The 72,089-nt window shown below is 34.9% G+C and overlaps 2 protein-coding genes across 2 annotated transcripts in view; both read right to left on the minus strand.

Moving 5' to 3' along the window:
• Nucleotides 1–13,766, minus strand: part of LOC148955488 (uncharacterized) — a 64,877-nt gene extending 51,111 nt beyond the window's left edge. The window contains exons 1-7 of the mRNA XM_089107481.1: nucleotides 13,752–13,766; nucleotides 12,490–12,684; nucleotides 9,818–9,967; nucleotides 6,984–7,053; nucleotides 5,171–5,327; nucleotides 3,125–3,386; nucleotides 93–189 (exon numbers count right to left, since the gene is read on the minus strand). Coding sequence (XP_088963607.1) covers nucleotides 93–189; nucleotides 3,125–3,386; nucleotides 5,171–5,327; nucleotides 6,984–7,053; nucleotides 9,818–9,967; nucleotides 12,490–12,684; nucleotides 13,752–13,766 — 946 coding nt within the window. The remainder of the gene's footprint in view (nucleotides 1–92; nucleotides 190–3,124; nucleotides 3,387–5,170; nucleotides 5,328–6,983; nucleotides 7,054–9,817; nucleotides 9,968–12,489; nucleotides 12,685–13,751) is intronic.
• Nucleotides 13,767–21,039: 7,273 nt separating this feature from the next.
• LOC148955489 (importin subunit alpha-5-like) lies at nucleotides 21,040–57,666 on the minus strand. The gene is made up of 7 exons (XM_089107488.1): nucleotides 57,646–57,666; nucleotides 40,960–41,124; nucleotides 37,637–37,715; nucleotides 33,164–33,235; nucleotides 27,367–27,520; nucleotides 25,426–25,681; nucleotides 21,040–21,183 (listed from the first exon to the last, which is right to left on the minus strand). The coding sequence occupies exons 2-7, from the start codon at nucleotides 41,092–41,094 to the stop codon at nucleotides 21,040–21,042; spliced, it is 840 nt and encodes a 279-aa protein (XP_088963614.1). The 5' UTR covers nucleotides 41,095–41,124; nucleotides 57,646–57,666.
• Between the last annotated feature and the right edge of the window lie 14,423 nt (nucleotides 57,667–72,089).

A 72,089-nucleotide genomic window follows, 5' to 3' on the forward strand; every position in this document is an offset into this window, starting at 1 on the left:
AGGACGACAGCACAACAGTAGGATTACAATATAAAAATAAAATGACTAACCTAAAATTTAGGAATCAGGCAATGTCAGGAGGTGCTTTATACCAGGTATAAACAGCTTAACCTGATCAAATGGTGGGCGAGGATCCTTGTTCCTGCACAGCTCCGCCAAGATCCAAGCAACATTCCGCAAAAGTGATATCTGAAAATAAAACCACTTTAATAACAAGAATATCTCATGTGAATAAATGAGTTACTTTATAATTTACCAAGAATAGCTGTAACCTCTACTATATTCAGAATGCGAACAACATCATCATGTTTAAGGAAAAAAAATTTTATAGAAAAGTTTTTGGACAGAAGAGGAAGGTGAAGAGAGCGTGCCAAACCTTGATTATTAAAAAAAAAAAAAAAATCTATACCGCATATCATAAATTTGCTCGTTTTAACGCTTATTTAGGGTAATCTTACCATTCTTAATTGTTAGTACCTATTTTGACATTTGTTTTAGTTACATTATCATTCCAATTAATCCTACTGTTGTTGAAATTGCTAGCCATTTCATAAATGATGTGCAAATAGGGGGTTGGAATCGAACCACAAATTAACTTATAGCGACTAATCTCTACCAAAGCTGATTGAGATTCAACAGACCATTCATATAAATACAGATGACAAGAACGGACAGGATGACGGGAACTGGTCAGGGAGAGATGGCATAGGGACCCGTGCCATTTTCTAGAAGGCCAAAAATTACAATAATTACACAGACAGACGGCCAAAAATACCAATGAGGGAGCCACAGTATCTTCGGTGCCCCCCCCTCCACCATAAATTCTGTATCTTCTTCTGGTTCCCAGGTCACCCAACATCAAGATGACAGCTTTTGACCAGATTTTAACGAGTGAATCCTAGTGATTAGGCTAGTAAAAATAGATTTGACTCCCCAAAGTTTGAAAAGACCCAAAAACTCATTTTGGTACATGCCCTGATGACAAAAATTGGTCACCTTCTCTCACTATGCTCTTAAAGAGTACGGACTACGAAAAATCAAAATTATCAGTTTCTCTAACTTCTGGCAAAGTTAAGCTTATATCTGATATGTCTTTCAGCAAAGTGTCCTGATGACGAGAATTTAGGGTTCTCTCTCCAAAGGCCAGACCAGTTCCTGGATCCCTGAAAGTATAACTATGACAATACATCTTGTTTTTCACCAAGGTTCGTTAAAATCCGATATCCTTTTCTGCTAAATGTCCTGATAAAAGGATTTTATACACCATATCCTTCCGCGCAGATGAGAATGGATACAGGACACCGAAAACTAAATCTATGACCCTTTGATTAAGTTTGTTTGATATCCAACAGACTCTTCTTCCGGATAGAGGACCCCCCTCAACCCCTATTTATCCCATAAAATGAATGGGCCGGATTCGAATCGCACAAAGTAAAATTACTTTTGCAAGACACCTTGAGGATATTGAAAGAACGAAGAATTATGATTAGTTCCTAAAATTTAGAAAAGAGACAGAACTTCTTATCTCAGACCTAGAAGAAATAGTTTTAAGCATCACATGATTTGGACGTTAAAATAATCCAAGAAAGTTTACTTTTAGAATTAGAAGGGTTTATTTTTGAATTGTACTATTTAGTACGCTCAATTTTTTTTCTAATTTTTTACTGGAAAAATATTGTTGGTTTTGTCAACTCTCTGGGAACTTTTCTCCTATGTCAAGAACGGTAGCGTTTCTCCAAAACACAACAAATGTCAGAACCCAATGCTCGAATTGTAGAACAGTCAAGTGTTTCCCCATCGTTGATTTCTTACGTTGATTTACAGTTGATTTATGTACTTAACAAAACATCTAAATTTGACTTGAAGTAATTGAAGATGCTGTACCAAAAGCGATTCTGGCTCGAAAAAAAGATAATTTGTTTTTGAACTTAGAATCAGGGTTTTGCAGGACCTAGCAAAAAAATATACCTTAAACGATAACTTGAGTTATCGATATTGTAGTTCATTTTACTTTCTCTAAAAACCTTTATAAGCTTTCAAACTGAAAATAATAATTTTATTAAATGTACGCCATCATGGTCTAAGATCAAAACCTGCCGGACAAGTTTAGTCCTAGCAATATTCTTCGACCGTGGACAGCCAAGCCATTTCTATATCTTTTCTTTGGGGTTTATTACCTTAAGATTGTATAAAAGATTATTCGGAATAGGCGAACATCTATCTTAACTAACAAGTTATGTACGTCTTTATAAAAGGGGAGGGGTATCCCAAAGATTTTTCAAGGATCCATTCAAATTTAAGAAAACCTGTTTATTACAATTCTATTTGGTTTAAAAGTTTCACAACTTGAGACATGAAACTCTTCGTAGGAGAAACATCTGACAATAAAATTTCACTTCTTTATTTATTTCGCTTCGATCCCATTTTTCTTTAGTCTATAGAAAATAGTAATAAATAAACATTACCGCTATTTTTAACATATATTATTTATTCACATAGATTCACAGTTGAAAGCTATAGCCACTTATTGCACCACTTAATTAGTGAACAGCCATTGTATAAATCACAATAATTTCCTAGATTGGAGAAGCCAGTGATTGGCTCTACAACATTGTTTATCATAGATTTCCGTGCAAAGGCAATTAGAAAACAACACAATGAATCTTGGATTTTCAGTAATCTATGGCTGTTTTCAGATTGTTACTCTAGTAACATAATATAAAGAAATATAAAACCTTAGACAAACTGAAGAGAGTGGCCAAGTAACAAACCCTGTCTAAGAATTCACGAAGAAAATATTTTCAGTAATTGGAGACGCGGAAAAAGCAGTTACGACGTCGTAAAAACTGAAAATTGTCTCCCAAGAAGAGAAACATGAAGATAGAACAGTTACACAACACATTAGCAAACCAGTAGTCGATCTTAAAAAATACCATCACCCAAAGTTTTTGAATACTGTTTTTTTCTGTCAAAATTAGTGTTAAAAAAAAGATTAAAATCTATGACGCTAAACAGTGGATATCAGCCTTTTACAAATTTTGAATTCAGTTTTCAAAAATTCAATAGAGAAAAAATCATAAACAGATGTTAGAGTCAAAATTCCCTTAACGCAAATTTAAAAAAATATTACAGATAAATTTTGAGAGAGAAGGTTCAACAGAGGCGGTAAAACGTTGCATCTTAAAACTTCATCTCCAAAAACAGCCCCAACACTGGCTATATTTCTGAGGGCATTAATAGCTGCCTCGGCAACCTCCGTATGATGAGATGCAATAAGAGAGACGAACGCAGGAATGGCACCATACATAACCACAGTTCGTGTTTGCTCAGAAGTCCCAGAAGCGATATTTGTTAAAGCCCAAACAGCTTCCAACTGAAGGCGCGGCCTAAAAAAGAATCCATCAGTTTTTGCTCTCTCTTTCCCTTTTAATGAGGCAACTATCCATTAACACACAAATTAATTATGAATAGATATAGCGTCAAATTAGCAGCGGATGTTTAGGGAGACTGATACAGACTTTTGCATACCCGAATTTATTTCTTCTGGTGTTATTTCTTTTTTTGAGGATGAATTTGTCCAATTTTGTGTTTTTGTAGTTTTTTTTTTTTTTCATTGAGCTGCCTATATAGGCACTAGGCTACCAAGATAAATAAATTCAAGCAAGTTTAAATTGTCAGGGATTTGGGCCCAAATTAAGCCTCTGCCTTCAACCATAAGCACATCAAAGCTTAATTATCATAAATAAAAAAAGAAGTGAGTCCTTATCCAATTTATGTGCCCTAAACTAAATTAGATTTAAACAAACTCTGAATTCATGTGCACAAAGAATATTTCTACCTAGTGGTTTTCAGAATAGCTCCAAGTTTAACTACTCCCTCCCTCCCCCCATTGTCTGTACGTTTAAAAAATTAACAAGAATATATGGGGGCATACCATGTATTTTTCACTGTATACAAGTGGGGGGGGGAGAATTTGTCATTTTTCAATTATCCTATGATGAAAGTACAAACAAGGTTTTGAATTAACTATAATTTATTTATGATCTATCAAATAGATGTATCAGATCTATTATAATCAACTGATATTACGACGGTAGAATGTGTACCACCTGGTGTGTCTGCGCTCGAGTAGCGACAGCAAATGAAACTCGGCAAAAGAAACGCTCGGTAAAAAATATGCAAACTTTGTCTCGGGCCTAATATGTGCTCACCGACTCACAAGATTGGCAGGTATGAAGGAGAGAGTTCTCCCACTCTCAGATTGACCCAAAGGATATCTCTCCGCTGGACAAAAAAAAAAAAAACAAAAAAAAAAACAACTGATATAAATAAGCACATTTCATGTTTGACATTCCCCCCCCCCCCATTTCCCAAATCCTTTTTTCTACTACGGACCATAAATTTCTGTTAGTATTTGAATTAGGACATTTTTGACAAACTTGAGATGGTCATTATGTATTACTGAGATGTATTATCTGATGAACAGAAAAGTGCTAAGAGAAAGTTTTCTTTTTAGTGAAATGTTCACATTTTTGCACATACGATGCGTATGTTGGCCCTCTATTAACCTTCAGACGAAAATTCCCCTTTTTAAAACAAGCGACGTTAAAATTTTCAATTATTTGGGTCATATTATGGAAAATGATGGAGCTTACGTGATCATACCACTAGACAAGTACATTCTTTGCAACCGTCCAGAAAACCGACAATGACACTTTACACGATTAGATGTTTTGTTACATGAATCTATTAGGTTTTATCTTATTTGATTGTTGTGACAATCTATATCTAGCAGACACCTCTGAACTCTTACTTTTGGAATCTCAAAGATCACAACTATTGTATCTTGAATTACATCACTGGAGACCTTAACTTAACAATTTTCATAGAAAATTCCCAATCAAATGCTCATACTTTAATCCCCTTGTCTCTACGGGTTAGACGTTACGATGTTGCGTCAAATCCTTCATTTCTTAAGTTACAGCAAAAACTGGCACACAGATATAAAAGAAGTTGTTTCAAAGACACTGAGTAAATAATTAAATCAATTTTACAAAATGTGTTGGAACGAGAACAGCGATTAGGAGCTATTATCCTAAAAAGTTCCAAAATTCCATATCTCAATCTATTCTTTTGTATAAACATAAAATGAGATAACAAGTAAACTCACATTTCTTCCCTTTGAAGGAAATTAACAAATTTCCAGACAATCCCGGCTTGAATAAAAGCACCAATTAGATCATTTTGATCATCTTTCTGCCGACTCAAGATCTTATTCACGTCAATTGCTGATGACAGCTGTTGTTCCGGATTATCGGACAATACCCCTGAAATATTCAAAAGAGATGAGAATCAAAATCAATTCATCTGATTCAAAAATCATGAATGATACAAGAAAAATCGCTGGTACTGGGCGTAACCTAAAACACGGCTTTAATTGAAAGAAAGAAAGAAAAAAGTTCAAATGAATATAAGCACTAATACGAAAATTTCTAGTCGTATGGCTATCTATAAAACAGGTTTTCTTGCTGTCACCAACTTTTGAAGACAGACATTTAATAGACAAACACAGAATCTTCTTGATTCTACGAATCAATGGAACCTAGACAACATTTTGTATTGGCTCAATACGAATTAATTGTAAATATTTCTTACAAGTTTCAAACACTAGTCTTTGTTAACAAGTTTTTACTAACAAAAAATATTATTCCCTCTTGGGCTGTGAAAAATCGCAAGGAGCCAAATGGTATTTTCCGGCATTTATTGATAAGCTGGAGCACCTCATCTTTTGAAGGCGAAGAAGGCACCTTCATCTTTCGAAGACCAGTTAAGCGTCCTGTGTAGTTTCTGTGGGCTATCACAAAGAATAATATTAGTTCACTTAAATTCAGTTAATAGGAGTTAGGTCTGAAATGAAGACGGACTTCATAGAAAATGACATTAAGAGGATTCAGCGGCCTTGTCAGTAGGTGAATGATGACTAATTGCATGATAGTATCTACTGCACCTACATTATTATTTAAAATGGCTCAGATCAGCAATACAACCCCATGCCGCAACAAATAGTTTACTTGATCCGAAAAGACAGACAGTTTCATATTTTATAACCTTATCAATGCAAACAATTGTAAGATAAAATTTCTTCAAATGACACCTTTGGTGCTAAGCCAAGTAGATCTATTTCTTTTCAATGCAATGAATATGCTCTTTCTACCTTTGATGTCCCTAAAAAAAAAGAAAAAAAGAGATAAGGAAAACCATTCTTTCTACCCAAACCACATATTAGTTAGAAACAAAATTCAGCTATTGGAAGCAATTGAAATTCTAGTCCTATAAACGTCTAGTCTAGAAAATTAGAGCAAGAAGGGCAAATTCTTTGCTCTGTCAACAAAAATACCTTTTTATTAATAACAAATTGAGCTTTTAATTTGGGCTTTGATCATAAGAAGATCCCGATCTTGTTTTGATGGATCCTAAAAAATGTCATTTCTGTTTTGCAGTTCTAGAACAATTTAAAAGTTATCTCTATGTGTAAGTTTCTATTTTTAATATAGGATTGGCCGCGTGTTCATATAAATAGTTCTTCACTAATGAATTATTCATTATCGACAACGTCGATATATATATACATATATGTATATATATATATATATATATATATATATATATATATATATATATATATATATATATATATATATATATATATATATATTTATATATTTATTTATATATTTATATATTTATATATTATATATATATATATTTATATATTTATATATTTATATATATATATATATATATATATATATATATATATATATATATATATATATATATATATATATATATATATATATATATGAGTAAATCAAAAACTAGACTAAAAATAATAACAGTCCTTAATTTCGAGGAGAGTCTAGCCTCCATGGACCCACCCCTGGCTAAACCACTAAACTAAGACTTAAACAAAACAAACTTACCGTGAACAATTTCCGGAAGATTATGAGCAACTGAAGGTAGTCGCAGCATCAAATTTTGCGGTTTATGAAACTGAAAGTAAGGAGTGACATTAAAACTTAAAACGAACAGAAATTATTCCGTATACGAAAGGGGCTGTCCCCTCCTCAACGCCTCGTTCTTTACGCTAAATTTTTTTATTGTTTAACAAAAATAGAGTTGTGAGAAAGTCAGACTTTAGCTTAAAGAGCGAGGCGTTGAGGAGGGGAGTATATTTATTATTTCGGATAAGAGAAGACTGCAGTCTTTGTTTTTTCGGTATGAAAAGTTCTTACTTGGAATACCTCGTTGGGCCAGAAACCAGTGCCTAGTTTTTTTGTATGAGTCAGAGATCCTATCAAGGGCATCGCAGAACGGAGATTACTGTTTGAGAAATTGTTGAATCCGACGAATAGCTTGTTTATTACCTTTCTGTAAATTGTTACCCAAAGAGTTTATCATTATTATTATTAAGTGTGTTTCTTTGTGAAGTTTTTGTGATTAGAAGATGTTTTGTTCATTTTTTCATCTTTTCTATTTACTCTGTCTTTATACCATGTGTGTTTTTCGGGTAATAGATTTATTAATTGATTGATTGCTCAGCAGTTATAAACCATGGGTCAGAGTTGCTTCAACAATTCACAGGTTCTTGGCACTTTTCGCTTCGACATCATATATTGGGATTGTTTTATTAAAACACCACATTTCCCCGAAAAATTCAATAAGGATCTATTTTATGGACAAAATATAATGCAAAGTTCATTCATAAAAGAAAGAGAGAAAAAAGGGAACGACTATTCCGGATATTTCCACTCTTTATATTATAAACACTGAACAGCTACAGATAGAAACCATGAAGGGAACAAAAACGATCTTTGAATAAACCTGAGAAAAAAAACAAACAAAAAACAGAATGAAATTGGCGGTGAATAAAAATATGATACTTTTCTGTCTTAGGTGTTTATATAAAATAGACAACATGACTCAATATATTATCCCAACAAGAATTTTAGGCAAGCATGGAGGAAGCAGGGCGAAGTTTTTTCACGCAATTAGGGTTGGATTTTATCATGCTGATAAAGCATGCTGATAATTTCAATACAGGTAAAGGCCTGACAAGAGGGTGGAGAAGCGGGAGCTGTAATCGCAGGGTGCATGCCCTTTGGGGACCCAAGATGACCCAAGTTATTGCTTTTTTATTGCACAAGTTATTTTGAAATATTATGTTTTATCATACAAATTTAATAACACAATTTCAATTCTTCTGTTGAAAGTCCACTTGGGTTAAAAAATTTCTGCATAAAACCCCCCTAATAAAACCAAACCAACGTTATGGTACGTATCATTTTATGGATCCGTATTTTGGCAAAAGTAAGCATGCAAGGCATAGCCACAAACGAGATCAAAAGTGAAGAGGATTTAAAAAAATTTAAAAAGTCTTCAATAAATAAGCCGAAACCTTTTGGATTTAGAATTCAAAATTATCCATTTTTTCTCATAAGTTATTTTTCCCCACAGGAACCGAAACATAATCAGAGGTTAATGAATATCTCAGCAAACAACATTTTCAAACTAGTTACTACAAACCTAATATCGTTTTTCATCTGGCAAAAGATGATTGGAATAGTGCAGATAAAATCAAAGGGCCTGAACCAGTTTGAACACGATAAAATATGTTCTGGTAAAGAATTTTTTGTGCAAAAAGCTTATAAATTCTTGCCAATATGATCAATAGGCATCCATCCGTGGGAGAGTTTGAAAGAGGTTAAAAGTAAAACAGATATTTGATACTACATTTTGACAAAAAAAAATTCAGGCTTTTTTTGGCGTACTATTGTCTAGAGTAGACACAACAAATTCTGTCAGGTTTATTGTCTTATTATTAATAGCAATAATAGAAAAAAAAATAAATAATAATAATAAAAAAAATGATAAATGAGCAGAAATGAACTAGAAAAAAAAACAAAGTTTTTTTGGATCCAAATAAATAAATATGCTTAAAAAATTCATTGCTCTTAAAGCAACAAGGTCTAAAAAATCGTGGAATTAGTCTTGGTTACATCTAAGAAAAAAGTCTCCCAAAACTAAAAATGATGCTCTTAACACACACGCAAGAAGGGATGGTTGAGTCGAGTTCCATACAAGTAGTCTGATGTCATCAAACATTATAGAAAACCTAAAAAAAGCAAAAAAAAACGATGATATTTTTTACGAGAACATGTTTACATGACTATGTATGTCTCTTGTGCAAGCTCCCGATTCCTGCAAATTAGGGTTCTTTTTGTCTATACTTTTGGATCATTCCCAAGCAAGATATAACCTTTCTATGTATGGATAAGGGCGATTAACTGCAGATCCGTTTCTAAGGTGCAAACTCATTGATCATCCCAAGAATTCAGATACATGTCATACTCTTATAGCGATAGTATAGCAGTAAATGGCCAAATTTAAAAAAGAAAGAAAGAAAAGTTAAAGTAGGCTGGAAAACTCGTCGACTGGATTCATTCTTAACATACTAATACACACACGAGGAGGGGGGAGTATGGAAGGAATCCGTAAACTCAATTAGGACAATTATGAAAACCTGGATCTAAATATACACTTTTCTGTGCATCTAACTACATCCCATTTAAAATCTACTGACGTTCGTTCCCCAGATGTCTTGAGTTGTGTTCAATACATTCAAAAATTCTAGATCCTGTTGGGTTTTTTCCTCTCTCTTTCTCTGACAATGGCTTGATCTTATAACTAAATTTTATAAAATGCTTGAATTCACCTTCAATTCGTAGACGAAGGCAAGTCAAATTGTAAAGCTTACCTCATCAGAAAAGTATTTTTTAATAATACTGGCAGCTTTTTCGGTAATCTCAGCATTCCAGTGCAGTTGAAGGCCCTCAATTTTATCCAAACCTCCGCACTCCTTAATCGTCAATGCAAATCGGCATAGTTCATCGCTCTCCATACCGATCTGCAAAATAAACACTTTTTATTTAGCATTAACTTTGATTCCCTGACCTTTGAGGCCAGGGATTTATAAGCAGCAGTCACCTTTCAGCAGATCTAACATTTTCAAATTTCTCTAAGCACTCTCTTACAAAGACAAAAAAAAGATGAAAATGTGTGAAGCAGTTCTCATGATCCAAACTTCGATGTACACCTTAAAAAAGAGAAATTCTTGATCATTAGGGATCCAAAGTGTATAAAGGTAACTTTCGTGTGCAATTACTTTTGAATTTGGCGGCGTTTATTTACCAGACTGCTTACTTCCGCCGTATACCCGTGCCATTTAAACAAAAACTTGGAAAACCATAGGTTTCACCATTATTGGTGAAACCTATGGTATGGACCATTAGCGTCATCACAAAATTTACTCAGAGGAGGAGAAAGGGGTAAGTGCTACCCAAACCTTTATCTTTAGCATGAGTTTAAGTAGGAGTATTTCTCACTTTCCTCTGCTGATATATTTATCAAATATCTTATTGTTTTTAGGATGTGCGTATGCACAACCGCATTTAGGTGTATTTATCCTATTTTTTTTTTCTTTTTCCCCTTTTTCTTTCCCGCACCAAGGATAGTGAAAATGAAGTCAGATTGTTCGAACTGGTTGAGAAAAATTTAGAAAAAAAGATTACGCCGTCTTAAAAATCTACGCCTTCATAAGACATTTCGAGCTGTATTTTTTAAGCTTAAATTTTGCTGACTGTTCACCAACGTTTCCTTTATTTCAACACCCCCGTTCTCTCTTCAAGGGACCAACATTCTAGACTACAATTGGATTGCCAGCTTTGGAATTATGTTAAGATATTTTAGCGTTGAAATCACTGTAAACCTAAGAAAGGCCATAAATTTTAATATATCTTCAGAACTATTTTTTTTTTACGACAGTAAAAACGACAACAAAAAACACATTAGCAACCAATGCTGAAGGTCGATGACGAAGACGTTAAGGTTAATAAAAGATCTAGAGACATTCTATCCCGAAAGATAATCTGCCGAAACCGAAGCTCTTCACCACCATAATTTTGACGTTTTTCTTCTTCTGACTAATCGAAAAAATTTCTTCTTCATAATGTTGTTTCTTTTAATGAGAATATTAAAATTAGAATTATTTTCCAAGATGTTCCCAACCGACAATAAACAACATCATCCACGTTTAGAACATGTTTTCTGCATTAGATTCATCGACCTTTCCAAATTCCAACTCTTAAAGTTCCTACACCCCCTCGTATTTATTTTTCTTTCTTTGTTGCTATAAATAGCTTCGAAGAATCCGATTGAGAAACTGCTTGAAAATGTCAATAACCATTTCTCTTGGTTCAAATCTTTTCCCTGACAAAACTGGAAATTAAGAGAAAATATTCCTTGTCAGATGTTGATTAAAAATAGATTCTGTTTACAAAAGCATCAGACAATATAAAAGCTAAAACGCAAGGGATGCTAATTGAATACTGTACAAATTTTATAAAAAGAAATGGAAAAATAAATCCTTTTTTGAAAGGCTTTCGAGTACATACCATACTAAATTGTGTAAGAAGCACCATTGCAGGGTTTAACTTAAAGCCCAAAAATCAGTGTCCTAACAGCAGCTCTTAAACTCTAGGACTCTAATTTCAACTGGTTTCTTTCCGGATTTGGTTCACTTTATTCCATACCTAAATTAAAGAGCCAAGAAGAGTATCTGAAACAATAGCGTAGCTACGTATAAATTGATGATCTATAGGTTGATGACTTAACTGAAAAAAACTCTTCTTCATATATGAAATTCGGGGGCAATTGTGGGATAAACTTTTGCTGTTAAACTGGGAATATTTACTTCCATCCATTAAGCTTGACAAAACTGTTCACCTAGCTAAACGGATATTTCTGTTCAAATTAGCCCATGAAGAGACCATAGTTTCAACGGATTTCTACAGGAATAGAAGCGGAATTTACATGCAACTAGATCATCTGCACTTTTTACATGTGGCGCTGCCTAGCTAAGCTTTAAAAAGGCGTTATACTTTTTTAAAGCTAGTTGTATTAACCAGAGTGAGCACTAATCTCGTTTTTAAGACCTAGATTTTTTTAAGCCTTTTCTTAAGTTTCTTCAGTTCTTTTTGATAAAATTCATATTTAGATTTTGATTTCCTTTTATATACAATTGAAAGTAAAAAAAAAAAAAAAAAAAAAAAAAAAAAAAAAAAAAAAAAAATGTCGAGCCTGATTGCATTACTTCTAGACCGGTTTCAGTATGAAAGTATTGCCGTTATCCAAATTAAAATAGTTTTTCATAGAAGTGATCAAGCCTAATCTGTTTGTACGTCTTGTCAGATTACACCTTAAGCAACAATTAAGAACAAGGCAAGTGGATAAAATATATATATATATATATATATATATATATATATATATATATATATATATATATATATATATATATATATATATATATATATACGCCATCACTACTACAGGTGAAAAATTATCTTAACTAGTGAAGAAGACAAATACCTCCAAAATATTTTCAAGGCAGCCAAGGAGGACTTGCAATATTTCAACATCATTAACCGAGAGAAGATCACAAATTGGTTTGATAGCATCAGCCTGGCATAGTGTGATGACCTGCTCAACCGTACCGCCCATCGTCAAATTAGTTACAGCCCATGAAGCAAATTTCTGACACTTAAAGTCGCCCTTTTCAAGTACCTAAACACAATTATGAATTAGAACACAAATATTTCAATTTTTGTGAATATATATATATATATATATATATATATATATATATATATATATATATATATATATATATATATATATATATATATATATATATATATATATATATATATATATATATATATAAATATAAATATATATATATATATATATATATATATATATATATATATATATATATATATATATATATATATATATATATATATATATATATATAATATACATAAAGCATAAATTTTAGGAATAAGAATAACAGGGATTGAATAACCGTCCCTATATAATCCTCCCACTTCTACGCATGGCCTTGGGTATTAATGAGCGAATTATTGTCCTCAGAAGGCGAGCAATCTTCTGTAGCAAACTTGAAAGAGTCAGTGGGGTTTTCATCCGATACGGATCTTGTTTTGTTGTTCGAGCTATCGGAAAAAAATTGAAACATCTACAACAATTCATTGGGATATACTAGGAACAGTAATTCGTCCTATGCAAATCGAGCATCGGTGGTCTATCCGTTCATTTGAGATGGGCAATAATATATGCAGAGATTTATACAACAAAAGTCAGCTACTGATTTTTGTTGAAAAAAAAAAAAAATAGAACAAAAGTAATACACAGAAGTTGCTAATAGACATACCATTATCTATAGGCTTACTGTTTTGATGAATTATGAATCATAGACTATAAAAGTATATAATGAAAACCCATTTAGTTCAAAAGTGTAAAGACAGATCCTTGCCCTAAACACCCGTTTTTGAAAATCTACACCAAAATACAGTAGTTTTACTGCTTTAATATGGAGACAAAAGAAGGCAAAACAACCTCAATGACGGATTAGAAATCCCTTTACTGGAGGGATAGGGCTCAACTTAACAAAAGAAATTTAAAAGAGAACTTGCATAACACGAAAAGTTTTCAGGAACAGAGATTTGCTCCGATAGTTTAGAGAAAACTAGAGAAGTCAAAATTAGTCTAAAAAAACCCAAAGAAAAACATGAACCTAAAAAGGAACTTTGATTCGGCTTCTGGATCACCTCCCCAAAGACCATTACTATAGTAACAATCACAACAATATGCAGAAAGCAATATTTTATTAGTTTTTTTTTTTTTCAGGGTAGCATAGTAAACCTCACTGCACATATGTGATAACTCTTTTGTAGATATATCTTGAGTAATCTGATAAGCAATAATTCTTGTTCGTTTTCGGTTTTAATTTCGCTCTTTACATCCGTAAGAAAAATTCTTTTTTTAATTAATCAATATCAAGATAATTTTTATTTCGTTATTAAAAAGACGAAAAGAAAAAAAAAATGGGGGGGGGGGGTGATATTTTGGAAATTTAAATTGTTACTTAAACGAAACTCACTAAAGAATGACTCTTAGGCTAAATCTCAGAAAACCGGTTGCATAGCCACAAAGTCAAGTGATGGGTGATAGAATGTATTGGACTTGTATAATTTGGGCTATATATTTTCAAATTAGGGTTGGGGTGGTTAAGTTATGGGCACTGTCCAAATACTTTATCCCCTCCCCCCCCCTCCCTAATGTGCAAATATATAGCCCATATTATATTATTATATAAACTAAAGGTTATATTTCATTGGATTAACCTAACTTCACTTCTTGGGTGGATTTCGTTTAATTAACAAGTACCCAATATTGGCTATATATGGTCAAGCATAAAATAGGCTTCATGTATTACCCAATAAACACAAAATTTTCAAATTTAGTTTTGCACAGAAAAATGAAGACTTATTTATAGTTTTAGCGGATTTAGATTTTGCATCATTTTGCAACCGTTCTTCAGCCATTCATCTCAGTTATGTTCACATGAAGCATCAGGTTTTGAACAAGGATCGAACAAGGGAGAAACATTTATTATTAAGAACGAAGATTACTCACACTGATCAGGGGTTTCAAGCATCCAGAGTCAAGGACAGCTTGGATTTGACCGTGATTGCCAGCTGTGATGTTACGGATGGTCCAACCCGCTTGTTGAAGTAATTCAAACATTTACTTTTGAATGCTTCAACAAACGGGCCAAAACTTGTAACGCTCCTTGGGATACAACAGCATCCGTCTAAAAATTGTAAATATCCATTTATTATTCTTGATTTTTCTTAATAATACTAAAATAATACAAATAAACGATGCAAGGTGAACAACTTCAGCACAGGAATAATACACCCTTCTCTCCCACCTCCAGTCCGAGCAAGACTGAATAATACAACAGGTACACATAAATCTCAGAGCAAATCATAACAAAGCAAGGGATTAATGATCCACTCAAATTTTTGGCCTAAAAATGTACTTTTTTTTGCTGTTTCATACCCTAACCTAAGAAAAAGATTCACACGCTCCCCCACCCCAAATTTTGGTTACATACAACTATGATAATAAATGATTCTTTTACAGGTCTGGCCAAGCAGCAAAGAACAAAGTCAAAATTTCCGATTTTCTATTTTGATTCAAGGACCTACTGAGATAATTTACACATAATGTAGGCGGCTGAATGATTGCGACTTTTAACTAACCGCCAAAAAATGTTTCACAAACTTACGTTAGGTTAAGCCGTCAAATCCATTTGTGAACAACGTTAAACAAATAAGTGGCATAAAAAGAACCCTAATATCTGAAAGGATAAAAAACAAATGTGTCTGCATTAAATAAGCTTACTATTAAAAATACACCCTTAAAGCTGATGTATCACTAATCTTGGTGGACGAGTGTTATTAATTAAGCCACAAAAAGTCAGCACTTCTTTACCATATCATACTGCTTAGAAAAAGCAAAAGAAAAAAGACAAGAAAAGAGGAGAACTGATGCAACAAATGGTTCGGATGCGGAAAGAGGGACATTTCCTTCAAACCCTTATCAGGCGAGAAAACGAGAGACTCGGAAAAAATAATAATTCGTCTGTCTAATTGGGCGTACTTGGCGTAGAATATCCAAATCATATGAGCCTTGAACTAGAGAAATTACCTAACTTAATGATGTCAAATACAAAAATACAAATCAAAATACAACAAAAAACAAGAAGAAAATTTTTCTATTTGAAATTAATCGTAACAGTATTTACATTCCTTGGCAGCGCTGAATGTGACAGCAACCTTTGGTTGGCTTTGTCGATTAAAGTATTGAGGGACCAACTAACGCTTTGTTGTTTTTTAACTACTGACTAACTCAGTATTTATCAACCGTCGAAAACATAAAAAAAAACGCGTCCGAGGAAGATTTTTTCTTCAGGAAAATAATGATACACTTTCCTTAAAGGGCAGTCAGAGCATACGCTGTTTCTGCTTAAAACCGACATTCTCTATTTCCTGACACCCAATCAAAGCCATTTCTTATAAAAGATGCAGAATGTATGCAAGCTAAGGCTTTGTAACTTCGGCCCCAAAAAAAGATGTAATTTACCATTTGCTCCGATTTCTCTAGCTATCAGAGGCAAAGCTAGAGCGTTGCCTATAGTAAGGACCATATGACTCTAACGTTTAACTTTTTTGTCCAGAAGCAGTTCGTATGGAAGGGGTGGTCTTATAAACTTTGGAGGGGCTCATTTGATTAGAAATCGGATGTTCTAGTACCCTTTTTAAGAGTCCAAAATGATCGGAGGGCAACTACAACCCCACGCTCTTTTTTTTTCAAATGCATCAGATAAAAATTTTGAGATATCCATTTTGTTAAAAATAGTTAAAAGATCAGATAAGAAAAACTCAAGTATCGACACAACCCCCTTGGGCCCAGGGAGAGGCGTTGTAAGTTATACCCTGGAGGAATACAAGGCTCTTAGGGAACGAATGCTCGTATAAACTTCAGAGAGGGCTCATTTGATGAAAAATTGAAAGTTCTAGTTTACTTTTTCAGATTCGAAATAGATCGGAGGGGCAACAAGCCCCCCTCCACGCCATAAGGGTTCAATGTTTTATTATTTTGTTTTTTTCTCTGAGGCACTTCAAATGAAAGGGGCGGTCGTTTTTAAATAAGGCGTTGTCGTAGAAACTTCAAAAAAAGCTCATTCGATTGTAAATTCAAAGGGCTAGTGCCATTCTTAATAGTCAAAAGTGATTGGAGGGCAAATAGCCCCCCCCCCCACGCCCATTATTCCCCCAAATACATCCAATAAAAATTTTGAGATAGCCATTTTGTTCAGCATAGTTGATTTCCGGATAGAAAACAAATTTTTGAGGAGGACACTCCCCCACAACCCTCAGGGCAAGGATTATAAGTTAAACCCTGGTGGCATATAAGGTTTTTATTGAAATCTTTGTCGTAGAAACTTGAAAAAGGGCTCATTCGATTTGACATTCAAAGGGCTAGGACCCTTTTTAACATTTGAAAGTGATGTGATGGCAACTAACCCCTCTCCCACGCCCGCCTTTTCCCAAAATACATCCAATCAAAATTTTTAGATAGCCATTTTATTTAACGTAGTTGAAAGTTTTGGAAATTAGGTCTTTAAGGATGACAAACCCTCCCCCCGCAGTCCTCAGGGCAAGGGTTATAAGTTATGCCCTGGGGCATATAATGATTTTATTGAAAGGATTGTGGTAGAAACTTTAAAAGGACTCATTTAATTGGAAATTGAAAGGGCTAGTGCCTTTTTTTATAGTTGAAAGTGATTGGATAGCAACTAACGCCCCTCTAACGCCCACAATTTTCCAAAACACATCTAATCAAAATTTTGAGATATCTATGCTGCTCAACGTAGTTTAACTTTCTGGAAATTAGGTCTTTTAGGATGATAACCCCCTCGGGTCACTCAGTGCAAGAGTTGTAAGTTATGCCCTGCGGGCATATAAGGTTTATATAGAAAGTTGTTGCACAGTTGTAATCATAGGCAGCACGATCGCGCTGCCTAAGTAAAGAACGGACACTCTCGAGAACGTTATATCCCAAGGCCAGAACAAAATATGTACTTTACTGAAAAAACATAAATTTTTTTACTTTTATAACTTTAATAAATCAAATAATTTTAACATTTTGATTACTAAATATCAGTATATGTATATTAAACTGACATTGCAAATTCATTTGTATTTTTTCAATAAAGTGCAAATTTTGTTCTGGCCTTGATTTCTGTTCGTTTTGGGTTTCATTTATTTATCAATGCTGATTTGTGGTTGTTTCAGGCTTGGTAGATTATTTGATTTTATATCTGCTCATTTTTTGTCTAAAGGAGTCTTTTACTTTTCTTTGAAAAACTGTTTTAAATTAATTATAAACAAGAGTTTGGATGTTACCCCCTTCCTTAACTGTAAAAAACTAAAGTCTAAAAAACTAACTGTAAAAAACTAAAGTCTAAAAAACTAACTGTAAAAAACTAAATATATAGTTTTCAGTAAAGCGCCAACGACGCAGTAGGTTTTAGACTTTTACAGTGAGAGAAGGAGGCGATACCTAAACTCTTATTTGTAGTGATTTATGTTCATTTTTTTTTTTTTTGAGTCTTGAACAGTCTTGAAAAGTACAAATAAAATTAAATTGAATATTTGATATATAATGATAATAATTGTTGCTCAAAACTCAGACCCACGGGCCAAAGTTGCCAATGTTCCCTCTTTATTTATGTATGTTCACTCACCGTAGTTGCAGCGGTAGCTGAAATCTAGTAAGGTGCAAACAACGGCCCGTAGTAACCAAAAAAAAAAATAAAAAAATACAAGTTTCAAAAAGAAAATACAGCCCATAATAACCATAAATTATAGTTAAAACACATTTTATTCCTATCTGGTCCAGGAAAAATTGTATTGTGAAAACAAATTTCAGAGGATTTCGAGAGAAAAAAAAACAACCAAATCTCTAAAAAAAAAGCGTTGGATCGAAATAAAAAGTACACCATTGGAATTGTCATGACTGAAAGCCCACTAAAGAAAATTACAGTCCCCTGACTTGAACAACAAGGAACATCAGAGGGCTTTGTATGTCTTCCCTATCCTTCGTCGACCTTAAGTCCAATAGACTTTTAATTTTTTCTTCAAGAATTTAAAACTCGAAAAACATAGGGAAAAATAGGAAAGTAATGACAACTAAAAGATAGTGTTGTTTAAAAATTCATTGGAAAAATAATATGTTTATTAGGTTATGTGTCGATTAATAGGAAAAATTTAATATGTATATCGTAAAAATGCAAAAGTAAAAAAAAAAACTATCAGCAACCCCTCCCCCTCCCCGCCACATTTAGCTCCGGTATCAGTTGTTAAGCATTTTTTGTTCTAACTCGATTGTGTAAAGCATTAAAAGCTGATTTTGTTTTTATAGGGAATAAAAGATGATAAAAACTAAGGAAAAGAGAATAAAGATACATGTTATCCTACTATTTAGACGATTCCAAAAAGGTGAAGCAAAACAGTGGACTTGCCTAGAGAAAAAAGGTCATAAATTTGCCTATTGTCAGGAAGTAAATGCATAACTATAAAGCGATTTCGATCGGCAAAATGTTAGTATCCTGGGCTGATTTGAATTTATAAAAGAAAGTATCGGTGTGGAGTTGGACTTCCCTCCGTTATCAAATATATTGCGCAACACTGCAACTTTTCAGGCAGATTGAAAACTTTCGATAAACTTTCAGTCAGAGATTAATCAACTTCGTTAAGAATATATTGTAAACAGCGGAACTTCAACTACATGATCTATGAGGTCGAAAGAAAAAGGTAGCATGAAAAGCTTTTCCAATAAAGGTTGGAATGTTCTTACTAGTGGGAAAACAAGGGGGGGGAGAGGAATGGAAAAAATAGTCAGACAACTAATTCCCAATTTTTTACTAGTGGTCGAGAAAGGGAAAGGGAAGAGGTGTGGAAAAAACAGCTAGGCAGCTAATTTTCATTTTTTTTTGGGGGGGGGGGAAGGATAAGATCCGTCAGGTCAGCTTAAAGAGGGGACAAAGGAAAAAGTTTGAGAAGAAGGGGATCAGATGCCAGAAAAAGAGCATTTTAAGAAATAATTTTTTTGTAAATAACCACTGTGGTCCCTAAAAGAATCTTTGGGGGGAAGTATTACCCCCTACCTAGAACGTAAAAGTGCAAAAACTGAGTATCTATCACAATTTGAAATCAACTTGATATTACTGACTCAGGAAAATGTTTCTTTTACAATTTGTGGTTTTCTCAAGGCATCACTTTTCTAATAAAGGTGATTAAGACAACGTATTACGAATGAACTCATTAACGAATTGAGCAATGAAGAATGTCTACGTATTACGGTCTTGGGGGCATAAGCTAATATTTCAAATCCTTTTTTGAACATTCACAAGTGGTTGTCAACTTAAAGAAGTAGGAGGGAATTACCTGAATATTTGTTCCGTTGTAAAAGACATTACCAATACACTTTAGTGCTGGTGTAACAATGGCAGTGTCGAGAGCATCAAGAAGTTCGACAAGTCGAGGTATAAGACCAGCATCTACAACTAGTTTAATTCGGTCGTTACTCCCATCTGAGATGTACGAAAGAGCACAGCATGTAGCGGCTAGAAAAAATATAAATACCTACAAAATTATTCCGTATATGAAAGGGGCTGTGCCCTCCTCAACGCCTCACTCTTTACGCTAAAGTTTTTATTGTTTAAAAAAAAGAGTTGTAAGCACAGCCCCTTTCATATACGGAATAATTTCTGTTCTTTTAAGTTTTAATGTCGCTCTTTAGAAAACGTAGTTTTTTTCAAATAATTTCTCGAAGAAAAGAAGCAAGGACCGGCCCACAGCCCACAGATTCTTATGATGGACGTTCACTTCCATATTGGTAATGCTTCATATACAACATTTCCAAAAACTGAATAAAAGCTTGTGTTAAAAAAAAAAAACAAATTGGAGTAAAAATCATTGCTTTGGCATCAAGTTAAAATACAGTTGACATTTGAATGAGATTAATTACAGTCGATCACAAATTGCTCGATAAAGAAAAACTGAACTGAAATAGCTTAAAAATTAGCAAGCTTAACAACTGAATTGATCGCAAACTTCAATAGCGAATTCCTACTGAGCCTGGTAGTTCTTAATTCATTCTTAGGTTTATGAAAGTTCATAATAGCTTTGAATGGCCATATAGAAACCAAAAAAAATAAGAAAAAATAAATACAACCAAAACATACAAAACAACCAAAAAATAAGAAACCAAAACGATGGTGATTTTTTGGGCAATTAGGACAGTTTGGCCGAGGTCCTTGCCGAAATATCTGCTCCGTCTATTCATTTCTTCTTTTCCAGTGGCTGAAAATCTCCTACTTAAATTCTTGCTTATTGTTACTTTTTTTTCTTTGTATTTTATCGTTTTTTTTTTCAGAGGACGACAGCAAACCAGTAGGATTACAATATAAAAATCAAAGGACTAACCTAATATTTCGGAATCAGAAAATGTGAGGAGGTGCTTTAGACCATGTAAAGACAGCTTATCCTGATCAAATGATAGGTGAGGATCCTTGTTCCTGCACAGCTCCGCCAAGATCCAAGCAACATTCCGCAAAAGTGATAACTGAAAATAAAACCACTTTAATAACAAGAATATCTCATGTGAATAAATGAGTTACTTTATAATTTACCAAGAATAGCTGTAACCTCTGCTATATTCAGAATGTGAACAACATCATCATGTTTAAGGAAAACACTTATAGAAAAGTTTTTGGACAGAAGAGGAAGGGGAAGAGAGCGTGCCAAACCTTGATTATAAAAAAAAAATCTATACCACATATCATAAATTTGCTCGTTTTAACGCTTATTTAGGGTAATCTTACCATTCTTAATTGTTAGTACCTATTTTGACATTTGTTTTTAGTTACATTATCATTCCAATTAATCCTACTGTTGTTGAAATTGCTAGTAATGTCATAAAGGATGTGCAAATATGGGGGCTGGAGTGGAACCGCGAACTAATTTGTAGCTACCAAATAAAACAAAAGCTGATTGAGATTCAACAGACCATTCATATAAATACACATGCTAAGAACGGACAGGATGACGGGGACTGGTCAGGGAGAGGTGGCATAGGGACACATGCCATTTACTAGAAGGCCAAAAACTACAATAACTACACAGACAGAAGGCCACAAATACCAATGAGGGAGCCAGAGTATCTTTGGTGTCCCCTCCCCCCTCCACCATAAATTATGTATCTTCTTCTGGTTCCCAGGACACCCAACATGAAGATGACAGCTTTTTACCAGATTTTGACGAATGAATCCTAGTGATGAGGATAGTAAAAATAGATTGGACTCCCCACTAAGTTTGAAAAGACCCAAAAACTCATTTTGGAACATATCCTGATGACAAAAATTGGTCACCTTCTCTCACTATGCTCTTAAAGAATACGAACTACGAAAAAGCAAAATTATCAGTTTCTCTACCATCTGACAAAGTTTAGTTTATATCTGATGTCTTTCAGCAGTGTCCTGATGACGAGAATTTAGGGGTCTCTCCCCAAAGGCCAGACCAGTTCCTGGATCCCTGAAAGTATAACTATGACAATACATCTTGTTTTTCACCAAGCTTCGTTAAAATCCGATATCCTTTTCTGCTAAATGTCCTGATAAAAGGATTTTATACACCATATCCCTCCGCGCAGATGAGAATGGATACAGGACACTAAAAACTAAATCTATGACCCTTTGATTAAGTTTGTTTGATATCCAACAGACTCTTCTTCCAGATACAGGACCCCCTCACCCCCTATTTATCCCATACAATGGATGGGTCGGATGCGAATCGCACAAAGGAAAATTACTTTAGCAAGACACCTTGATGATATTAAGAGAACAAAAAATTTTGATTAGTTCCTAAAACCTAGAAAAGAGACGGAACTTCTTATCTCAGACTAGAAGAAATAGTTTTAAGCATCACATGACTCGGACGTTAAAATATCCCAATGAAGTTTACTTTTAGAATTATTTTTGCTTGTTGTTTGTAATATTTAGTATGGTCAATTTTTTTCCAATTTTTTACTGGAAAACTATTATTGGTTTTGTCAACTCTCGGGGAACTTTTCTGCTATGTCAAGAGCGGTAGCGTTTCTCCAAAACACAACAAATGTCTGAACCCAATACTCGAATTGTAGAACAGTCAAGTGTTTCCCCATCGTTTACAGTTGACTTACGTACTCAACAAAATATATAAATCTGACTTGAAGTAATTGAAGATGCTTTACCAAAAGCGATTCTGGTACGAAAAAGATATTTTGTTTTTTAAACTTAGAAAGAATCAGGATTTTGCAGGACTCAGCGAAAAAAATACCTTAAACGATAACTTGAGTCGACATCTTCGATATTGAAGTCCATTTTACTTTCTCTAAAAATCTTTATAAGCTTTCAACCTGAAAATGATAATTTTATTAAATGTGAGCCATCATGGTCTAAGATCAAAACCTGCCGGACAAGTTTAGTCCCACCAATATTTTTCGACAGAGGGCAGCCAAGCTCTTTCTTTATCTTTTCTTAGGGGGTTTATTATCTCATCATTGTATAAGAGGTATCCGGAATAAGCGAACATCTATCTTAACTAACAAGTTATGTACGTCTTTATAAAAGAGGAGGGGTATCCCAAAGATTTTTCAAGGATCCATTCAAATTTAAGAAAAGCTTTTTATTACAATTCTATTTGGTTTAAAAGTTTCACAACTTGAGACATGAAATTCTTCGTAGGAGAAACGTCTGACAATAAAATTTCACTTCTTTATTTATTTCGCTTCGATCCCATTTTTCTTTAGTCTATAGAAAATAGTAATAAATAAACATTACCGCTATTTTTAACATATAGTATTTATCTACATAGATTCACAGTTGAAAGCTATAGCCACCTATTGCACCACTTATTTAGTGAACAACCATTGTATAAATCACAATAATTTCCTAGATTGGAGAAGCCAGTGATTGGCTCTACAACATTGTTTATCATAGATTTCCGTGCAAAGGCAATTAGAAAACAACACAATGAATCTTGGATTTTCGGTAATTGGAGCGTTTGCCCAATTGAACGGATTCAGTACTGACTTATTTTCTTTTTCATTGCAGACAAAAAAGAAGAATACATCTATGGCTGTTTTCAGGTTGTTAGTCTAGTAACAAAATAAAAAGAAATATGAAACCTTAGACAAACTGAAGAGAGTGGTCAAGTAACAAACCCTGTCTAAGAATTCACGAAGAAAATATTGTCAGTAATTGGACACGTGAAAAAAGCAGTGTTATCCTTGAACAATAAGTGTTCGTGTTTACTTATGCCGCTGCCGCCAATGTTCGTAGTGCTAGCTACCGCTGGCACCACTTATTGGGGTGTATGTGCGGGGTCACCACTTTTAAAGGCAAAAATGGCGCAATATATATATATATATATATATATATATATATATATATATATATATATATATATATATATATATATATATATATATATATATATATATATATATATATATATAAACTGCAAATTGTCTCCCAAGAAGAGAAGCATGAAGATAGAACAGTTACACAACACATTAGCAAACCAGTAGTCGATCTTAAAAAATACCATCACCCAAACTTTTTGAATACTGTTTTTTTCTTCTGTGAAATTGTCTATATATAAAAAAAAAAAAAAAAAAAAAAAAAAAAAAAAAAATAAGACCTATAACGCTAAACAGTGGATATCAGCCTTTTACAAATTTTGAATTTAGTTTCCAAAAATTCAATACAGAAAAAATCGTAACAAAATAATTGTTAAATAGTCAAAATTCCCCGAACGCAAGTTTAAACAAATATTACACATAAATTTTGAGCGATAGAAAAATTAAAACTAATTTGAAATTAGCATCAAAAAAGAGTCCAGAAGAATCGACGTTTCGTTATCATTTAAGAGCAAAAATTCGAATTTTGCTGATGAATCTACTAAGTACGACGCATGTACTCTGGAAACCGTATGGACATTACCACAGATTTCATAAAACAGTGCTAAGATTCAGTAGAGCCAAAATTTACTTATGCAAGTTTTGGAAGCATATATTTGAGCCTATTACAGTTTGGTGACTGATTGTGAGAGGGGAGGGGGTGTCTGGATTGTAAACAAAGAGCCTCAGCTAAATTCCATAAGAAGAGTATGAAATTCTTTTCCGCCGGAGTGTATTTCAAACATTTTTGGTTTCGCCAATGGGGGATAGATTAATTGATCAAAATGTCGCCGTTGGGCCTGCATAGTAACTCATTCTTTCATTTCGGTGATTGAAACAGTAAAAATATTTAGTATTCATTTGAAACATATATGGAAGCTCCGAATACTTTAATAGCACACTTAGGCGCCCTTTCTTTGTTGTTGGATCGCTCCTAGAATTAGAAGAAATGTACGACAGAAAATAACGCTTGGCCGTTATCACGAGAAGGATGCTGCACTGTAAAAGTCGTCCCTTCAATATATTTGGTCAAAACCACTTACGGGGACCATGGAGAAGTACCACTGTCATCTTATGCCCAAACAGGCATGGGAAGACCTAGGTATAAGTAAGTACATCAACTGGAGAAGACACTTTGCAATTTTAAGGCGCCAAGTAAACCCTCTCATGAACTTTTTAAAAAACATCCAGTAAACCAAGGAGTGTAAAAGGTATGAGAAGAATGCGAAAGATCCTATCTTTTTTGATAAATTGTATGTATGGGCGGGGATTAAATTGCTTGATTTATAGGTTCAAAGCAAATTATAGTTGAAAACCCAATGAAAATTAAGGTAAAAAAAAGAAAAAAAGAAAAAGAAAGTAACTCACAGGGGTGGCTATATCAATTAATTTCAACAGAGGCCGTACAACGTTGCATCTAAGAACTTCAGCTCGAAGAACAGCCCCGATACGGACTATTTTTAAAAGGCCATAAACAGCTTTCTGGGCGATTTCGGTATAGCAAGAAGTGATCAGAAAGACGAACGCAGGAATGACACCATTATCAATAAGAAATTGTGTTTGCTCAGAAGTCCCAACAAATATTTCTGTTAAAGCCCAACAAGATTGCAACTGAATTTCAGGCCTAAAAAAGAATCCATCAGTTTTTGCTTTCTCTTTCCCTCTTAAAGAGGCAACTAGCCATGTTAAGGGAGACTGATAGATAATAACTAATAAACACAACAAAGTCCTTAAGGTTTAGACACAATTATAAGATAGGTTTATATCTCACGTTGAAAATTTAGAACTTTGTATACCCGAATTTATTTCTTTTGGTTTTATTTCCTTTTTTTGTAGATTAATTTGTCCAATTTTATTTTTTTCTAGTTTATTTAACCAATTTTTCTTTTTCTCACAGTTCATCCCTTGCGCAAAACATAACTTAGTGTCTGACTTCGACGAAATGTCTGCTGCTGGTTAAGATTTTTCCTTTTTTTCATTGAGCTGCCAATACAGGCTCTAAGCTACCAAGATTAAATTCAAGCGGTTTAAATTGTCAGGGATTTGGGACCAAATTGAACCCCTGCCTTAACCATGAACAAACCAAAGCCTATTTATCATAAATAAAAAAAAGAACTGAGTGCTAATCCAATTTATGTGCCCTAAGCTAAATTACATTTTAACAAAATTTGAATTCATTTACACTAAAATATTTCTACCCATTGATTTTCAAAATAGCTCCAAGTTTAACTACTCCCCCCCCCCCCTATTGTCTGTACTTTTAAAAAATTCAAATTAATATAAAGGGGGCATATCATGTATTTTAAACTGTATACCGGGGGGGGGGGGGGGATTTGTCATTTTTCAATTATCCTTCGATGAAAGTACAAACGACAGACATGAAGTTCTCCCCATCTCAGAGTTCTGCCACTCTGAGATTGGCCCAAAGGATATCTCTCTGCTGGAAAAAAAAAACTGATATGAATAAGCACTTTTTAATATTTGACATCCCCCCCCCCCCCATTTCCCAAATCCTTTTTTCTACTACGGACCATATATTTCTGTTAGTATTTGAATTGGGACATTTATGACAAACTTGGGATGGTCCTTATGTATTACTGAAATGTATTATCTGATGAACAGAAAAGTGCTAAGAGAAAGTTTCCTTTTTTTAAATGTTCACATTTTTGTACATGAGATGCGTATAACAGCACTGTATAGTCTAACTTTGGCCCACTATTAACCTTCAGACGAAAATTCTCCTTTTTATAACAAGTGACGTTAAAAATTTCAATTATTTGGGTCATATTATGGAAAACGATATAGCTTACGTGATCATACCACTAGATAAGTACATTTTTTGCAATCGTCTAGAAGAACGACAATGATAGTTTACAAGATTAGATGTTTTGTTACATGAGTCTATTAGGTTTTATCTTATTTGATTGTTGTGACAATCTATATCTAGCAGACTTTTGGAATCTCAAAGATCACAACTATTGTATCTTGAATTACATCACTGGAGACGTCAACTTAACAATTTTCATAGAAAATTCCCAATCAAATGCTCATACTTTTATCCCCTTGTCTCTACGGGTTAGACGTTACGATGTTGCGTCAAATCCTTCATTTCTTAAGTTGCAGCAAAAACTGGCACACAGAAATAAAAGAAGTTGTTTCAAAGGCACTGAGTAAATAATTAAATCAATTTTACAAAATGTGTTGAAACAAGAACAGCGATTAGGAGCTATTATTCTAAAATGTTCCAAAATTCCACCTTTCAATATATTCTTTTGTATTAACATAAAATGAGATAAAAAGTAAACTCACATATCTTCCCTTTGAATGAAATCAACAAGTTTTGGGACAATTCCGGCTTGAATAAAATTATCCAATATAGATTTCTTTGGAGGCTCGCGAGACAATATGTCTTTAGCAGCAAATGCAGATGACATCTGTTGCTCCGGATTAGCTGACATTATCCCTGAAATTTTCAAAAGAGATGAGAATCAAAATCCATTCATCTAATTCAAAAATCCAAACAAATGTTCCGACAAGATGCAAAAATCATGAATGTTACAAGAAAAAATTACTGGTATTGGGCACAACCTAAAAGACGGCTTTAATTGAAAGAAAGGAAAAAAAAAAGTCCAAATGGAAGTAAGCACTAATACGAAAATTTCTAGTCATGTGGCTATCTATAAAACAGGTTTTCTTGCTGTCACCAACTTTTGAAGAAACACATTTAACACTCAAGCACAGAATCTACTTGATTCTACGAATCAATGGAACCTAGAAAACATTTTGTATTGGCTCAATACTAATTAATTGTAAATTAAAAAAAAACCTACCCCTCCCCCTTGCACTTTGAGGGCAGACTTGAAAGGTATGCCAACAAAATCTGTTACCTTTTACTAATCCCAGCTATGTCTGAAAAGACATTTTATCAACAACCACATTAATCCAAGAGAAGACATCTTTTTCTACGTGTTGTTGCATAACAACAGGCATTTGTCTTTGTTATGCAACAAAGAGAAAATCATTATCATTTAAAACATATCTAATTCGTTTTCCTAAGCCCTCTAATCTAAGCTCCCCATTAGATAAATTTCTAACTCGAGGAACAACATCCTGAAGCTTCCCAGTCTTCAGCTCAAGCTTAATAACTCTATGATCGGATCCAACTAAATCTAGTACATCAATATCAATCGATCCAGGTACAAATTTCGTATTAATCAGCGCATAATCTAAAACACTTGGAGTTGGACCCGAAAGGCAAGTGAACTCGCCCAGACCCTTATCATTTCCAAACCTTCCATTCGCAATGATCAGACCATGTTCCCCGCAAAGCGCCAGGAGCTTTTATCCCCAAACATTTATTTTTCTTTTTTCATCCTTATTACTTCGCGGTAATCTACAACAAATTGGGACCAAATCCCCTAAATCTGGGATTAATAAATCTGGAAGCTCAACCTCAACGCCGGTATAAGCATTGAAATCCCCTATCAAAACGCACTCAAAATCACTATAACTTTCTTGTATTAGCGACAATTCATCATCTAAAATTTCCCAAGTATTTTCTCGATTATAAGAACTATTTTGTGGAGGGATACACACAACGCCCAAAATTAATCTCTTCCCACATTTAAAACAAATACGCACCCAAAGTAAATTTTCAGATCTACTATTAACTCTTTCATAACCATCAATAGCAGATGATTTAATCAAAACCAAAATACCACCATAATGTCTATTATTATTGCTGGTTTACGCACAACCTGTTCAACCAAATACCCTGAGAGAGGTGATATAGGAGAATGATCGTTCCATGTTTCAATAAACGAAATCGCATCAAACGAAAGTAATTCATCATATAAATAAGGCAACCTATCACGTAGTCCTTGTATGTTCCATGACACTAAACTCAGTTTATGGCTCTTTATTTCCTATGTATCTATGCTTTCTGTCAGTGCATTGATATCACTAGCCACTTCTTGGAGTTTCTCATTCCTGGCCTCTGCCGAGGAAAAGGCAAAATAGTAATACTCACGACTGCGACTATTAATATCTGTTAGCACTCGCTGACTATTATCAACACAATCACGGGAAAAACCACTGCGAGGTTTTCTGTTAAGTTCTTTTCTTGGAGAATGGTTTCCTCTGGATGCCGCGTTACGAGTGCCTGGTCAATGTAGGTCATTAGGGTTAATAACAGCACTAGCAGGTCTTTTAATTGCCGATACTGCCTGAGAATAGGCTGTTGATGATATCACTGTCTCGGCATCGCTATTACTGGCATCGCTATCTAGCCCCATCGGGATAACAGCAGGGTAATTTGGGAGTCTAGCACTAGGGGGTGGACCAAGATTTTTAACTGGCACCAAGTTATATTTAACCTCAATCACAGCCTTTCCATCGTACCTGAATAGTCGGCCTTGGATAAACAGCTTGTCACCTCTTAGCATTGCATCACGGCCGTCGTTCTGTGCAAGATTCATAATTTCCTTTAAGTGTTTACGGGCTTCTCTTTGTTTAGCTGTGTAATCTGGGGCCACCGATAGACCTGCCTTTCTCAATAAGGAACTATTTCTTAAGATGTAGTCTCTGATTTCGACCGAGTTTAGCTTCACTGCTAGTGGCCCTGATTTCAATCTAAAAATGTCACGTACATCACATCGACTTATTTTGAGAGAAGGCATAGCACGGTTTAATAAATCCATTATTTCTTGCTTCATAGAATACTCGCCATGGTGTTGCGAAGTATAATTATAAATAATCTAATTTGTTCTTTTCTGCTCTGTCTCGAGCTGGTTGGCTCGTTCAGATATGATTACTAGGTCTGATTTCACATTTTCCAGCTCTTTTTTAATTTCTTCATTTGTCTCAGAATTTCTAGATAGCTGTGTACAAATGTTATTCATCTGCACTTGTAAGGCAGCAATGCTATCCAAAAGTCCAGGAATTGCATTATCTTTCTCCGAAAGCGCCGGTAATAAATCCAATTTGAAATTTATTTCTCACAAAAACTGGGCATTTTGCATTTTTTCGGCCTCTAATGTTTGGTTTGTCATTTTCACACTTTGGATCTTATCGATGCACAAATGTAGTCCTTAGTTTGATCTAGTATTGTAACAAAGCAATAAGTTATTTTTCTTGTTTTCGAAAAAGATATTCACAATTTTGGTACAAAGCCACACACAGGTAAAAATTGATTACGCAAGTTGTCCGGATTTAATCCTTTATTTTATCAGATTGAATTGCTCTTAACTCTCTGAACTCTGAATCAATATAATATCTATATCTATATCTATATATCTATATATCTATATATATATATATATATATATATATATATATATATATATATATATATATATATATATATATATATATATATATATATATATATATATATTTGGCTGATTTTCGAAAAAAGGGGGAAAGACCCACTAAAATTTATAGAACCTTAATGATAATCACGCCATCATATTCAGCCTATCAGAGAACCCTACTGTAGAGGTTTCAAGCTCGTATGTACAAAAATGTGGAATTTTCCATTTTTAACTAGAAGAAAGATCACGGATGCGTGTTTATTTCTTTTTTTTTCCCAGGGGTGATTGCATCGAACCAGTGGTCCTAGAATATCGCGGGAGGACTCATTAGAACAGAAATTAAAAGTTCTAGTGCCCTTTTTAAGTGACCAAAAAAAATGGAGGGCAACTAGGCCCCCTCCCACGCTCATTTTTTTTCCCAAAGTCACCCGATCAAAATTTTTAGATAGCCATTTTGTTCAGCATGGTCGAAAATATTATAACTATGTCTTTTAGGATAACTTAATCCCTCGAAGCCTTCAGAAGGAGGGCTGAAAGTTATGAACTTTACCCAATGTTAACATATAGAATTGGTTATTGGGACCCGGCTCAATGGTAACCGAAACTCTAGAAAACGGTATTTTGATACAAATAGATACATCAAAAGAATCAAATTTTAATGCTAATTTCAAATATATAAGTTTCATCAAGTTTAATCCTACCCATCAAAAGTTACGCGCCTCAGAAAATTTGACTGATTTTCGAAAAAGGGGGACAGGCCCCCTAAAAGCTATAGACCCTTAATGAAAATCACACCATCATATTCCGCGTAACAGAGAACCCTACTGTAGAGGTTTCAAGCTCCTATCTACAAAAATGTGGAATTTTGCATTTTTTGCCAGAAGAAAGATCACGGGTGCGTGTTTATTATTTTTTTTCCTCAGGGGTGATTGTGTCGACCCAGTGGTCCTAGAATATCGTGGGATGGCTCATTAGAATGGAAATTAAAAGTTCTAGTGCCCTTTTTAAGTGATAAAAAAAATGGAGGGCAACTAGGCCCCCTCCCACGCTCATTGTTTTCCCAAAGTCACCAGATCAAAATTTTGAGATTACCATTTTGTTCAGCATGTTCGAAAATATCATAAGTATGTCTTTTAGGATGACTTAATCCCCCAAAGTTCCCGGGAGGAGGGCTGAAAGTTATGAACTTTACCCATTGTTAACATATAGTATTGGTTATTGGGAAGTATACAGTACAGACGTTTTCAGGGGAGATTTTTCCTGGTAGTGGGGGGGGGGTCGTGCAGGGACGTACGCAGGGGGGAGCCTCGGGGCCCGGGCCCCCCGAAATCTCACGATTTTTTTCATTTTCCCATAATTTTCTGATTTTTTCTCACAGAATAATGGGTTTAAAGGATTTGGCCCCCTCCCCGACACAAATTCCTGCGTACGTGCCTGGGGTCGGGGGTTATGTAGGAGGAACTTTCCATGAAGGAAGTTTTCATGGGGGAAGGGACATTGCTATAAAGGGGACGCCGGACTTCCCAGCATTATTTAAAAAAAGATCAGAAATTAAATATAAAAAAACAAGTTTTTCAACTGCAACAGCAGCAACATCAAAACTTTAAACGAACAGAAAATATTATGTACATGATTGGGTTCACCCCCTAGTCAATACCTCACTCTTTAAGCAAGAGATTTTTTAGTACTTTCATAAGAGCTATTTATTCTAATTAACGGTCTTTGTGATTAAGCGGTCATTTTTAAAGAATTGGAACAAAATTCGAACTTTCGCTTAAAGAGCATGGTATTGACTACGGGGCAAACCCCCTAATATACGTATTAAAAATATATGAATATAGAAGTTCGTTACGTAAGTTAATTCGTAAGTTACGTATATTTATTACTAATAAAAACGTTCGTAAATAAAATGAAACAATTTTCGAGAAAGCCATTTAACCAAATAAAAGTAAATTAATATGAAAATTTGGTTTTAATTGTTCATGTACTGTGAGCCAAGATCAAAACCTGCATTTATTCAAAAACGTTCAAAAATTAAATAAAAAAAAAGAAGTTTTTTTAACTGAAAGTAAGGAGCGACATTAAAACTTAAAACGAACAGAAATTATTCCGTATATGCAAGGGGCTGTCCTCTCTACGATATTTCGATCATCATGCTAAAGTTTGAATTTTTCCCAAATATATTTTTTTTAAACAATAGAAAACATTAGCGAAAATACCGAAGCAGTGAGGCGGAGGCCGTTTCATTCATATACGAAATCCATTCTTGTCGTTTTAAGTTTCATCGTTGCTCCTTACTTTCAGTTAAAAAAAACTCGTTTTTTTTTATTTAATTTCAAATAAGAACAGTTTAATAAATCCAGTTAAACTCCTTTCCCTGAAAACACTATGCACATGGTATAATTACTATAACAGGCTAGCATAATCAAAATTAGTATATGATTCAAGTTAATATAAACCAAATTAAAGGCAATTTGGCGTAAAACTAATCTAATAAATACATCAAGAAAGATCAGTATATATATATATATATATATATATATATATATATATATATATATATATATATATATATATATATATATATATATATATATATATATATATATATATATATATATATATATATATATATATATATATATATATATATATATATATATATATATAGACAAAAATAGTTAATCAAAAACTAGACAAAATATAATACATGTCCTTAATTTCGAGGAGTCCAACCTCCATGGACCCACCCCTCGCTAAACCACTAAACTGTGACTTAAGCAAAACAAATTTACCTTGAATAATTTCTGGAAAATTCTGATAAATTGAGCCTCGTGACCCCATCATCAGCTTATTTTCTTTGATATTCTGAAACAAAATAAGTAGAATTCCTAATGGTTCAAATTCAGGACAATGATTGAATATAATTGAAAAAAAAAAACATAATTGAATGATCTCTAATTCGACTTCTTTTTTCCACGGAAAAAGCGAGCCTCTTCCCATCAATTTCATAAGAGAGAGAGAGAGTGAAAAGAGAGGCAATTACAATGATGCTAAAAATTTCTGTGGTATATTTCATTTTCCTCTCTTCCTCTACTGAAACTACCAATGTACAAGTAGAATACAGAAATCGAATGCGGTTATCGCAAATTGAATAAAATGGCAAAATTGTATACTTATACCAAGAGATATAGTAACAGATCACCTAACAAAGAGCCCTTCTTTTCATTATTAAAGCGGGTCAATGAAGGGTCTAGCCACCCCTTCCTTCAGAAAAAAATTAACAAACTATATTCGAGGAGATAAATAATAAATGCAATATTTTAATTTAAAAGATAGATACAACATGGTTTTGAGCAAAGCCACATTTTATGTGAACTTGACCCCCTCCCTCCTCCCAACAAAGAACGATTTTCAATCAAGACAAGTGCCCTTGATTAGTCGGGTTGTGAAACAACATTGCTGCTTTTGTGATCAGCACGATAACGAAAACATATGAAATCTATTATCGTTCCGACACGGGTATCACGAAACAGAAAAGGGATGTTTGAAATATATGCAGTAAGCTTTCCAGAAAATCAATTTTTTTAAGCTTCCACAAAAAATTGAAACTATTATGTTCTAGCGTACCAAATAGTACAAATAAGACGTAAAACAAAACTGCATCAGCCAAAATAACAAATTTCTACTAACTATGTAAAGTCAAATCCCAAAAGCAATTTGGGATTCCTGAGGAATATCAAATTCCTCAGATCCAAAATTTGAGTAAAGGGAAAGGGATCTTCATGTTCCTACCATAAGGATATCTACCTGAAATGACGTTCCAAATGTTTTATGTGTGGGGGAGGGGATGACAAGAAGCAAAATTCTTGTCATCAGAAAATCTTCCCCAAACGCTTGTCCGATTGGCAAGAAGTCAGAGTTGGTGTACTAGTTGCACCTTTCAGGGTTGATACCTGACCCGGCCACTCTAGAGGGGAAAGGAAGGGGGATCCTATTTTCTTAAAATCACACCTTCCAGAAGATGTTGTAAAGTATCAATGAAAATTTGCAACAAGTTGGTTTCAATATGTGAATTGGGCTAATACCCCAATTGTGCCTTTTTGGAGTACAGTTCCAACCCAAACTTTGTAGGGAGGGGGTCCCTACATTTCTTTTACCAGTATATCCACACAAATTGAACATCAGATTTCGAAATAACTAGGTGGGGGAGTAAAAGCTAGTGTACTAGTTGTTACTATTGAGAATCCGGTTACAAATCCAGCCTCGGTGGGGAGGGGGTCCTAGGTGTGAATTTAGTTCCAGGATGCAGTCTGATTTCTGCAGATTTGAGGGTGACTTTGGTTCTTATGATGATAAAATCTATCAGAAGGGGTTGTCAGAACTCAATCAAACTTGGAGGGAAGCAAGATATCCAGTTCTGGAATTTTGGGAGCCAGTATTAAATAAAAATTAGACGTTATGGTGAAAGGGAGTCTTTTTAATCTTATGTTTACGACATATACCAGAAAAGGTAATCAGACATAAATCAAACTTGAAAAGGTTAAAGCTAGTAATTTCAAAAAAATCAGACTTCTACCAGAGCAATGTGTCGGATTTTAAAAGTCGGGTGGAAAATCAAAAATCTTCCAGGTTGCGTATTTTGAATGGAAGGGGGAGGGGGTAGACGTAAGTACATTTTCGTAATTGGAGCAACTAGCACAGGAGATGACTGATTAATCCCTTGATTGAGAAGCAGCGGTCCTGGTTATAACACTTCAGAGTCCGGGATCGATTAAACTTCTGAATAAGACTAGATAGGGAACCCCTAATTCTGATCACGAGCACATCTAATAGAATCAGATGCCAAATCGCAGCCCAAGCTGATGGGAAGAAAGAATTGGTTTCTAATTGTTCTGTTTTAGGATCTACATCTGACCCAACATCTTTGAGGGGGGGCACAAGGGTTTAAAAATGTCTTATGAGTAGATAAAACAAATTCTGTCGGGTTTGTTGTCTTATTATTTAAAAAAAAAAAAGTATTTTTTGGCGTATCATTGCCTAAAGTAGACAAAACAAATTCTGTCGGGTTTGTTGTCTTATTTAAAAAGGGGCTAGATCACTCCCTGGATGAGTAATCTTCCAGGTTACGTGTTTTGAATGGAAGGGGGAGGGGTAGACGTAAGTACATTTTCGTAATTGGAGCAACTAGCACACGAGATGACTGATTAATCCCTTGATTGAGAAGCAGCGGTCCTGGTTATAACACTTCAGAGTCCGGGATCGATTAAACTTCTGAATAAGACTAAAATAGGGAACCCCTAATTCTGATCACGAGCACATCTAATAGAATCAGATGCCAAATCGCAGCCCAAGCTGATGGGAAGTAAGAATTGGGTTCTAATTGTTCTGTTTTAGGATCTACATCTGACCCAACATCTTTGAGGGGGGCACAAGGGTTTAAAAATGTCTTATGATTAGCCCGAGTTAGTACGCGGGGATGATGGAATTCATGGAATTCATTTAGTACGCTGGGATGAGGCTCTTCTTCGAAGAGCCTGAGGAGGATCGAAGGTCTACAATGGTTCGACTTTGTCAGCAATGAGAAGCTGCTGCAGCTCACCAAGCAGTCTCGGTTTTCGACCCAAGCAGCCGAGCGAACACTACGATGGTTCGGACACCTACTTCGAATGCCTCCACACATACCTGCGAAAACGATCCATCACTTCGACCCTGTCAAAGCCGGTTGGAAGCGACCTCGCGGCCGACCGAAGAAACGATGGTCTGACAGCCTGTCCGAGTTCCTGGCGATGGCAAATATCAGGTTGAGCGATGTGCAAACGCTTGCCATGGACCGAAGTGGATGGAGGAGGCAGACCTCACTCTCTACGCCGAGCAGCGCCCGGCAGGAGACATGAGTCAAGTAAGTCAAGATGATGGAATTCGATAAACCAAACCGATCAAAAGCTAATTATAGTTTCAATTATGCTTTCCCCACAGGAACCGAAACATACTCAGAGGTTAATGAATTTCTGAGCAAACAACATTTTCAAACTAGTTACTACAAACATAATATCGTTTTTCATCTGGCAAAAGAGGATTAGAATAGTACCTATAAAATTAAAGGACCTGACACAGTTTGAACAAGATAGAGTTATGGTAAAGATTTTTTTTTGTGCAAAAAACCTTAAAAATTCTTGCCAATAATGATCGATCGGCATCCATCCGTGGGAGAGTTTGAACGATGTTAAAAGTAAAACAGATATTTAATGCTATATTTTGACAAAAAAGAATTCGGGCTTATTTTTTGGCGTACTATTGCCTAAAGTAGACAAAACAAATTCTGTCGGGTTTGTTGTCTTAATAAAAAAAAAAATTGGTATTTTTTGACGTATCATTGCTTAAAGTAGACAAAACAAATTCTGTCGGGTTTGTTGTCTTATTTATAAAAAAAAAAAAAAAAAAAAAAAAAAAAAAAAAAAAATCTGGACCATGATATGCTCAGAATCGTAGATATAGCACGATTTTAGTTTTGTCTAAAGTACGAAACTATAGTACGATTTTAGTTTTGTCTACTTTAGTTTTGTCTAAAGTAGACAAAACAAAATCTGTCGGGTTTGTAGTCTTATTTATATATATATAAAAAAAAGGTAATGTAGCAGATATCCCAGTCTATTCCTCCTTTGAGGTGGAATGTTAGGGATGCTTTGAAGCATAGAGCAAAGGCCCACCATACTTAAATATTGTTTCTTCCGTTCCAGTCTTGGGACTCGTCCATAATTTATTACCGGCTGAAAGCTGGATAGGTTTTATTAAGTTGGGGGCTAGATCACTCTCCCCTTTGCCGACACTGACATCAATCTGATGAAAATATTCAGAATATTTTGTTTGAGTGTCCGTCTTCTATAGGTGCTTCCAGCATCTCAAAACAATATTACCATCATGCAAAAATCCAAGAAACATTTTTGGCTCTTATTATTTCAGTATCACAAAGGATATTTTTCCAACAAACCCTAATTTCCCCAGAAGTAATATTCCATAGACAATAACTCATGCCTGATCACCATGTGTTAGCTGAAAAAAAAAGATTACTAAGAACAGCATATTCACCCTTAACCCTTTAATGTAAACTGCCAGTTGGAAAGTACCCAATCAAACACTAATACTTTTTATCTTTGCTGACCCTTCTTTTCAAGACATGAACACTGAAATGTCCCTGCAAGCCCTAGCCCATGCACACTGAAATACACAATTATCCAGATGTTAAATAAAGAAAGGTGCACACATTATCAATTCCGAAGATTTCAACCAATTCCAAAGATCGTCATCACCGGAAAACATCGTCGGTAGGCAGGCCTTCTTATGTAACTAAAAATATAAATAATGATAAGACGGAAAAAAGGCCAAAAAACATATGCTAAGACATCCAAAAGAACTGTTTGGAAGAAAACTGGGCATAAACATCTTATAGATTGTTATATATATTAATGAAAGCAATTTTTTCTACAGAGAATGGAGACCATACCCTAGTGACTCATAAAAGAAAAATCAATAATTTTTATGGATATTTATTTTTCGTTCTCTTTATTTTTCATTCACTTATTTTTGTCCCCTCCTCCTTTTTGACCAGTTTTATATTCTTAATTTTTTTCTTGACTTTAACTATATATATATATATATATATATATATATATATATATATATATATATATATATATATATATATATATATATATATATATATATATATATATATATATATATATATATATATATATTATTGACAAATGAAATTTCTCCCCACAATTTTCAAATATGTTAAAAAAAGGAATACAAAATTATTATTTTTTGGGGTTTAGGGGGAAAAAAGGTACCTACGTTAGGTTAGGTTACATATCTCAATCAATCTCAATGATTGTTTTGATGAATAATCTCATTGCTAATCATTAACTTAATTAAGTTAATGCACCTGGGAAAAAAATCTTTATGTTGAATTAATTACAGGAGACACCAAGACAACAGGAGCCCCCCTCTACCCCCCTCCTTATCGGTGCCCATGCACCCATGGGATTTCCTTTTAAAACAGTATATTTATAGTGTTTTTTTGTTTTTTTTTTGTGTTTGTGCAATTCTTGTGCTTGTGTAATTATTTGGGCAATTATAATTGCCTAAATATAAATATAAAAACATCTGCCAGCCATGTTCTAGAAGAAAAACCCTATCTCCTAAGGAGTGTCAAGCTGTAAATTTTTAGTGGGGACTGAGCTAATAATTTACCCTTAAATATCGTCGATCATCTTTTTTTCCAGAAGATGAACCCATACAAAACTTGAAATCTTCCCACTACCTCCCTTCTAAAAAAAAAAAATAAAAAAAAATACCCCTGCTGAACCATGAGTGCTAAGCTTTAATCTTTATTAAGAACAGGAGCTAGTGATTTTAATTTAATTGGATTAAAAAGTATTAAAATTGAAATTTTTTGGGGGCCTACAAGAAAAATGTAAAAAAAAAAATACCCCTGCTCAACCATTAGTGCTAAGTTATAATTTTTAGTAAGGACAGGAGCTAATAATTAGAGTTTGATTGGATTACAACGTATGAACAGTGAAATTTTTTTTGGGTTCTCCAAAAAACTATCCTCCAAGAAACATATTCTAAAAAAAACATGTTAAAAAAAATACCCCTGCTGAACCACGAGTGCCAAACTATAATCTTTATTAAGGGCAGGAGCTAGTAATTTGATTTCAATTGGATTACAACGAATGAAAAGTGAAATTTTTTTGGGTCCTACAAGAAACATGTTAAAAAAAAAAATACCCCTGCTCAAACATTAGTGCTAATTTATAATTTTTAGTAAGGACAGGAGCTAATAATTAGAGTTTGATTGTATTACAACGTATGAACATTGAAATTTTTTTTGGGTTCTCCAAAAAACTATCCTCCAAGAAACACATTCTAAAAAATACATGTTAAAAAAAAATACCCCTGCTGAACCATGAGTGCTAAATTGTAATTTTTAGTAAGGGCAGGAGCTAGTAATTTGAATTTAACTGGATTACAACGTACGAAAAGTGAAAATTTTTTGGGTCCTCCAAGAAACTATCCTCCCAAGAAACATGTTCTAAAAAAATACCCCTGCTCAACCATGAGTGCCAAGTTATAATTTTTAGTAAGGACAGGAGCTAGTAATTTGAATTCAATTGGATTACAACGTATGAAAAGTGAAATTTTTTTGGTCCTCCAAGAAACATATTCGGAAAAAAAAAATTTCTGCCGATATTCTTACTCACAAGTTTCTCCCGCGTCTATTACTTCCAGAAAAATAGCCTTAATAATTCACTGTGGATTCCAAATAATGCAAAAAAAGATTTATCTAGAACAGATTTAGAAAAACAATTAACCAAACAAAGTTCCAGTCTGGACAGTAGCCGGTTTAGTTTCACAAATACATAAAAATCTGATTGAAGTAGGTGTAAGATAGTTATTGAAATTGCTTATTTGATACCCAAATTTAAATAGCAGGAATTTGTATTTTAATCATTCAAATATTATGGTGAAAAATTTACTTTAAATTCATATGATTCCTTTAGATGCCAAAACTCATTAGATATTCCCAAAAACAATTAAAATAATTACACTTTTACTGCACTGCCCTATTAAAACACGCTTAAATTTCCGTATTCTACTTTTCACTTAATGATCTTTTATTGATCTTAATGAGCTTAAAACAGAGTTCCTGTGCATTCAGAAGGCACAGGAAAAACAGAATTTGTTGGTGTTAGGAAAATTCAATTGCTAAAATTATGAACAAATACTCTTAGTACTACTCAAAGGTTAAGGATCACATATTAGATACTTTCAGGTGAAATTGTATAACAACAGTTTAAGAACTTGTATGTTTCTGATCGTATATCAAAGCTGATATCATATAACAAATAATATCAAAGCGTACGCCATACCCTGAGGTTCGAAAAAAATGTGAAGGCTGCTAGTATATTTCTGCTAGTAAGTAATGTAGCAGATATCCCACAGTCTAGTCCTCCTTTGAGGTGGAATGTTAGGGATGCTTTGAAGTATAGAGCAAAGGCCCACCATTCTTAATTATTGTTTCTTCCATTCCAGTCTTGGGACTCTCCTCTTTGCCAAAACTGACATCAATCTGATTAAAATATTTAGTACATTTTGTTTGAGTTTCCGTCTCCTATAGGTGCTTCCAGGATCTCAAAACAATATTGCCAGCATGCAAAAATCCAAGAAACATTTTTGGCTGTTATTATTTCAGTATCACAAAGGATACTTTTCCAACCAACCCTAATTTCCCCAAAAGTAATATTCCATAGACAATAACTCATGCCTAATCAGCCATGTGTTAGCTGAAAAAAAAAAGATTACTAAGAACAGCATATTCACCCTTAACCCTTTAATGTGAACTGCCAGTTGGAAAGTACCCAATCAAACAATAACACTTTTTATCTTTGCTGATCCTTCTTTTCAAGAGGTTTTAAGTCACTCTGACTTAAAACCATCTTATTCATTGGATAAATAGCCCATGCACACTGAAATGCACCCTGAATTACCTAGATGTTAAATAAAGAAAGGAGCAAACATTTACCCAATCACGTAAAGATTGGACAAAAACTGCTTTATGCCATTCATTCTCCGCATGGAGAGTGATGGAATCCAGATAAAGTTCACTGTCTAAAAACTGCTCTAAATCAAAATCTTCCGTATCTTCAAAATCTTCCATATCTAAAATTTTCTTCAATAGTCTGATAAGCTGGAAAAAAATGCCAAAAAAATAGTGCTAAGACATCCAAAATAACTGTGTACCGTGAGTAAAATGATATATTTAAAATACAAAGAATAAAGTTCGTTCTTTCTAAAGATAATTCCGACTTCCTCTAATTAAGTTTAAATCTAGTTTCAAAAAAAAAGAAAGTCCTTCATCAGCAAAGAGAAAAATTGCAGTTAGCCCCAGACAAAGAACGGCGCTATCCAGCTTTGGATTTCGCTAAGATAGTGGGCAATAAAAAAGATGCTACACACATTTTTCTCTCAATAATTGAGGGTGGCGCGGTCGTAAATTTACTTCACTCCCCATTGCTGTGGCACAGGCCTTGATGGCACAATCTTTAGCGCTATAAGCGGCCCTATCGGAGAACTTATAAGGTGTAAGTTCACGGCTTTTAAGCATAATATTACATTTGACACGGTCAATATTTATTACCACATTTGTCTAAGTCATTTCTTTTAACGCTACAAATGGCGCGTCGGAAATTGGAGAAAATCACACGAACTAATTACGCTATAGACTTTGTAATTTAAATTTAATTATTGGAGAGATACAGACGTAAAAGTAAAGTGATTAGGCCTATAACCGCTAAGCTACTACAGGAAACCCTTTAAAATATTTCAATGGATATAATAGCCTCCCGCGAAATAGGTTAAATGAAAAAATAAATTTATTTTGAGTTATTCAAACGCAAAAAAAAAATGTCAGAAGATTTAGAAGAACAATTAAAGGCGCAAAAGTTGGTCTCGAAAAATATAGAAATAACAGAGTCTATCCCGCAGTACAATGGTCAATCAGATATTGACGAATTTAATATCTAATTGGCCAAGTTTACAGAAATAACAAAAACAGAGCTAGAAACGTTAGTCGACATGCTTCTATTACGATTAAAAGGCCAGGCCTTAACCTTTCTAAAGCAGATTGAACATACTATAGGTGACGACGCCAGCTTGACAATAAATACGGTAGATAAATTGTTAACGGCATTTAAAGACAGATTTATCGAAACCAGTTCTATAAATAAATTAAAACACAGAATGGTATGCTTTGACAATTCACAAAATGTAAGGGAATATCTTGATCATATAAACATTTTGGTAGAGGCAAAATACGGAAGAGGTTAAGGACAGCTTTAGGAAAAATTCATACTAAATACCTTTTCGCAAGGGCTATCCCCAAACCTATATAGAATGGTAATAGCCAAAAATATTCAGACGTTGGATCTTGCAGTTCAGGAGGTAGATCGACTGATCGAAGTCGACACGATGGTCGCAAATCACAGTGAAGCAAAAATAAATAGCCTAGACGATTCAAACGCGAACCTAATCTTCAAGGGCGATCAGGCGTCGCCCAATTTCTTTTCAAGGGACAACTCCCCAGTACCACAAAGAAATGAATCGCAAGAAGCCGCTAGGCAGAAAACAGTACGTTTCCAGCCCATCAAACAATGTAGTTACGAAAATAACCCTACAATAATAAGGTGCTATATTTGTAATCGACATGGGCACATCGCGAGGGAGTGCCGTTATGTCCCCAATAACACACCAAGAATTGCTGTCGGCAGTAGGCAAAATTATGGCAACCATTTGTTCGGAAGAACAAATTTTATATTTCGGAAGAACATTTCCCCAATATATGTTATATGTTCGGAAGAACATTTCCCCAATATATGGAAATGTTCGTCCCTCCTACACATCCTAAAGAAAAATAAACCAAAAGATAACCCTGAGTCTTATAGGTCCATAATGATTACTCCTGTGATGGGGAAAATAATGGAGAAAATGATTTATCACAGACTCCTCTGGTTTGTTGAAAAAAATAATATGATCGCTCCCACTCAAACTGGATTCAGGAAACACCATTCCTCAACAGATGCTTTCATTTTGCTAACAAATGCAATAAATGAATCTTTCTCAAAAAAATAATGTCCTAGTTGCAGCTTTCCTAGATTTTGAAGGGGCATATGACAAAGTGAACCACCAAATCCTTTTAAACAAACTTGCAAACCTTGGAGTACCCCCTAAGCTAGTATCTTTTATTAAATCCTTCATAGAAGTGCGAAATTTCATCGTTTGTGTTGGTTCAGCCTCTTCACCCCAAAAAACAATAACCAAAGGCCTACATCAGGGAGCAGTCCTACTGACGGTGGCAACCCTGACCCAGAGCCTCGAGTTTTCTCTAGCATTGTCAAGTAAAGATAGTATTGTAGCATTGTCAAGTAAAGATAGTATTGTATCAGGGTTTCCACCGTCAGTAGGATTTTACTAGATCTAGTAAAAAAAAATCTAGCAAATTTAGAGGATCTAGTAAAATTCCCGAAATCTAGTAAAAACTAGTAAAAAGTTTATAGTAAACAAAACTTTTATTTTCCATGAATTCCATGAAAATTATCGTAAACATATGACAATTTACAATTTTTGCTTATTTGATTTACAATTTTGTACATATTTCAATCATACTACATATATATAATTTTCAATCATACTATGAAAACTTAAAGCTTACCTTGAAGCCTGGAATCAAAAGTTGGCCGTGATAAGAAATAACACAAGTCCAACAGGTAAAAAGGTGAGAGAAACGACGGACAAGGAAGAAGAAGAGGAAGAAGGAAAAGCACCACAGAAAAGGTTACTCTTAATACGAAACACAAATAACAAAGTTTATTATTCCGAAAATGTCCTGGAAAAATTGCATAACACGAGTAGTTGAAGTATCTATTAGCTATGTATTCTTAACATAAATAATTATCAAAATTAGTAGTTTTTTCATCGAGCTTTACTGCATATAAAACTTCTCAGGTCCGAATTCGGCCCTTTGTGGGCTTGTGATAGCGATTTTTTTTAAATAAATATCTCATCACAAACAGGGATTAAGTAGAATGTTCAGTATATATTTACCAAATCATATTATTGAGTTGGGAATAAGTGAATACACCATTCAATGCCTTTTTTTTATGCTGATTACGAACATAATAATCATTTCTATCGGAAATGAATTTCACCCCCCCCCCATATGTGCAAATATATATCTTGAATTGATACATATAGGGGGGGGGGCTAAAAATCATTTACGATAGAAATGGTGGTAAATATCTACCAAATCATATTATTGACTTGCGCATAAAGTGAACATACCACTTGATGCCCTTTTTATGCTGATTACGAATATAATAATCATTTCTGTCGGAAATGAATTTCAGCCCCCCCCCCTATATATGCCAATTCAGGTTATATATTTCTACATTGGGGGGGGGGGGTAAAGTTTAAACTTACATCCCATTTACATCAGAAACAAAATTTGCCCACACCCCCCTAATGTAGAAATAATAATGTAGAATAATAATTTTGACGAACCCAACAAGAAGGCGGAGAAAAGAAGATTGAGCTCAAGCGGCTAGCCGACACTCGATTGTGCTATTGGTTTCCCTCGATTCAGAAGATCCGGACACGTTTAGGTACTATTCTCGAAACACTAAGGGTCATTTCGGATGAAGCCAATTCAACAGAGGACCGTTCTGAAGCTTCTGGGTTGCTGGCAACAATTGATGCCGAATTCTTGCTCATTCTTGAAATAATGAGCAGTATCCTTGGTCTGATAGATATTGCATCCAGACAACTCACGTCCAAGAGCCTCGTTCTTTCAGGCGTAAATTCTCTGCTTCAAGCAGTTCAACAACAGGTTAAAGAGCTCCGATCTGAAGAGCGTTGGTTTAAGATGGTCGAAGCAAAGAAAAGCTTATGCAAGCAGCACTCAATCCAAATAGAAAAGCCTAGACGCTCGGTTGCTATAACCAGACGCCTTCTCGATTTTTACGTCGAAACCACTGTCGGTACCACAGCAAGAAATCGAACAGAAGAGGATCGTAACATTTTCAAACTTATAGGTCGGACATTTTATACTTCATAGTCGACCGAGTAACTTCGGAGCTGAGACAAAGGTTTGGTGAAAACTCCTCAGTAATCCAAGGCTTAGAAGAGTTTGAGCCAAGTTCACCGAAGCTCCTGGTTGTACGTGACTTTCCTACATTATTAGTAAACGAGTTGAAGTTTGAGTCGGAGATAGCCTTGGCAAAATCTTATTTACAAAGGATGAAACCAGAATGCCCATCAAAAGCTCTTGCCCACCTCTACATGAACAAAGACGCCTTTGCTGTCATCTCGGAAGCTTTCGAAATTGCTTTGACGCTCCCCGTTTCAACTGCCTCTAACGAGAATTTTTTTTCAACGTTTAAGAGGGTTAAGACATATCTCAGAACAACCATGACTGATGAGCGACTTACCGATTTGTTAGTTATAGCAACCCAGCGGGAAAAAGCGAAAAAGATAGATTATAACATTGCCGTCGACAAGTTTGCTTCCCTGAAGCAACGACATTTTCCCATTAGAATAGTGGCTCTCTCTGAATACTTCAGTCGTGATGCAAACAAATTTATGATTTATTTGCTTAATTGTATTTATGTACATGAATTTTTGTATATCTAATTGTGTTCTAAACTTTGTTATCCAAAGAATTTTAAGTTGGCTACCGCTTAATTTGGCTTGATTTCCCCCTCCCTTTTTTTTGCTAATTCAACCCACTTGAGGCTGCCTATTGAGACATGGAATTTGCCCCTCCCCAGTTTTTTTTTCATTTCCACCAATGCGCTTCGCGCCAGAAAACCCTGTTCTAGGCCTTCACTCAATTCAATTCTTAAACAAAACAAAATGACATTTCCTAATTCTAAATTTTCTTTTTTGGCTTAGACCCTTCACAGCACAATATTTGTTTTTAAGTAATTTGCTTCCCTAAAAAGGAGTCTAAGAGGTCCAATATAAGGGATAATAGGAAATAGGTTGATCGAATAAAAAAATTTAGGGGTGTAAAATAGTTGATCTGATAAACTTGCATCAGGAGTAAGTTTAATTAATGCACACTTAAGTTTATTTAACGGCATAAATCAGGTCGAGATTCGGTAAAATTTAAAAAGATCGCATCCCCCCCCCGAACCAAATGAGTCTCGGGACGCCTCTGTGTACCGGGTAGATTGATATATTATTCAATAATAAATATTTTTCTGAAGTATCAAAACCGCTTACAAGAACTAAATTCTGATTCTACAAAAAAAAATATATCAAAGAAACAAGAAATGTATTGAAGATTTTCAAAAACTTTAATATATACCCCCCCTCCCCGTTGTCGAGATAGTTTTGTCCAAGATAATGTGTGGTGCCAACAAATCCTTAAAGCAATACTAATATCACTCTGTTGTGTCAACTTTTAATTTGCTACTTCCAAAATAGACAAATGCTGTCAACTGCTTGAACCCGCTTTGTTAATTACAAAATCTTGAATGAAATTTTAGTCAATGTAGTTGAGAATCTTAAAAAAAAACATCTTCCTTGTTTCGTCTCTATGTGTTTGTCGTCTCTATGTGCGTGTCGTCTCTGACAAAACTTGCTTTTTAATAAACTTGCGTGTTTATAATTTCTGAGATTAAATTGGCGGTACTGTTCTAAAATCTGGGAAACACACGATAAGTGAAGTTTGGTTGAGGCTAATGAAATAAAACAAAATAGCATAAAAATATGCTTTTTACGGTTTTGCAAACCAGTTAATTAGGCAAAGGCTATTTCACGGAAAATATATTCTGCTCAAATTCGGGATAGCCAAGTAAATTTACAACTTATAATGCTTTTACAATTAATTTAATTTAACTTAATAGCCCTGTATGAAGGCTAATTCTGAGATAGCTTTTCTTTTTTTTAAGAAAATGTGGTATAATTTATTTATTCCTAAGAACTATCCTTAACTACGATCTTCTTACCATAAAAAATGCACAACTCCCTCCCCCTCCTAATGAGGCAAAATTTAGCTACAGACTATTTAAAGGTCGGGGAATGAAGGATTCAAACTATCCTTAACTACGATCTTCTTACCATAAAAAATGCACAACTCCCTCCCCCTCCTAATGAGGCAAAATTTAGCTAAACTATGTAAAGGTCGGGGAATGAAGGATTCAAATGGAAGTAACCCCAAATATATTATCCATAAGAAAATTTACAATACAGCTTAAAGTAAAAATTTGGGTATTAGGCTCATATTGTTTTCTTGTCAAGGTTTAAATATTTTCGGACTTATGTATCACGAACAGTTGGTTAAGAAGTTCAAATAATGTTAGTGCGAAGTAAAAGAATTAGCCTAGTAAATTTTATTATGATTTGTAGCCTACAGCTATCATGTCCAGGCGATGGGCTGATATAAAAATAAGACTGCGATACGACCATACGGTCGTACGATGGTCGTACGACCATCAAAGACATAAGAATTCTTAAAAACTTGAAAAAGGGTAGTTCAATTACCATTACAAAAGCAGATAAGAGTAACGCTTTAGTTGTGATAAATACTGAGGACTACGAATCAAAATTAAGAAGTTTACTAAAGGATGAAAAAACATACAAGAAGCTATCGTATAATCCAACAGACTCTTTTACAAATAAGTTTAAGAGAGAATTGAAGTGCTTAAAGGATGAAGGAAAAATTACACCTCAACTCTATTACAAATGCCTGCCACGCAGTTCTTTGTGCCCTAAATTATATGGACTTCCCAAAATTCATAAGCCTAACCTACCATTACGACCAATTGTGTCAAGTACAAGGTCACCAACAAGTGTTTTGAGTAAATGGTTTGTGTCAATCTCTAAACCATTTTTCTCTACACAAATTTCGTATATAGGGAATTCTTCGAATTTGGTTGAAAAACTGAAAAAAGTAGAAATTTCTTCGAATTCTTTGCTTTCAAGCTTCGACATTGTATCAATGTACACAAATATTGATGTAGAATCAGCCGAAACTCTTCTAGAAAGAGAGCTGTTAAGAAATTTGGACTTGATTAGTGGAAAAACAGATTTGGAAGTTTCTGTAATTATGTATTTAGTAAGGCTTTGCAATACGTTCTCTTATTTTTTTCAATTTAGATGAAAGTATTTCGAACAAATAAATGGTTTATCTACGGGGGCCCCTTTATCCCCTTTATTTGCTAATATTTGTTTGGAAAATATTGAAGCAATTGCGTTAGATTCATATTTTTTAAAACATATTTTCTGGGGCCGGTATATGGATGACATTATTTCAGTATGGGATTATAGGGAGGAGGAATTAAAAAGATTTTTGGAACATCTTAATTGTTTGGGAGGGGATTTAAAGTTTACCATTGAATTGGAAGAGAATGGGAAACTTCCTTTCCTTGATTTCCTTGTTCTTCTTTTGAAAAAATCAAAATAGTCTGGATTTTAAAATTTACAGAAAACCGACAAATAACAATAGATTTTTGTCTTATAGTTCCGGTAACGCTCGCCAAGTAAAAATTGGTTTGATCATTTCTTTAACTGATCGGATCTTTAGTATTTGCACTCCAAAATTTTTGAGGAGTTGTCTTTTCTAAGGAAAATACTAATAAACAACATGTATCCAGAGTGGTTAATTAACCAGACTTTTTCAAAAAGAATAAAAAGGTTTCTAGAGATTTCTAAGGAAGTCTTGAAGACAACTCGGGAGAAGGATGTTTTTTGTTCCTTACCATATGTCCCCGGGTTAAGTGAAAAACTTAAAAGAATTTTACAAAGCAATGGTCTAAGGGTAGCTTTAAAGAGTAATAATACTTTGGGTAGTTTTCTAAATTCTGGGAAGGATCTAGCTTCATTGGGGCAACAAAGTGGGGTTTATCAGATCCCATGTACTTGTGGAAGCTCATATGTGGGACGTACTAACCAGAGTTTGGAAATGAGATTATTACAACGCAAAGATTCTATTTCTTCGGCTTTAAAGCAAGATTCTAAGTCTGAAGATTTCACTTCAGCCCTTTCAGAGCACATTTTTAATTTTCCAGACCATTTTATTTTGTTCGAGAATGTCTCTTTGATTTCTAGGGATCGGGGTTTAAAGCAAAATTTTCGTGAAATTCTTGAAATAAAGAAAATCTTATTCAAGAATATTGCTTTGAATCGGGATACCAGGTGAATATGGGCTGGACTCTATCTATGATAATTTATTAAAATCTGACATAGTAAAGTTCAAGTCAGCCAATGTAGTTGACATTTGTACAAATGTTGTATCATTTAACGCTAATGAACCGACTACTAGAATGTCAAAGAGACTAGCTTCCGCCTTTGCTTTGAAAAGAATTAGAGATTCAAATAATATTTAGAATTATTTGATTTAGTATATAAACTTTTGTTTTGAATTGTTTTATTTTAGTTTTACTACTGATGACGGTCACTGTATATGTGACCGAAATATCTGGTATTTTTGTGAATTTCTATCATCACTGTCTATTAAAAGGATTTTATCCCTATTTGAACTTTTATTTATCGTCATGGAAAGGCAGTGTGGTCTCCGAAATTATCTACGTTATACGTAATAATTTCTGCTTGTTTTAAGTTTTAATGTTGCTCCTTACATTAAGTTGCAAAAACTATTTTTTTATTTAATTTCTGATCGTTTTTTAAATAATGCTGGGAAATCCGGCGCTCCCTTCATAGAAATGTCCCTTCCCCCAAGGAACATCCTCTATGGAAGGATCCTCCCCCATAACCTTTTCCTCCCATCCCCCCCCACCCATCAGAAAAGAATTCCTCCTGAAACGTCTTTATACTTCCCATTAACCAATACTATATGTAAATAATGGGCAAAGTTTATAACTTCCAGCCATTCCCTCGAGAACTGTGGGGTATTAAGTCATCCTCAAATACATATTTATTAGATTTTTCCCTATGCTGAACAAAATGGTTATCTCAAAATTTTGATTGGGTTAATTTGGGAAAAAATTAGCGTGGGAAGGGGCCAAGTTGCCCTCCAATTTTTGTGGTCCCTTAAAAAAGGCATTAGAACTTTTAATTTCCGTTTGAATGAGCCCTCTTACGATATTCTAGGACTACTGGATCGGTACGACCACCCCTGGGGAAATGAAAAAAAAAAAAAAAATTAAACACATCTGTGATCTTTCTTCTGACCAAAAATACAAAATTTACATTTTTGCAGATAGGAGCTTGAAACTTCCGCATCAGGTTTTTCTGATACGCTGAATCCGATGGTGTGATTTTCATTAAAGTTCTATGACTTTTTGGGGGTGTTTCTTTTTGGGTCCCCGGGAGGAGGGCTGACTTTTTGGGGGTGTTTCCCCCTGTTTTCGAATGTAAGGCAAATTTTCTCAGGCACGTAACGGTGTATCAGTAATCCCCCCCCCTAATCGCCTATTATAGGCGAACCTCACCTTTTCCCCTTAATTTATTCCTAGTCCATTCATGATGAAATTAGACTATAAAATTGTTTCCAGTTGCTATCTGACTAAAATAGCTTGTTTAACCTTTGGTTTTAGACCCCGGCGCCACGCCCATGAGGAAAGACCGGCGGCGACGGGGCAAAAACAGCAATCCGCGCCGCCGGTAAGACACCGGCGGCGCGCCGCCGGTAAGATGTCAGCGGCGCGATCAATGTTAACCGCAAACATTAATCTTTTCATCAGTCTTTCTCAAATCACAGCTTAAATTTACAACAGATTCGAGCTTCAAACACGAGGAAAACACGAGGCTTCAGAAACTCATAACGAAGCGAATCGCAGCTGGACCAGATATAAAGCAATTGAGTGTGGCACATTTAAGTCAATAGCTACAACTCTATTCAAATCGGAAGGAAGCCATAGCGGAAAATCACCTGCATATAGTCACACTTGCGAAAGTGGCATGTGCCCTAGCACGCCAAGGGCTCCCATTTCGAGGTCATGATGAACACGAAGACTCAAACAATCGAGGTAATTTAATAGAAAAACTAGAAATGATGACAGAGGGAAACCCGGATCTTCAGCAAAAACTAAAACATCGATATGGAAGCTGAGTCCCGACTACCAAAATAGTCTTATAAACATACTGGCTGACCTCTTGCGAGAACAAACAAGATGCTCTATTAAGAAATATTGGGCAATCTGCGCAGATGAAACGAAAGATCTGTCGAAAAAAAAGCATCTTGGTTTAATTATTCGGTTTATTGATAGGAATGCTATCATCCGCGAGGAGACATTCGGAAGTACACATCTTGAACAATTAGATGCAGCATCCCTTGCTTATGCAATCAAGGATCTTGTTGAAACTTACAGACTGGATTGGAGCACCTGTGTGGCTCAATGCTATGATGGTGCGAGCGTCATGAGCGGCGCATGTAATGGTGTTCAGGCTATTCTTAAAGGATTTGCACCACAAGCTAGGTATATTCATTGTCAAGCCCATCGCCTAAATCTTGTGCAGTCAATAGCTTCTTGTCCGGAGGTTAGAAACTTCTTTTCTTGCATTCAGGCATTATATGTCTTTCTCAGCCGAAGTGCGCCACGTCACGATCTTTTCCTTCGAACCCAACAAGAAGGCGGAGAAAATAAGATTGAGCTCAAGCGTCTAGCCGACACTCGATGGTGCTATTGGTTTTCCTCAATTCAGAAGATCCAGATACATTTAGGTGCTATTCTCGCTATTCTCGAAACACTAAGGGTTATTTCGGATGAAGCCAATTCAACAGAGGACCGTTCTGAAGCTTCTGGGTTGCTGGCAACAATTGATGCCGAATTCTTGCTCGTTCTTGAAATAATGAGCAGTATCCTTGGTCCGATAGATATTGCATCCAGACAACTCCAGTCCAAGAGCCTCGTTCTCTCAGGCGTAAATTCTCTGCTTCAAGATGTTCAACAGCAGGTTAAAGAGCTCCGATCTGAAGAGCGTTGGTTTAAGATGGTCGAAGCAACGAAAAGCTTATGCAAGCAGCACTCAATCCAAATAGAAAAGCATAGACGCTCGGTTGCTATAAGCAGACGCCTTCTCGATTTTTACGTCGAAACCACTGTCGGTACCAGAGCAAGAAATCGAACAGAAGAGGATCGTAACATTTTCAAACTTATAGGTCGGACATTTTATACTTCATAGTCGACCGAGTAACTTCGGAGCTGAGACAAAGGTTTGGTGAAAACTTCTCAGTAATCCAAGGCTTAGAAGAGTTTGAGCCAAGTTCACCGAAGCTCCTGGTTGTACGAGACTTTCCTACATTATTAGAAAAGAGTTGAAGTTTGAGTCAGAGATAGCCTTGGCAAAATCTTATTTACAAAGGATGAAACCAGAATGCCCATCAAAAGCTCTTGCCTTCCTCTACATGAACAAAGACGCCTTTGCTGTCATCTCGGAAGCTTTCGAAATTGCTGTGACGCTCCCCGTTTCAACTGCCTCACACGAAAAATTTTTTTTTCAACGTTTAAGAGGGTTAAGACATATCTCAGAACAACCATGACTGATGAGCGACTTAGCGATTTGTTAGTTATAGCAACCCAGCCCGAAAAAGCGAAAAAGATAGATTATAACATTGCCGTCGACAAGTTTGCTTCCCTGAAGCAACGACATTTCCCATTAGAATAGTGGCTCTCTCTGAATACTTCAGTCATGATGCAAACAAATTTATGATTTATTTGCTTAATTGTGTTTATGTACTTGAATTTTTGTACATCTAATTGTGTCTTAAACTTTGTTATCCAAAGAATTTTAAGTTGGCTACCGCTTAATTTTCCCCTCCCTTGGATCTTTGCTTATTCAACCCACTTGAGGCTGCCTATTGAGACATGGAATTTGCCCCTCCCCAGGTTTATTTTTTCATTTCCGCCACTGCGCTTCGCGCCAGAAAACCCTGTTCTAGGCCATCACTCAACTCAATTCTTAACAAAACAAAATGACATTTCCTAATTCTAAATTTTCTTTTTTTGGCTTAGACTCTTCACAGCACAATATTTGTTTTTAAGTAATTTGCTTCCCTAAAAAGGAGTGTAAGAGGTCCAATATAAGGGATAATAGGAAAAAGGTTGATCGAATAAAAAAAAAATAGGGGTGTAAAAAAGGTTGATCTGATAAACTTGCATCAGGAGTAGGTTTAATTAACGCAAACTTAAGTTTAATTAACGGCATAAATCAGGTATCTTTTCGGTAAAATTTAATAAGATCGCATCCCCCTCCCCCAACCAAATGAGTCTCAGGACGCCCCTGTCTTCAGGGTACATTGATATATTATTCAATAATAAATATTTTTCAGAAGTATCAAAACCACTTACAAGAACTAAATTATGATTATACAAAAAAAAATATATCAAACAAACAAGAACTAACTTGAAGATTTTTAAAAACTTTAATATATACCCCCCTCCCCGGGTTCTAGCTAGTTTTGACCAAGATAATGGTTGGTGCCAACAATTCATGAAAGCAATACTCATATCACTCTTTTGTGTATACTTTTAATTTGCTACTTCCAAAATAGACAAATGCTATCAACTGCTTTAACTCGCTTTGTTAATTACAAAATCTTGAATGAAATTTTAGTCAATGTAGTTGAGAATCTAAAAAAAAACCATCTTTCTTGTGCCGTCTCTTTGTGTGTGTCGTCTCTGACAAAACTTGCTTTTTAATAAACTTGCGTGTTTATAATTCCTGAGATTAAATTGGCGGTACTGTTCTAAAATCTGGGAAACACGCGATAAGTGAAGTTTGGTTGAGGCTAATGAAATAAAACAAAATAGCATAAAAATATGCTTTTTACGGTTTTGCAAACCAGTTAATTGGGCAAAGGCTATTTCACGGAAAATATATTCTGCTCAAATTCGGGATAGCCAAGTAAATTTACAACTTTACAACTAGAAATGTGGTATAATTTATTTATTCCTAAGTACTATCCTTAACTACGATCTTCTTACCATAAAAAATGCACAACTCCCTCCCCCTCCTAATGAGGCAAAATTTAGCTACAGACTATGTAAAGGTCGGGGAATGAAGGATTCAAACAGAAGTAACCCCAAAAATATTATCCATAAGAAAATTTACAATACAGCCTAAAGTAAAAATTTGGGTATTAGGCTCATAGTTTTCTTGTCAAGGTTTAAATATTTTCGGACACATTTATCACGAACAGTTGGTTAAGAAGGTCGAATAATGTTAGTGCGAAGTAAAAGAATTAGCCTAGCAAATTTTATTATGATTTGTAGCTAACAGCTATCATGTCCAGGCGATGGGCTGATATAAAAATGAGACTGCGATAAGTATTATATTTGGAACAAGGATGATCACAGGGTTGGTGGGAGGGTTGGGGGTTGATCGGTTACTATATAGTAATTATGAGGTAACCAAAAGAAAGAAAAGCATAGTAGAAACAAACGATGAAAAAAATGTATCGCTAAAATTCGAGTTTTGTTCGAATCGCAAACCCCTGAATCGCAAAAGCCGGTTAATTACAATAGATAGGTCTTTTGAAACTACTAAAAAAAAGACTAGTTAAAAGGGCGAGGTATTGACTAGGGGGCGAACCCCCTCATATACGTAATAATTTCTGTTTGTTTTAAGTTTTAATGTTGCTCCTTACATTAAGTTGAAAAAACTATAATTTTATTTAATTTCTGATCGTTTTTTAAATAATGCTGGGAGATCCGGCGCTCTCTTCATAGAAATATCCCTTCCCCCAAGGAACATCCTTTATGGAAGGATCCTCCCCCGTAACCCTTTCCTCCCATCCCCCCCACCCATCAGAAAAGAATCCCTCCTGAAACGTCTTCATACTTCCCATTAACCAATACTATATGTAAATAATGGGCAAAGTTCATAACTTCCAGCCCTTCCCTCGAGAACTGTGGGGTATTTTCGGCAGGAGCATTTTCTGCGGGATAAATTTTTGTGTGGGTGGGGGGAGGGGGGGATCGTTTTTAAATAATGCTGGGGAATCCGGCGCTCCCTTCATAGAAATGTCCCTTTCCCCAAGGAACATTATCTATGGAAGGAATTAATGCAGGTTTTGATGTTGGCTCACCGTATATGAATAATTAAAACAAAATTTACATATTAAATTTACTTTTATTTGGTTAAATGGCTTGCTCGGAACTTGTTTAATTTTATTTACGAACGTTTTTATTTGTAGTAAATACGTAACTTACGAATTAATTTGCGTAACGAACTTCTATATTCATAAATTTTTAACACGCATATTAGGGGGATCACCCCCAGTCAATACCCTGCTCTTTAAGCTAAAGTTCGAATTTTTTTCCAATTCTTTAAAAATGACCCCTTAATCACAAACAGTTGAAATCGGTTAAAAAACTTGTTTGTTCTTTTTATTTAATTCCTGATCTTTTTCTTTAATAATTCTGGGAAATCCGGCGCCCCCTTCATAGCAATATCCCTCCCCCCATGAAAACTTGCTTCATGGAAAGATCCTCCCATGTTTGAAAAGATCCAAAATGTTGGCGAGTCATATAAAGTAATAACTGCATGTTCAACGATTGAAAAGCTTTTTGAGAAGTTCATCTATAATGAAATTGGCACGAAGTGTGATCACAGCGATATCAAATTTGAGTCTCGCCAAGGACAAACAATTCTTATCGTGTGAAAACAATTCTTACCGTCTCAGCGTTTGAAGTTCTCGAACGATAAATGACGGTTGACCAAATTATAAAAAAATGGTTAAACAAGCTATTTTAGTCAGAACGCAACTGGAAACAATTTTTATAGCCTAATTTTATCTTGAATGAACTAGGAATAAATTATGGGGAAAAGGTGAGGTTCGCCTATAATAGACGAATAGGGGGGGGGGGGATTACTGATATTTATTACTGATACACCTGTATCAGTAATCTCTATGTTATTGTAAGTTACCAATTGTTAAAATTTAAGATTTTTCAAACAGTTCGTGGCAACGAACTGTAAGTAAGGAGCGACTCGGCTCAATAGTAACCGAAACTAAAAACCAGAATTTTGACACCCATAGATACATCAATAGAATCGGATTTTCATGCTGAATTCAAATATATAACTTTCATCAAGTTTAGTCCTATCCATCAAAAGTTACGTGCCTGAGAAAATTTGCTCTTACATTCGAAAAAAGGGGGAAACCCCCAAAAAGTCAGCCCTCCTCCCGGGGACTTTGGAGGATTAACTCATCCTAAAAGACATTTTTATCATATTTTCAACCATGTTGAACAAAATGGCTATATCAAAATTTTGACCGGGTGACTGAAATTTTCATGCTGAATTCAAATATATAACTTTCATCAAGTTTAGTCCTACCCATCAAAAGTTACGTGCCTGAGAAAATTTGCCTTACATTCGAAAAAAGGGGGAAACCCCCAAAAAGTCAGCCCTCCTCCCAGGGACCCAAAATGAAAGACCCCCAAAAAGTCATAGAACTTTAATGAAAATCACACCATCGGATTCAGCGTATCAGAAAAACCTGTTGCGGAAGTATCAAGCTCCTACCTACAAAATGTAAATTTTGTATTTTTGGTCAGAAGAAAGATCACAGATGTGTTTAATTTTTTTTTTCATTTCCCCAGGGGTGATCGTACCGATCCAGTAGTCCTAGAATATCGTAAGAGGGCTCATTTAAACGGAAATTAAAAGTTGGAATGCCCTTTTTAAGAGACCACAAAAATTGCAGAGCAACTTGGCCCTCTCCCACGCTAATATTTTTTCCCAAATTAACCAAATCAAAATTTTGAGATAGCCATTTTGTTCAGCAGATTCAAAAATCTAATATATATGTATTGTAGGATGACTTAATCCCCCACAGTTCTTGAGGGAAGGGCAGGAATTTATGAACTTTGCCCATTGTTTACATATAGTATTGGTTAATGCGAAGTATAAAGACGTTTCTGGAGGTATTTTTTTTTGATGGGTGGGGGGGGGGGAGGAAAGTTACGGAGGAGGATCCTTCCATAGAGAATGTTCCTTGGGGAAAGGGACATTTCTATGAAGGGAGCACCGGATTCCCCAGCATTATTTAAAAAACGATCCCCCCCCTCCCCCCACCCACACAAAAATTTACCCCGCAGAAAATGCTCCTCTGCCGAAAATACTCCCCACGGAATGTACCCCCGTGAAAAATACCTTCGGAGATTACCTACCCCCGTGCGAAAAATACCCCCTCCAAAGATACATTTTTTTCATCGTTTGTTTCTACTATGCTTTTCTTTCTTTTGGTTACCTCATAATTACTATATAGTAACCGATCAACCTCCAACCCTCCCACCAACCCTGTGATCATCCATATTCCAAATATAATACTTATCGCAGTCTCATTGTTTATAATTTGGAATGAATCCCCAAAATAAAAATGAATGATATCCAAAAGAGCAGCCAAAAGCGAAAAAAAGCAGCAGTTCAGCCTTAGCCTACATGACGTATATTCTGTAAAGAAGCCAAAAAAAAAATTTAAAATAAATTTTTTTTAAATTGTAATTAAAAACCAGTTTTTAATACAAGAAGGCTTCTTAGGAATCCAAGAGCAAAAAAAACAATCAATATCAAACTCGCCCATTTCAACTGTTTTAAATGTGACAACAGATATTGGCAAAGGGCATTATGAAAAAATTAAGCCTTGAATACATAGCTAATAGATACTTCAACTACTTGTATTATGCACTTTTTCCAGGACATTTCGGAATAATAAACTGCTGTGTTTTGTATTAAGAGTTACCTTTTCTGTGGTGCTTTTCCTTCTTCCTCTTCTTCTTCCTTGTCCGTCGTTTCTTTCACCTTTTTACCTGTTGGACTTGTGTTATTTCTTATCACGGCCAACTTTTGATTCCAGGCTTCAAGGTAAGCTTTACAAACCTCTAATTCTTGATCTGAGGAGAAAAAAAATTTATTTATTGAATATTAGTCCTAAGGAAACCTCTAAGACGTTTTAAATCTGAGCTTGAAATATATTCATCAATGGTAGACATATAATCAATATTTGCTTTTGTCTACTCTAGGGTTTTAGAAAAACTACATAAAAGATTTTTTCTAAAGGAAAGTAAAGAACGGGATTAAAACTTAAAACCACGGAAATTATTCCACGAATAAAGTGGCTGCCTTTTCAGCCCTCCCCCTCTCCCCATCTTTACGCAAGATTTTATTGGTACTTCCCTGAAAGTAATCATCATATAAAGGGTAATTGAATTGTAATTTAGTTATTGTCTTATAAAACACTTGAATCACGAAAATGACTTTAAAGCAAATGAAATCAGTAAGCGTCTATATTCTTTGACTCTTATGAAAAATGTCTTTATCTCATTGCCTTTATGTTTGAGCATTGACCAGCATTTCATAAAGCATCAGAGATGAAAAGTCGAACTTCATCGGGAAGAGGACGGGATTGAGAAAGGTACAGTAGCCCTAAAATATATGTTTTATGGTCTAAGCCCGCTCATTATATTTAAAAAAATTGATTTCTACTCGTTTTTAGGCTACTTCATTTATGCAGTTTTTTTTTTTTTGCAAGGTTGCACTTGCATCTTTTTTGCAAGATTTCAAGGTGGGGTACCACCTCCATGTTGAAGATGCGGTAATGAGGTGCGTGGCAGGTGTGCGGTAATGAGGTGCGTGACATTCAAATGAAGCTTCTCCCTTCAAGAACTTTGACTATTTTTATTATATGTAATTTGAAAAAAAAATATTTGAAATTTATAAATATAAATTAAAAACTTATTTTATACCTAAAAAGTGTTTTTATTTAAATATTACAAAGCAAAAGAGTGTTGAAAAAGTGAACTACTAAACAGAGACTTGACACTTTTGGCGTACTAAATTGAAGAACGGGTGTTTTTGTCGTTTGAATGAAAAACACAAGACGAAAACGCATTTTTTTAATTTGATACAGTTTAAGGTTATATATTCTAAAACACATAAAACAGTAAAAAAAAAATTAAAAGTGAAATCAGTCTGAGTTTCAGTGGCAAATTCAAACTATCTGCGCATATCTCAAATTTTTTGGCGGTAAAACTTGACGGAAGAGGCGGGCCTTTGATCGGAAATTAAACAAAAAAAACAAGTTTTTTAAACTGAAAGTAAGGAGCGACATATAAAACTAAAACGAACAGAAATTATTCCGTATATGAAAGGGGCTGTCCCCTCCTTAACGCCTCGCTCTTTACGCTAAAGTTTGACTCTGTCTCACAACTATTTTTTAAAACAGTAAAAAACTTTAGCGTAAAGAGCGAGGCGCTGAGGAGGGGACAGCCCCTTTCATATACGGAATAATTTCTGTTCGTTTTAAGTTTTAATTTCGCTCCTTACTTTCAGTTAAAAAAACTTGTTTTTTTTTGTTTAATTTTTGAACGTTTTTGAATTAATGCAGGTTTGGATTTTGGCTCACCGTACATGAAGCATTGTCAGTTTAATATTATATGCTGACATTTATTCCTTAAAAATTTGAATCAATTTTTGATTTCTTAAACTTATAAAAGTGAAAACATTTAAAAGAATTTTTTTCAGTAAAGTACAAATTATACATGAACAACATGGATATGATATATCAAAATGTTGATCGGAAATGTTTGGGGAAATAATGGGCATGGGGGGGGGGGGGGAGGATTCGTCCTCCGATCGCTTTTGACTATTAATACGAGCACTAGCCCTCTCTATTTCCAATCGAGTGAGCCCTTTTTGAAGTTTATACTACAACGCTTTCTATAAGAACCTTTTATGCCCCTCGGGCATAACTTACAACCTGAGCACTAAGGGCTGTGGGGAAGGGGGGTCGTCATACTCAAAGACATAATTTTTGGACTATGTTGAACCAAATTAAACTATGTTAAACCTAATGCCTATCTCAAAATTTTGATTGGATGTGTGTGTGGCTACCTTCGAATTCCTTTTGAGTCTTAAAAAGGACACTAGAACTGTCAATTTTCAATTGACTGAATTCCTTCCGAAGCTTCTGTGACAACTTCTTCTATACGAAGTAGCTTAGTAAAAAATAAAAAATAATAAGAAATTGTAACTACTTCCTTCTATATAATGGGCAGCGCTATTGCACTACTAGTTTACTAGGAGCAGAGGGAGCACCTAAAAAGGACATAAAAGAGGCAGCTGATTGTCTTATAATTCCTCCTAAACATTTCCTCAACATACCCTGAAATTTTCAACTTAACACCCTCAGATGTTTCTTAGATGTTGCAGATATTCCATTTTTACAAACAAGTATATTTTTGCTTTGATTGTGTTCTAAGTTCCTCTCAACATTTCCATAAAGTTTCGCCTTAATACCCTAAGCCCTTTTGAGACCAAGGATGAAAATAATCTCTTTTCCCGATTGAAAAACCGTAAATGTTAACAATGGGCAACTTCCATAGCTTACAGCCCTCAACCATGGTACTAGGGGATATAAACTACAGAGACACGGTTATTTAACACTTAGACCTAATGAAGAAAATGGCTGCGGTATCTTAAATTTGGATCAGAAACATTTAGGGCGAAAGGCATTGGAAGAGACCTGTAGACACTTTTGACTCTAAAAAGACCCTGGAACTTTCGATTTCCAATCCACTCATCCCCCTCCGAAGTTTATGCTACCGCCCCTTCCATATGAAGTAAATCCCGTAAAAAATATACCAATAATCCATTAAAACCTTACGACCCTTTACTATAACCAACGCAATGCCTCTGATTCAGTAGTTCACCATACACACTATAAATTTTGAACTTTTAATTTCCAATCAGATGTGCCCTCTCTGAAGTTGATACAAGCATCCCTTCTATAAGAACCATATTTGCCCCTAGGGTATAACTTACAACGTTTATACAAGCAATAAAAGGGCCCTGGGTGGTTGTGTTGACCCCGGAGTTTTAGTTATATGATCTTTGAACTATTTATAACAAATTTCAGCAACCTCAAAATTCTTATCTGATGTATTTTGGGGGAAAAAGGGCGTGGTAGGCTGGGAGGGGGGGGGTGCTAGCTGCCCTTTGATCACTTTTAAGTCTTAAAAAGTGAAATGGAAATTTCAATTTCTAGTCAAATGAGCCCTCTCTGTAGTTTATACAAGCACCCCTTCCATGACAACCTTATATGCCCCCAGGGCATAACTTACAACGCCTGCCCCAGGCCATGGGCAGTTGTGTCGTCATAAAAGTTTTGTTATCTGACCTTTGAACTATTTTTAACAAAACGTCTATCTCAAAATTTTTAGCTCATGCATTTGAGGAAAAGAGGGCGTGAGGGCGTGTGTGGGGGGAGGGTAGTTGCCCTCTGATCTCTTTTGCCTCTTAAAATCTGAACTAGAACTTTAAATTTCCAATCATATGTGACCTCTCTGAAGTTGATACAAGCACCCCTTCTATAAGAACCATATTTGCCCCCAGGGTATAACTTAAAACGCCTGCCCCTGGGGGTTGTGTCGACACCAGTTTTTGTTATAAGATCTTTGAACTATTTTTAACAAAATGGCTATCTCAAAATTTTTATCAGATGTATTTGGGGGGAAAGGACTTGGGGAGGGGGGGGGCTTTTGCCCTCAGATAATGTTTGACTTTTAAAAAGGGCATTAGAACTCCCGATTTCCAATCGAATAAGCCCCCTTCGAAGTTAATGCAACGAACCCTTCTATATGAAGTGCCTCTGGAAAAAAAATAATAAATAAATAAATAATAAAACATTGGAGCCACATGGCCTTTACTATAGGCAACGCTAGCACTGACAGGAGGGGACATTCAAAGAAGATGTTCAAGCCATCTGTCAAAACCCAACACTGACAACAGCTTTTCTACTGCCATGTAGTAAACCACTGGAATAGCCTCTTAAATGCAACAGTCTCAGCACCCAATAATGAAGTTTTCAAGAAATTAGTGGATGTTGAATGGAATGGTGTTCCCTAGAAGTACCAGTGGTATACATTTGATGTTTTATCATTCACATCATCAAGTATGAAGCAATTAGCAGATCAAAATGGATCTTAATTTGCTCCAAATTACAAATTAATGTAATTAAGTATGAATCATTTTAGCGTATTTATGTGGAATACCAATCCTTTGCTAAAGCTCTTCTATTGGCTAAATCAAACACTTGCTTATAATCTATAAAACTGAGGCTTTAAGGGGTCTGATAACTTTGGTACTTCTCAATTATTAATCTAAGAGTTAATATTAAGAGTTAAGAGTTTATTTGAAGCATCCTCTCCCCTTCCTAAAACCAACCTATTCTTCTCTTAAAACCTTATCTACAACATCTCTAAGTCTAAAAAATCATCATAAAATGTAATTTGCTTCCTACAGAAACCAAGCTAAAGCCTCTATAATTACCAAACTCATATCACCTTTCTTATAGTAGGGTTTAATCAAAGTTTTCCTAAAAGTTTTCACTCTTTTCTATATCATTTCCTGCAACTTTATTATGGCTTAGCAGATTTTCAAAATATTCTGCTTATCTCTCTTTAACTCTTTCCTCACCACTAATTTTGGCCCTACTTAACTTTTTTTATTTTCACCCAAAATGGTAAGCACTTAGTGCTTGTTGTAACACAAAGACAATATAACGAAAAATTTAGCAAGAAAAACGGGTTTTAATTTTTATAAAGCAGTGAATACAATAAAATAAAAACTTAATAAAAAAAAAATACTCCGAATATTTCGGCCCCACGTCCGGGAGCCTTTCTCAACAGAAAAAAAAAGAAAGAAAAAAAAATTAAACAAAAAATGTTCTTTTTAAAAACCTTAACTTACATCAAAATAAAAACATACTAAGCACATAAAGAAAAAAAAACCAACAATAGGAAACAAAACTCACATATTAAATAAACACTTCCATTCAATGGCGTATAAACAAAATCAAATGTCTATATTGATTCAAACACGCCTCCTCACAGTATATAAATGGAAATCTATCAAAAAATGAAGAATATATTTACATCTAAACCAAAACAATAAAGGTCAGCTAACCCCTGGCCCATAACCCCTAATTAAATCTCACAAGTTCATCAACCAATGTTTGAATTATAAATTGAACGGATTCTTTTGCTTGCAAGCTTAGCTGCAGTTCGTTTACTTTTCCCGGCATTTAACCCATTCTGACCTTTGTTCGCAAGGTCATCTTTCGTTTCAGAACTATTATTAAAATCAGTTCTGGCTGAAAATCTTACCTGCTTTTCAATTAAACTATTATAAATTGAATTGATCCTAAATTCCCCTTCATCTCTATTGATAATAATACCCCCATATATTATCTTTTTTATTTCTATAATTTCCCTGAAGCTTTATAAAAGTCCTACAGACGTATCTACCATTTTTTGTTTGATCAAATAAAATACTGTGATGAGGAAAATTATATGTTCTGCAACAGCTGACTCAAACGTTTCTGGTGTTTTATTTTGTTTTAAAGAGAGCAATCTATGGCATTCTTGTGTTGCTGTAGCCTATTTTCTAAAATCTGTTGTGTTCTTCCCACATTAAGAGCATGGAATTTTGTATACTCCCTTTTGCAAATTTCTCAGTACCTTGTCTTTCCCTTTATTTAACAAAGAGCTTATAGTTTGTCCTGATTTAAATGTTGTATTTATATTATGTTTTTTTTTTATTCTCTTCTTAATTTTTGTGACAATATTGGGATAAAAGGCAAAATTATGTAATTTGTTTCTTGATTTGACCCATCTTCTTGTAATTTTTCAGGTCCCATCAATTTTTTTTTCCTTTTTTCAATTATCCGATAAATCATATTTTCCGGCTAGCCAGTACCTACTAGAATATCCTTAATAAAAATTAGTCCATTGCTTATGTATTATGGTTATGATAATTTTAATACCCTAAAGAAATAACCACACACCTTTTTACCTGGATCGGATGATTTGATGCAAAAGACAAGTAATGGTTGTTATTAGTTGGTTTACGGTAAATTGAAAACGCTAGTTTGTTTTTATTTCTATGGATCAAAATATCTAGAAATGGTAACTTATTCTCTGTTTCCTTTTCAATTGTAAAAATTAATTCTCCTCTCAGATTATTTAAATGTGCAAAAAAAACCTGCAATTTGTGATTCCCCATAATTCCAAATAAATAAAATATCATCCATATATCTGCCCCAAAATTTAGGTTTTAAAAAATATGTTTCTATAGCTAAATTTTCTACATACTCTATATAAATATTTTCTAACAATGGACTTAAAGGCCCTCCCATTGCCAATCCCCTAATTTGATGGTAAAAATTATCTCTAAACGTGAAGTAATTAGTATACCTGCAGGTTATTTTAACTAAATTTAATATAGTTTCCAGTTCAATTCCCAGAGATAATTCTTCTATCTCATTTTTATGTTCCTCAAGTTTTTTGGATAAAATACTAAACGATTTATCAAAAGAAATATACGTATACATTGATTTTATATCAAAACTAAACAATCTAGATTCTTCTGATATTTCTACACTTGTAAGTTTATCTTTTAAGAAAAACTTATAAGAGTAAATAATTTTTAAAAGATAAACTTATAAGTGTAGAAATACAATATGTCTGTAGGACTTATAAAAAGTTTCAGAGGAATTATACAAATAAAAAAGATCATCTATGGGGGTATTAGTATCAATAGAGATGAAGGGGAATTTAGGATCAATTCAATTTATATTAGTTTAATTAAAAAGCAGGCAAGATTTTCAACCAGTACTGATTTTAATAATAGTTCTGAAATGAAAGATGATCTTGCAAACAAAGGTCAGTATGGGTTAAATGCTGCTAAAAGTAAACAAACTGCAGCTAAGCTTGCAAGCAAAAGAATCCGTTCAATTTATAATACAAACATTAATTGATGAACTTGTGAGATTTAATTAGGGGTTATGGGCCAGAGGTTAGTTGACCTTTATTGTTTTGGTTTAAGGATAAATATATTCTTCATTTTTTGATAGATTTCCATTTATATACTGTGAGGAGGCATGTTTGAATCAATACAGACATTCGATTTTGTTTATATGTCAGTGAATGGAAGTGTTTATTTAATATGTGAGTTTTGTTTCCTATTTATTTATATTTTTTCTTTTGTTGTTTTTTTCTCTTTATGGGATGAGTATGTTATTATTTTGATGTAAGTTAAGGTTTTTATAAAGAACATTTTTTGTTTTTCTTTTTTCTTTTTTTTTCCATTGAGAAAGGCTCCCAGACGTGGGGCCAAAATATTCTGAGTATTTTTGTTTAATTAAGTGTTCATTTTATTGTATTCACTGCTGTATAAAAATTAAAATCAGTTTTTCTTGCTCAATTTTTTGTAAATGGAAAAGCAGTGTGGTCTAATAAATTAAAGATAATATAATAAACAAAAAGAAAACAAATGAACAACATACAATAGAAACAAAAACAATAAGCGTAAAGAAACCATTGCTAGCACTAAAGAAAAGAAAACAGCACTAAAACAGAAAAAGAAAACATGAAAAATAATTCTATTTGAATCAACAACCTCTTAGAAAATGTTTCAATATACTGTGCTGAGCAAAATGGTTTACCTACAATACCTTCCTTAAACAACAACAAAGTTTCAGCACAAACAAGGTAATCTGGCAAGGGGTTCCATAACTGGTAGACCCTTTTAACAAAACTAAAAACGCTTATACATTGGCCAGGTTTTGCTGGGTAAATTTCATGCACATGCTGGTGTGTTGTCTGAAAACTAAAATAATACTGTTAACATTATCAATACCATGGACAATACTTTAAGCATTAACAAGTTCAGTCAAATTTTGAGAGAACTGGTCTTTTAGGTTTTAGACAGTTCTGTAATAATTGGATAGTGCTGACTACCAAGATTATCAGGGAACTTGGTCACCTTACTATAAACAAATAGTCTGCTACTAACAAAACAAAGGTCAATGGTTGAATTTTAACCATTGAAGGAATACACAGAAGTTCCCAAGTTCTTGAGTTTAATTAGCATGTGGGAATGTTGACTGACAGAAATTGAAATCAATAGCAACTATGATTGAGGGTCTCTTGGGTGGGTTGAGTCCCACAAAGGATGATGAAGATTAAAATCTCCAAGTATTAGTTGGTTTGAGGAAAGGTCTAATAGTTTTGTAAAAGCAGGATTATTGAAAGAAGAAGGTTGATTTATATATAAATCAACAACTGAGAGAGGAGGCAGATTATCCATCTCAACTTTTGTAACTAGTACTTCCATAGATGGCTGGACATCAACATTAGCAACTGAACTGATCAAATTGTTTTTCACAAGTGTTTGAAGACCTCCACCTTTTTAAGGAGACTATGAACCCTATATTTTCTATGTATTGAATAATTCTTAATATTAAACTTTCGACCAGAGGACAAATGAGATTCTTGGATGCATACAATTTCTGGGGATTAACATCAAAAAACCTTTCAACTCAACCACACGATCAATGGGTAAACCTGTTGTGTTAAATTGAACTATTTTCATTCTAAACTGTGTACTATCTTTGGTACTAAAGGTTATTTTTGGTTGTTTTTAGTTGATTTCTGTTTTGAAATTGGTGAGAGTGCACTTGCAAATCTTTTGAGGAATTGATTTTTTGTTGAGGTAAGGTCTTTTGTGATTCCTGATGTTGATTTTGAAGGTGAATTTGAGGTTGGAACAGAATCAATAGGTTCTAAGTCATCCTTAGAAATAGAATGATTAGGAGAGGGGTCTATAACTATTTTATTAGATGATGCATGTCTGGTACTAAGATCCTGAAACATTTTTTAAAGACAACCTTAGATTGAACCTTCAATTTATTTAAATTTAGAAGACAAAAAAGAATTTATTATTTCAGGGATTCTCTATGTTAAAATATCCTCAACTATTTTTTTGATAAGGGTTTCTAAGACTCTCTGTTGCATTGATATGATTGGGGTAAGAGTAGGGGTTTCAGGGGTTGAAAGTGGAGGGAAATCTTCATTAGAAAAAACTGGAGCCAAGTCTTCCAGTTGTGTACTTGATTTAAGGATATCTGCATACTTTTTTTGCAGCACCAATGGTGATTTTTTCACCTTCCTGTACCTCCTAAATCAGAGGGGTCAGACATTTCTAATGGCTTTCAAAGCACTACAGAGATACCAGGAAAGAGAAATTTCCCACTACCAGTCACAAGATGAAAAGAAGAGAAGGAAAAAAGGCTTAAATACCTTAATATAAACTTTTAAACTAATAAACACAAGAAAATACAAAATTTAGCAAAGTGCTTTATTAATTTAATCTTTTCATATTCTTTCCTTCCTTCCACATCCTGGGCAATTTATGAAGTTCTGCTCTGGGTAGCCTACATTCCTGAGGTTTTCATTCCCTTAACTCAAATACTTGCCAAAATAGCAAAAAGCTCCTAAACTAGAATTTTACCCCTCTATGCAATCTTCTAAGCTCTACAAAATGGAAAGGGTAGAAATAATAGCTTGAAAACACCCTCCAGAAGTATATTTTAGATCCTGGATTCATTTCTAATAATTTTATTTTTCAAATTAAACTAGGCTACATACCAAGATGGCAACAACCCTTGTAAAAAAAATTTACCCCATATCCTCATAACAAGGTGGGTAACTCTGCTGTTACCCTTTTAAATCGGTCAATATCTACCAAATCATATTATTGAGTTAGGAATAAAGTGAATACACAATTTTATTCATTTTTTTTTGATGATTACAAACATAATAATATTTTATATCGGAAATGAATTTCAGCCCCCCCCCCCCTATATAGGCCTATACCTAACCTAACCCTGAAATGGCATATATAGGGGGGGGCTAAAATTCATTTCCGATAGATAAGCTTATTATATTTGTAATGTGATTCAATAATTAATCAATCCATAATATGATTTGGTAGATATTGACCACATTTTCTAAGTGTTTCATTTGTATCTAGATAGTAGGCTATTTTTCAGGTGTTTAAACAGACACTTAGCCTATGCCAGTTAAAGTTTACTACAGGGCAAGGGTTTGTAGGGTGTATTTAAGTTGTTTATTTGAGCATAAAAAAGGGGTCAATATCTACCAAATCATATTATTGAGTTAGGAATAAAGTGAATACACCATTCGATGCCTTTTATTATGCTGATTACGAATATAATAAACATTTCTCGTAGAGTTACGGAGATATTTTCATCTCCGTAACTCTACCTAATGCAATCAAAAGTACATAACCAGTAGCAATGCCACGTAAATGAAGTTCCAGAATGTCATCTAAATCCAGGTTAGGTTATCTCCATTATTCTAACGGATGATACACATTAATCGTACTGCTGATTAACCATCTATCCACCGATAACCTAGCTCACAAATTTCACTTTTTAAAAAATATAAAATCTCACTCTACCGATCTCTCCCCGTCAAAATATGGAGCAGTGCTTCCACTTTGTTCCTACTAGATTTCTGTTCCGTCTTTTTGAAAATCCTGAAAATTCCGACACCCGACCGCAGAAAATCCGACTATTTTTCCGACACCGTGGTGGTCCGAATTCCGAAAAATGTCCGACTCAAACCGAAAAATCTGACAAAAGTCCGACTACAAGAATGAAGCTTCTCATTTTCTACACTATTTATAGACCTTCTGAACGGCTCAAAATGGTTTCTCAAACGTCTTCTTCTCCAAATGATTTTGGCAATTTCAGCTTGCTGTTGTGTTAGGCTGAAAAGGTCGCAGTGGGTCACCTTTCAGTTCCTTAATCCGACCCCGCTGCTCCTGCTTTCATACTTTTGGTCTTTCTTTTAGCACGCAGTCGCACTAGAAATTCCTTGCGCTGACGACGCAGCTATTTGCGACTCAGACGCCGTGGACCATTAGCCAAGACACTATGTTTTCAAAACGCCGTCAACCGCTTCAAGAAGAAAAAGAAGTTGCAACAAATTCAAAATTTCAGAAAGAAGACGAAAAGCCGAAATTGTGAACCAAAACCCCTCTTCTGGGCGTAAAAAAGCCTGTTTATTTTGTTTTCCATACTATTTTACCTTCTGCTTTGCCTTTTTTCCATCGGATCAAATGGCCGAGAGCAACTTCTACTTCATCTTGGGCTGCTGTGCGGTGATCTTGACCACGTTCTAGACAGTGTTATACCTTATGGGCCTAATCGTCCAGTCCAGTACAGGCTCTCTACGAGAGTGACGAACGCAGTGACAATTTCAAAAATGCTTAGCTACTCATCAATATTCATTATTGGAAAACTTGTATAAAAAATAATAATTTTAATGTAAAAACTTATGACAGTATTTGGCAATATTTTTGAGTATTAAAAAGAATAAAAAAAAACAAAAAAAAAACGCTGTAGCTGCTGCCGTTTATATTTCACAATTCTAGAGGACTATGTCCAAACGGGCGATGTAAAACCTGTTTTTAGAAGCAAAAGAAAATGCATATCTCTTCTGCTCTCAATATCACCCGGGCGATTTTCGCAGTGTAAGGGACATCCTAAATAGGGGTAAAGTAATGCACAAAAGGGGTTTTCGATTTTTCCTTTATTTTAGGAGAAATACTTACAGCTTAAAAGTTCACTTATGCTCCTTACCCTCTTACGTCTTTCATCTGCACCTAACTTAAACTAAAGCTGCAGTTCCACTAGACTGAACGCACTCGTCTGCCGTCGCGTTTGCTCTAACACACTTGAGTCATTTTAAGAGGGGAGCATCGATCTCTAAGTCGCGGGATACATGTTTCTTTCTTTTCATGCCAGACTTGGCCTGCATGATAGAGGTAAGGGTCACACTTTTGAGCGAATTCCTATGATCTGTTTTCACGTCTTTCAACGTAGAAAAGAACCGCTCTACAGCTGCGTTTGAAAACGGCAAGGTCAAAAGATACTGCACAACCCCTACTATGTTGGGGAATCTCTGCGTACCATTTGACGTCTTCAAAGAAGCCACATGGAGCCAGAAATCACAGACGTCTGTCACATCTGGAAGATCAAAGATCAGTAGACTCCGTCATTCTTCTATAATTTTTCGTGCATCCCACGATGGTGCCTTATACCACTGAAGGATCTTTTGGAGGAGAGTGACAGCACCGATATCCAAAGCTTTCCCAGGGTCAAGTATTTCGCACAATGTAAACAGTTCATCTTCAAATGAAAATCGTTGCTTGATTTGCTTCACCGCCTTTACATACAACTTCCGAGCACATTCATAGATGACTTTCACTTCACGTTCATCTGCTTTTGTACTCGGGTCTGATTGCAAGGTCTGAAGAGACTCGTGAGCTGCAACTCCCAAGTACACATCTTCCACTGCAAGGTATTCACTTGCGTTATCGGGGTCAAGATTCAAAGGCGAGGTTGATCTGACGTAGCTGTTCTTCATGAAATTCATGGCCAGTTTTCTCAAGACTATCTCCACCTCTATTTTATTTTGTGGAACAACGGTTTTTCACTTTGGAAAAGAAGATTAAAATCTGTAAACAGCTCATGTACATTGATCTGAAACTCAAGCTGAAACCGAAGCAGTGGATTCTTTATGTCATGCCCTGGCGGGTGTGTAAGCGGTATCTTAAGCTACTACTAACAGAAAGTATCTACAAAGTGCATCCCAATTCTGCAATAGTCGCTGAACGCACATCCGAAGTGATAACCAACCTGTCTGACCTGGGGCAAGCACATTCAGGACTGGGGTGTCAGTAAATAGCTGATGTAGTTCAAACTCAGAGCGCCTTTTGGCATTCATGTTGAAGTGATTGTATACAGTCCGACATAGATCTTCCAGTTGCTTTGGCAATTGTTTGCAAGCATAAGAAGCCACCAAATCAATAGAATGGCTGCTGCACTTGACACACATCACAGAAGGGAATTTTTCTTTGATTCTGCTGACAACGGAGTTCTCACACCCAAACATTGTATTGCAAGTGTCCGCACAGAACCCAACCCAGTTATCCGTAGGTATTTTTTATCTTCAAGAACTTCGCATAGCAGATTGAAAATAGTTTCCGCCTTCCCGTCGGAAAACTCAACCATATCTAGAAGGTCGACTTCTACTTCGAAATTCTTTTTGCAGAACAAAACTGGAATTGAAAGTTTTTTTTTACTGCCACATCAGTTGTTTCATCAATAATGAGAGAAAAAGGCGTCAATCTTAACTGATCACATAGAATTTCATTATAGCCTGGGCCTTAAGCCTGTCTGATCACATTTGTCACGTTCCGCTTGCCCAGCCTAATTTTACCAACAACAGCCTTGTGTGGCAAACTTTTCAGAAAAGGTACAAGAGTTTCTATAAATGATAAAGGGAGATTTTTTTCTACAATGAAAGCAGCCACCTTGGCCTTTAGGCTTTCTTGTTCGATATTGGCTGTGGTAAGGACACGATCAATCCTTGCAGTGAGTTTTCTTGAAGCCTCTAATTTCCTTACACTTTCACTGTGCTTTGCACTCTTTGCATGTTTTCGGAGTTCGGATTTACCACAACACAAGCACTGACTGCAGTGCGAACAGAAAGCCTTTTCATCAGAAGACTTTCTCCTTTGCAAGCCATCCTTTAAATTCAGGGACATTCAGCCAGCTGTGTCTGAATTTGGCTTTTTTCCTCTGAGCCTTATTTCTTGGGAAGGATCTTTTTTCTTCTCCCTTTCTTTTCCGCCTTTCTTCCCCACTAAGATATTCAATGTCAGTTTCAGAAGATGACGAGCTGTCCGACATGATTGTACTTCCTGCAAGCAGACTTGATAAGTAAGATGTAATAAGTGTATTACAGCAAAGGATCTATAAAGTATGCTTTACTTCAAAAAGAAAGAAATTCACTGTCTCTTCACTGTTGAAAGCTGCTCTTCTTAAATCAGAATGTCATTTTAACAGAGATATTAGCAAAAGATGAACCTGTGAAGCAAATTTAATAATTGTGTATATTATTTTTAATTAATCTCTTAGTTTATAGTTTTGCTTTTTTAAATACATTTTGCCTTACTAATTTTAGCTTTCTTGATCTCAATAGTAAAAAAAAAGAAAAGAAAAACGAATGTGAATTATATAGCCTATGACACTTTTTGATATATTAAAACAAAACTATTCTATAACACAGGCTACACCAACCTGAAAAAGCCTGTGTAAATCTACTGTACGATAGTCAGAGTAGCCTTAAAGGAAATTGAAACCCTCTTAACCTTTTAAACCTTCCTTGTAGGATACCCTAGTTATAGCCAGTCAGGAAATCTACTCTTTTGAGACTATCGCGCAATAAAGCCAACTTTGCCTAATAAGTGGAT

The sequence above is a fragment of the Artemia sp. Qi Xiang Cuo genome, chromosome 2 (assembly GCF_049724085.1).
Source record: "Artemia sp. Qi Xiang Cuo chromosome 2, ASM4972408v1, whole genome shotgun sequence".
In the NCBI taxonomy this organism is placed as follows: Eukaryota; Metazoa; Arthropoda; class Branchiopoda; order Anostraca; family Artemiidae; genus Artemia; species Artemia sp. Qi Xiang Cuo.

Excerpts from the sequence above, each read along its gene's own strand:
- LOC148955489 (XM_089107488.1), bottom strand. The coding sequence starts at position 41,094 with ATGGAAGATTTTGAAGATACGGAAGATTTTGATTTAGAGCAGTTTTTA. Across the intron at positions 37,716-40,959 it reads TCCAATCTTTACGTGATTGG|TTACATAAGAAGGCCTGCCT; the intron begins GTAAATGTTTGC and ends TTATATTTTTAG. Across the intron at positions 25,682-27,366 it reads TTCATTCAAAGGGAAGATAT|GCCTGAAATTCAGTTGCAAT; the intron begins GTGAGTTTACTT and ends ATTCTTTTTTAG.